General features: G+C 44.0%; 2 protein-coding genes across 2 annotated transcripts in view; both read left to right on the top strand.

Annotated features, from left to right (window-relative positions):
• Positions 1-10,719, top strand: part of map3k7cl (map3k7 C-terminal like) — a gene marked incomplete at its 5' end in the record, with an annotated part of 29,178 nt that extends 18,459 nt beyond the window's left edge. The window contains 1 exon segment of the mRNA XM_029770380.1: positions 9,511-10,719. Within this exon segment, the coding sequence (XP_029626240.1) occupies positions 9,511-9,703 (193 nt within the window).
• A 10,596-nt stretch (positions 10,720-21,315) lies between these two features.
• Positions 21,316-49,361, top strand: LOC115202672 (transcription regulator protein BACH1). Its single transcript, XM_029766748.1, has 6 exons — positions 21,316-21,500; positions 38,012-38,266; positions 44,744-45,715; positions 46,118-46,912; positions 47,882-48,088; positions 48,597-49,361. Exons 2-6 carry the CDS (start codon positions 38,012-38,014, stop codon positions 48,825-48,827), a joined length of 2,460 nt encoding a protein of 819 aa, XP_029622608.1. The 5' UTR covers positions 21,316-21,500; the 3' UTR covers positions 48,828-49,361.
• The last annotated feature ends 22,728 nt before the right edge of the window (positions 49,362-72,089 follow it).

Here is a 72,089-nt window from a genome sequence, read left to right as displayed (position 1 = left end):
CTCTGAACCAACTATATTAATTTGGGGACAGGTTGAAAAGCATTAAACGTTTATGGCAATTTTAGCTAGCTAGCTTGCTGTTGCTAGCAAATTTTTCCTGGGATATAAATATTGTGTTGTTATTTAACCACAAGGTCCTCTACTTCGACAATGAATCCACAAATAAAAGGGGAAGTTAGTTTCTAGTCATCTCTCCTCCTTCAGTCTTCTTCTTCGGACTTTATATGGAGGTTGGCAACCAACTTTAAGGTTCCTTACCACCACCGACTCAATCACCCACGTGATTATATGCTTCTAAAATCCAATGAGGAGATGGGAGAGACAGGACTTGCCGGTCAAACATCACAAATAGAACCACTGTATTTGTCTCCCATTCTCATAGGTCCATAATATGGACAACATCATATTATATTAGTGTCTCTCCTTCTCATTGGTCTATTAAATGGACATCATCATATTATATTAGTGTCTCTCCTTCTCATTGGTCTATTATATGGACAACATATTATATTAGTGTCTCTCCTTCTCATTGGTCTATTATATGGACAACATCATAGTGTCTCTCCTTCTCATTGGTCTATTATATGGACAACATCATAGTGTCTCTCCTTCTCATTGGTCTATTATATGGACAACATCATATATTAGTGTCTCTCCTTCTCATTGGTCTATTATATGGACAACATCATATATTAGTGTCTCCCCTTCTCATTGGTCTATTATATGGACAACATATTATATTAGTGTCTCTCCTTCTCATTGGTCTATTATATGGACAACATATTATATCAGTGTCTCTCCTTCTCATTGGTCTATTATATGGACAACATATTATATTAGTGTCTCCCCTTCTCATTGGTCTATCATATGGACAATCGTTTTTATTGGTTGTTTGTCATTGTCAGCAGAGTAGGCGACCCTGTAATTTGTCATATTAAAAAAGATTATGCTAATGTCTCCAGTCATATAAAGTGTAGTAGAATTGCAATGAAATATATGTTTATAAAATGCAAAGAAAGAAGAAACATGAGAGATAGACGATAGGCCCAAACTTGAAACTCATGCGCTATGTATACCAGGTAGGCTACACTGGTTATAAAGAGGATTAATGTGCTTCATTTAAAGATTTGAGCAATAAATATAGCACTCACGAGAAAGCTGGGATCCTCTTTTTAAAAAGTGTCCAGTCAAAACACGCGATTGCGCAATGACTGGGGTTTATAAGAACAACACGTTTCACTAGGCCTTGTGCTCTCTAGCCGTGTTTCTTACGTCGGTTGGCCACGGAGAATGAGAGCTCACAGTTCTTGGTAACTGGCCGCATCCGGTAAGCACTTGTGTTATTCTCAAAGCTGGCAAAGAACGTGTTTAGTTTGACCGGAAGCAAGACGTCGATGTCCGCGACATGGCTGGTTTTCCCCTTTTGTAGTCGGTGATTGTCTGTAGACCCCGCAACATACGTATTGTGTCTGAGCCGTTGAATTGCGACTCTAACCGTGTTCCAGGGGTCCTAGGCCTATATAGGCTAATGTTTTGTAGTTATTTGGTCACTTTAGTTGTGATTACAAACCTTATCCAAACATGTAGCTCTATGGGCTTGGCTACATGAGGTGTGCGACTATGATTTGGAAAAGACGTACTGTTTCCTGCCTTACTGTTCACACTGGGCATCATTCACAACTGATTCCCATCCGTCTATTCTGAACTTGATCTTGTCTTTATATATACTAATTAATACATGTGTGAAATTAGTTTTGATTTGGATTGGATCATTATCATGCACCTGTCGGAACGGGGGGGAAATACATGTCATCTATGCACTTAAATAGCGAATGGAGGACTCGTTTCCCCTCGGTTATTTTCACGCCAGCCAGGTAGGCTAAACTCCTGTTTTAAACAGAAGTAATGTACTAAATGAAGAAGAAGAAAACAAATCCAGCCAAAACCACTCAGTTAAATAACACCCAAAATGTGACAACAAATCTTTTTTTTTGTGAAAACATTTTTCATTTTGGCGTTATGGGGGGAAACAACATTGGGAAATCTTTGTAGAAATCTGTTGGGAGTTCAAGTCGACTACAAATTCCACAATGCAATGCTCTCTCTATGGGCTAGATAGCAAACGTAACTTCGCACAATAATACCAAAGTGAATATCGGCATGTAACGGTAGCTAGTTAGCTGTACAATCACCTAAACAAAAAACCCAACATTCGTACGAAATTTCGTCAACAAGAAGTACAACAGTACACATCTTTTCCTAGATATGAGATAATTAACTTGCTCTCTGTAGTATCGTATAGCTTTGGAATCGTGACATTACATACTTACGAGGAAAATATGCACGTTTCTGGACATATTCACTGACTCTGAGAAGAGATTGTGTGACGATTTGCTAAGCAACCGCGTGACGCAGCATGTCAACGTGAACGCGATTGGTCGACAGTTTTCCTGGGTGGGGCATTATACGTTTCCTGTATTCATTGGTTTCCTATCTCCTGTCTATAACATCTCTGGCAACTGCAGGAATAAATAGGAAGAAATTTGCTAAACCCTCCAGTTAAATTGGTAGGAATATCGCACAGATATGATCAATGGTTCATTCGAGAGAAAACATTCTCCTGACTTATGACATTTTTCCACTATTGAAATCTGACATGTGTGATAGATGTTTTCACTATCGTATTCCTATTAACTTCCAGTGTAGTGAGAGAGACTTTATCACGGTGCTACGTCATACCGGCTGGATTTCTGCCTGCTTGAATGCCAATAACTAAGATACATCACTCAGAGATGCACAAAAACATTATAACGTTCAAAATGGGTGAACCTTTCCTTTAATATTAGGAAAGTTGAGAAATAAATATAGTAGGCCTAGCCTATAGAAAGCTGATGGGATCCTCCTCTTTTTAATAGAGGCCATCACTCTGTTTTCTCACTCAATTGCATAGCCTATAGAAATGTTGCGCAACATGAGCTCATTACCTCTCATCGAGTGTATGATTTGATTTCCGAATACAATTGCATTGATGTCAGAGTGATTAGAGGGACGATAGAGTGCTGAGTACCAGGCCATTAGCGACCAGCAGTTGGCAAGTTTGCTAGGCTACTAATGATCATCAGCAAAATCAGACAGCACAGTTTTGGAGAAGCCTAGTTACCGTGACCTCACGTGGAATTTTGACAGGTGGTCATGACTTGTGGCGGTAATAGTGTCACCATAACAGCCCTAGTCCTGGGTTTATGAATGGGATTGATGTCCTGTATTCAGGTCCCAGGGCAGCTGTATGGACTACTTATCTAGAAAACAGAGAGACCCTATTTCTCCTTTATGGTTTTTGATAGCTTTTAGAGCCTCCGGATATCTCTTTAAGGAGAAACCCAGAGATTCAGGGAGTTTATAATGGAGGGAGAGGAACATTAAATTGTTCTTATATGCTGATGCCATTCTGTTGCTGATTTAAAAACCATATGTCATACAATCCCACCACTGCTCAAAACTATGGGGATATTTTATGTTATGTCTGGGTATAAGGTTCATAGGTATAAATCTGAGGCTTTGCCAGTGTAACCGATGTGGAAATGGCTAGTTAGTTAGCGGTGGTGCCCGCTAATAGCGTTTGCTCTGCAAGGGGCCGCGGCTTTTGGGTAACGATGCTTCGTGGGTGGCTGTTGTCGATGTGTGCAGAGGGTCCCTGGTTCAAGCCCAGGTTGGGGCGAGGAGAGGGACGGAAGCTATACTGTTACACCAGTCTTTACAATACGCCCGCCAGCCATGGTTAACCCTTTTCATTTCCAGTGGGTGCGATCGAGTATGAAGTATCTGGAGATTCTATTGACATCAGAGTTACATAAGATAGTGTATATAATAAATATGCGTTTAGGTTTTACATCAAATAAAACATGGACAAGCCTAATTTCTTAAATCTTTGTTTTTAGGGGGCGAAAATTAATTCAATTAAAATAATGGTTGTTCCTAACTTTAATTATATTTTAATGATGCTACCGATATGCATTCCAGCATAAATGTTTAAGCAGTATAATGGTATTATTAAAGACTTTATATGGGAGGGGAAAAGACCACGCATCAGTATGCAGAAAATGCATGCCCCTAAAGAAAGAGGAGGGTTAGGACTCGGGAGGGTTAGGACTCAGGAGGGTTAGGACTCGGGAGGGTTAGGACTCGGGAGGGTTAGAACTCAGGAGGGTTAGGACTCAGGAGGGTTAGGACTCGGGAGGGTTAGGACTCAGGAGGGTTACTCAGGAGGGTTAGGACTCAGGAGGGTTAGGACTCGGGAGGGTTAGCACTCGGGAGGGTTAGCACTCGGGAGGGTTAGCACTCGGGAGGGTTAGCACTCGGGAGGGTTAGCACTCGGGAGGGTTAGGACTCGGGAGGGTTAGGACTCGGGAGGGTTAGGACTCAGGAGGGTTACTCAGGAGGGTTAGGACTCAGGAGGGTTAGGACTCGGGAGGGTTAGGACTCGGGAGGGTTAGGACTCGGGAGGGTTAGCACTCGGGAGGGTTAGCACTCGGGAGGGTTAGCACTCGGGAGGGTTAGGACTCGGGAGGGTTAGGACTCGGGAGGGTTATAACTCGGGAGGGTTATAACTCGGGAGGGTTAGGACTCGGGAGGGTTAGGACTCGGGAGGGTTAGGACTCAGGAGGGTTATAACTCAGGAGGGTTAGCACTCGGGAGGGTTAGGACTCGGGAGGGTTAGGACTCGGGAGGGTTAGGACTCGGGAGGGTTAGGACTCGGGAAGGTTAGGACTCGGGAGGGTTAGGACTCGGGAGGGTTAGGACTCGGGAGGGTTAGGACTCAGGAGGGTAAGGACTCAGGAGGGTTAGCACTCAGGAGGGTTAGCACACAGGAGGGTTAGGACTCAGGAGGGTTAGCACACAGGAGGGTTAGGACTCAGGAGGGTTAGGACTCAGGAGGGTTAGCACACAGGAGGGTTAGCACACAGGAGGGTTAGGACTCAGGAGGGTTAGGGCTCAGGAGGGCTACTCAAGAGGGTTAGGACTCAGGAGGGTTAGGACTCGGGAGGGTTAGGACTCGGGAGGGTTAGGACTCGGGAGGGTTAGCACTCGGGAGGGTTAGCACTCAGGAGGGTTAGGACTCAGGAGGGTTAGCACTCAGGAGGGTTAGGCCTCAGGAGGGTTAGACCTCAGGAGGGTTACTCAAGATGGTTAGGACTCGGGAGGGTTAGGACTCAGGAGGGTTAGCACTCAGGAGGGTTAGGACTCAGGAGGGTTACTCAAGATGGTTAGAACTCAGGAGGGTTAGGACTCAGGAGGGTTAGAACTCAGGAGGGTTAGAACTCAGGAGGGTTAGGACTCGGGAGGGTTAGCACTTGGGAGGGTTAGCACTCGGGAGGGTTAGCACTCAGGAGGGTTAGCACTCGGGAGGGTTAGCACTCGGGAGGGTTAGCACTCGGGAGGGTTAGCACTCGGGAGGGTTAGCACTCGGGAGGGTTAGCACTCAGGAGGGTTAGCACTCGGGAGGGTTACTCAAGAGGGTTAGGACTCAAGAGGATTTAGGACTCAGGAGGTTTAGGACTCGGGAGGGTTAGGACTCGGGAGGGTTAGGACTCCCAGATGTGGAACTGTACAATGTGGCTTTCCAGCTACCTAGAATGTCTTAGTACTAGAGATGAGAGGATGTTGAGGAGAGATGAGTTGGAACGTGGTTTGACAGCTGCTTTCGAATCCTGATATATTCTATCCCAAAAAATGGGCCAATGATACAGAAATACAAGGCATCAATCCAATTCTATGCCATTCTAGAGGAGTGTAGTTGTCATTACATAAAATGATCAAAGACTCTCTGAACAGAAACATATATGCTTCTAAATGGTATAATCCTTCTATTGGTGTGGGGAAAGAGTCAATAATTGTTTTTGGGAGGGGGGGGGGGGGAAATGGGTAAGAGAAGGGGTTCATACTCTGGGAGACCTGCACAATAATGAGGTATTTTTGTCATTTGAAGAAATGGGGAATAAGTATAAACTTTATGATAATGACGTATGGAGAGATGTGCTAATTAATGCTGTACATTAAACACTAGGTGGTGCCATTATGTCAAAAGGCAACAATGTTGTAGAAGATGCATTTTCACTACTAAGTTCTGTACGGTCTGTACCTCTTCAGGTTACAACATGCTGTTAAAGGTTAATAATGACACCTGGGAAAATGTGAGAATTGTGGCACAGGGATTTACACTGAGATAGAAGACGAGGTTGTATATTAGTTCAGATATTTGGGCAAAAATGTCAGAGAAGACGAGGGAAAAGGTAGACAAGTTTTTTATAGATTTAATTTCTCTCCCCTAAAGGTTCCATAGGAGGGGTTTGTCACATCATGATGTATGTTAGCGATGTGAAGGGGCGATAGGAACCTTCCTACATGCATTGTGGGAATGCCCGGTTGTGCACCCCCCCTATGGGACAAAGCTTTACAGTACATGGGAGATGGCCTTGGATCCCAGGTACTTACTGTATGTAGGTCACCAAGACTGTGTCTGCTGAGTGACAAGGCTGAAATAAGAGGGATTTAAACAAACAACATGTAAAATACAAGGTTTAGGTATTGTGTCTGTGTTAAGGCTCGTCCTGTAACATTGGAAGAGCTCTATAGTGTTCACAGAGCCAGTGTTCACGGAGTGCATGAATCTGTTGATACGAAACAACAACGTATGAAATCGTGTTAGCGAGAAAAATAATACAGACTATGGGAACGAGTCTTGTGTTTCCTTCCTACATTTAAAGAATATCATGAAATTCAGATGATTAATCTTGGAAACATCTCCCCTATGTATTTATTATTATAATTTTTTTTTTTGATTGTCTTTTGTAATTTTGTATTTCTTAAATACTTTTCTATACCATATTGTTTATAGCTGTTCACCATATTGTGGCCCCCTTTCACCCTACATTGGTCTCAGAAGTCTGATGGCGCTACGGTGAGATAAGAGCGTCTGCTAAATTAACTACACTGACTATACCAAACATTAGGAACACCTAATATTGAGTTGCAACCCCCCCTTTAAGCCCTCAGAACAGCCTCAATTCGTCGGGGGAATGGACTCACAATTTTGCCTAAGAACACAGCCATGAATAAAGAATGGTACCAACACATCCTCCGAGAGCAACTTCTCCCAACCATCCAGGAACAGTTTGGTGACGAACAATGCCTTTTCCAGCATGATGGAGCACCTTGCCATAAGGTAAAAGTGATAACTAAGTGGCTCGGGGAACAAAACATCGATATTTTGGATCCATGGCCAGGAAACTCTCCAGACTTTAATCCCATTGAGAACTTGTAGTCAATCCTCAAGAGGCGAGTGGACAAACAATAACCCACAAATTCGGACAAACTCCAAGCATTGATTATGCAAGAATGGGCTGCCATCAGTCAGGATGTGGCCCAGAAGTTAATTGACAGCATGCCGGGGCGGATTGCAGAGGTCTTGAAAAAGAAGGGTCAACACTGCAAATATTGACTCTTTGCATCAACTTCATGTAATTTTCAATAAAAGCCTTTGACACTTATGAAATGCTTGTAATTATACTTCAGTATTCCATAGTTACATCTGACAAAAATATCTAAAGACACTGAAGCAGCAGACTTTGTGAAAATTAATATTTGTGTCATTCTCAGAACGTTTGACCACTATTATACACTGATTTGAAGTGGATTTAACAAGTGACATCAATAAGGGATCATAGCTTTCACCTGGATTCACCTGGTCAGTCTGTGGTCATGGAAAGATCAGGTGTTCCCGATGCTTTTATCCAGAGTGCATTCAACTGAGATAGATAAACAACAACATATCACAGTCATAGCAAGTAAGATGTTTTTTGTAACTGTACTGAGAATGTTGTTGCTGTTCGGGCCGGTTACAAGTATTTTAATTAAATACAATACTTTGCTAAAGTATCGTAGATTTTATTTCGATACATTAGTCTTTTGGGAGTAACTTTAGTTGTATTTTTGTAATTTCTGCCTATCGATGGGTATAGTACAGTACAATGCTATGGTGTACAACACAATGTTTATCATATGAACCTGGTGATGAGAACTGCAGTGCAACTCCTCTTACGGATATTACACAAGAAGATGACACATCACGTATGACTGGTCTGAAAGACTGGTTAACTGTAAACACCCCTGCAGACGTTTAGACTGATCAGAGAGAGACAGAGAGAGAGAGAGACAGAGAGAGAGAGAGCCTCAACTTGGATATGGGCCCTGAAAACATTACTATCGGTAGCTGTCAAATCCTTGCTTCCTCTGTCCTTGTTTCCTTATCTCCTTTCTAAGAGCATTTAGAGAGAGAGAGACAGAGAGAGAGAGACAGAGAGAGACAGAGAGAGAGAGAGAGAGAGAGAGAGAGAGCCTCAACTTGGATATGGGCCCTGAAAACATTACTATCGGTAGCTGTCAAATCCTTGCTTCCTCTGTCCTTGTTTCCTTATCTCCTTTCTAAGAGCATTTAGAGAGAGAGAGAGAGAGAGAGACAGAGAGAGAGAGAGAGAGAGAGACAGAGAGAGACAGAGAGAGAGAGAGACAGAGAGAGAGAGCCTCAACTTGGATATGGGCCCTGAAAACATTACTATCGGTAGCTGTCAAATCCTTGCTTCCTCTGTCCTTGTTTCCTTATCTCCTTTCTAAGAGCATTTAGAGAGAGAGCGAGACAGAGAGAGAGAGAGAGACAGAGAGAGACACACAGAGAGAGAGAGAGAGAGACAGAGAGAGAGAGAGAGACCCGCCTCACATGTTGGCACAGAAAACAACCACACACTCAAACAGAGACACCGATATACACGTTAGGTTCTATCCTCGTAGGGACCTCAAATTAATTACTTTCAAAATCCTATTTACCTTAACCCCATACCCCATACCCCTCACCCATACCCCCTCCAACCCTAATTGTATACCTAACCCTAAACTTAGAATAGCCTTTGTCCTCATGGGGAGAATTTCCCTTGTTTTACTACGTATATCCTTTTGTGGACTTCTGGGGATTTTAGATCCCCACAAGGATAAGAGAACCAACACACACACACACACACACACACACACACACACACACACACACACACACACACACACACACACACACACACACGCACCCCACTACCACAGTCCAAAGGCCGTAGTTTGTTTAGAGAGTGAGATGGCGGTCTGCCAGATTAGGTCGCAACACTCTGGCTACCAGACTACTTACTTTACTTATCTAACCATTTAAACCAGGAAGTCCTATTCACATAAACATCTGGCATTGAAGGCACTTCTAGTTGCGTCCCAAATGGAACCCTATTCCCTACGTAATGCCCTACATTTGCCCCATGGTCCAGCTTTTAATCTGTGAATTCACCTGGTTCCCAGGGGAGAAGCATCAGATTTTAAATCGATGTTTTTTTTTTTTTTTTTACATTTTTTGTCGTTAACTTTCTTTTTAAATGTTATCGATTTTCATAGATTAATGTTAACCTCCCACTTACTCTCAAGGCGTGAGCTGCTGGCCGAGCTGGTGGAGGACGAGCTCGTTGCCGTGGAGACGGCCTGTCTGGAGGATGAGTTCCGTGTCCTGTCGGAGGAGAACGTCACGCTGCTCAACGTCCACACTGAGCGCGCTCAGCAACTGGAGACGCTCAGCTCCGCCAATCGGAATCAGACAAGCCAGGACAGCTCCTCCACGTGACCCCCCCCCCCCCCCCTGAACTCGACTTGACCCCAAGAGACGATGACCTCGCTCGAGACCTTCACAAACTGACGCTACGGGCCCCGTATTCCAAAAAGTGCTGATCTAGGATCAATTCATATTTATTATGATCTAAAAAATGCCAAACTGATCCTAAATCAGCACTCTTGCTCTGAGCTTCAACTTGGATATGGGCCCTGAAAACATTACTATCGGTAGCTGTCAAATCCTTGCTTCCTCTGTCCTTGTTTCCTTATCTCCTTTCTAAGAGCATTTTGTTTCCTTATCTCCTTTTCTAAGAGCAATGGAGAAGAGGATACAAGGTCCCTCGCTTTGGACCTTCTCTTCCAATGTACTTTGAGAGGAACTCTGGACCGGGGTTTTGGGGCCAATTCTATTTCAATTCCAGCGATGGGTTCGGATTTCTAAACTTTAAAAAAATATTGTTAATCATCAGTTATACTAGAGACATGAGGAGTGACATAGTCTGGGTTCTACACCAGAAGTTAATGGGTATCCGTAGGAGTAATGTATAAGGTTGGGGTCAAGGAAGTTTGAATAGGAGCCAGGGGGCATTTGGGAGGTGCTGAGTAGAGGAGAGGCAATCGCATGATTATGGTGGAGAGCTGTGTATTAATAAGGAATGTAGAGGTCAGGTCACGTCACGTTAATGGAGAAGGAACAGTGTGTTGCCCGCATTACTTAACTTCCCGTCTAGTAATAAAGACGTAATGTTTAGAGAGAAGGAGGAGACTTTGTCTTATGCAGCTGTATTGACCCAATGGGTGAATAAACTTGGTTTAAGCTTTACTAATCACCTGTGAGTTTTACTAACAAAACAAAACGTCAATTCAGGAAGTACACTGAAATTCTAACTCGAATTCTTCTTCGTTGCGTTTCAATGAGCGGAATTTGGTTTTCTTTCTCAATTGACTGGAATTGAAATGGAATTAATCCCAACCCTGCTAAGGAAACAAGGACAGGGGAAGCAAAGACTTAGTAGTAATAGTAGTAATAGTAGTAATAGTAGTGTAGTAGTAATAGTAGTGTAGTAGTAGTAGTAGTAGTAGTAGTAGTAGTAGTAGTAGTAGTAGTAGTAGTAGTAGTAGTAGTACTAGTACTAGTAGTAGTAGTAGCAGCAGTAGCAGCAGTAGCAGTAGCAGTAGTAGTAATAGTAGTAATAGTAGTAGTAGTGTAGTAGTAGTAGCAGCAGCAGCAGTAGCAGCAGTAGCAGTAGCAGTAGTAGTAATAGTAGTAATAGTAGTAGTAGTGTAGTAGTAGGCGGCTCTGTGAGTCTCTGGGCTTTGTGGAGACATACAGGTGGTGTGATGTGGTCCAAAATGTTTTCAGGGGGGGGGGCTTCCCTGCTCTCTCTCTCTCCCCCTTTCCTGTCCTCCCTCAGTTCCCCAGGTTTATACTATAACACCCAGGATCAACTGTTGAGTTGATGATTCTGTATGAGGTAGAAATGCAAGACACTGTAAGATATTAAATCATCTGGATGTTGTGGAGCAAACTGGCTAGATATTCTGTAGTGAAGTAATGTTAACGTTGACAAAGAAAATGGTATTTGTTATTAAAAGAAGGAGTGGGCTAGTGAGAATGACAATGTTGGTTTTTATGCTAATTCCCTGTAGTAACTGTTATTAACTGTTGTAAGGAAAACACAATATGACAATGACACAATTATGTATGTGGCACAATAAAGTTCTCTATTATGAATTTTAAAAAAAATTAAAAAATATATTTTAGGTGGATGTCCTTCAGCATGATCCTTTAGTTTCATTTCCTGTAGAATGTCTGCTTATTATGACCTCACTACATGGCAACACTCCACTACCACGGAATAGGGAACTGTCTGTTTCACAATGACATTTAATCACTCCAGGGTTGTGAAACCAAACATCAGCTGTTAACATTATGTCTGACTCTCGCCCCCCTTCAATGACTCTCACTTTTGCTCTCTCCCCCTCGTTGTCTCTCTCTCACTCTCTCTCACACTTTTGCTCTCTCTCTCACTTTTGCTCTCTCTCTCTCTCTCTCATATATATATATCTTATATATATATTCTACATCTTTCTTTACCTCTCTCCTTATCTCTTTCTTTTCCCTCTCTCTCTCGGTGGAATGAAGGACAGCAGCAGGTGACTACTATGATTCCCCATTGTAGCCAATTCAATTGCAGTAATTCCGTTACAGATTTGTCGGTAAATCCGTTACCGATTTGTTAACAGAATTACGAGTTTGAATCACTTAATTCATAAAGAAACTTGTGAAAATATCTTCAAGATATGTGGTTTTTTTTGGTAATGGAATTTAATGGCATTTCAAGGTTTCCATTCAATTGGCGACAGATTTTCATGCCAATATTTATAGATCTGCATAAAAACTCTGCTCATTTCCCCACCCGATATGTTTCAAATCAATTGACTTGTTGCAGATAAAAAGGCTGTGCTTGACGACTTAGTACACATACAAATACCTTTATCGGTTAAATTCCCATTTGATCTAATAAAACATTTATAGTTATGTGGGTTTCCATCAAATCTTCAACTCAAAACACAAAACATTTTGGATTAAATTGCATATGCCCACTCTAGTACTGGCGTGTACGGTCCAGCCAACAGCACCCCGGGTGTAGATACAGTACTGTTCCCTAGAGCGCATGTACATAGCTTTCATGATGAGATTATTATGGACTAAAGAGCAAAATTATTTTTATTTGTCAAACGGACAGCCAAACATCGAAGATCATGTCATCAGAATAAGACCCTCGATATTTATTGGAAAGGAGCATCAAGGTCACCGTGACCTTTCACCCCCCCCTGTGAAGTTCATCATCATTTATTTAATCTGTAACCTAATAAACTGCATGTTTTCCCTGAGTCATACTGAGGACCACACAACGTCATCACTTAACTCCATGTTTACTTCAATAGGATGGTTATTATATTAATATTTGCTGATAAAAGCGTTTCAGATGACATTTCTCACATAATTCATTTTACCAACACAAAAAAGATCCCACTTTATCTAACGTTTTTTTGTTGTTGTTGTTGTTGTTGACATTTGGAAAGTTTACCGAAACATTTTTCTGTTTCCATCAGGCCTGTTATGACATTTGTTATTTAAAAAAAAAATGTTTTTTACCCAACATGAACTTTGCATACATAAAAAGGTTGGATGGAAACCTGGTTACTAGCTTGGTTTCTATCCAATTGGAAGCAGATTTTCATGCTAATATTCTAAAAAATCTGCATTAAGAAAATATGCAAATCTTCCCTCCAGTGGTGTGTTTCCAATAAACTGACTTGTTGCGGATAAAAATCAGTGTTGATGACATAGTGCACACAAAATGTATTTTCCACTTAATATTTCATGCACCGAATAACAATCTAAAGTTCAATGTGTTTCCATTTTACACTATACTGATAGTTTTGTCACTGTTGCATTAAATAGTGAATATTCCCACTCTGGTCTTGTTGCCTGCGCTTTAGCAAACAGCTACTCTGGTCTTGTTGCCTGTGCTCTAGCTAACAGCTACTCTGGTCTTGTTGCCTGCGCTTTAGCAAACAGCTACTCTGGTCTTGTTGCCTGCGCTCTAGCAAACAGCTACTCTGGTCTTGTTGCCTGCGCTCTAGCTAACAGCTACTCTGGTCTTGTTGCCTGCGCTCTAGCAAACAGCTACTCTGGTCTTGTTGCCTGCGCTCTAGCTAACAGCCACTCTGGTCTTGTTGCCTGCGCTCTAGCTAACAGCTACTCTGGTCTTGTTGCCTGCGCTCTCTAGCCAACAGCTTACACATAGTTTTAAGTGCTGGGTAGGCTAGTCTACATAATGAGATTTATTATGGATAAGAGCGAGAATATTTGTATTCGTCAAACCTCTGTCAAGCATCGATCATCATGTCACTGGAATAAGACCCTCGATATTTATTTGAAAAGAGCATTCAAGCTCATAGCTGTACTTACAACACCCCCGTGAAGTTCATCACTAGTTGCTTCATCTGTGTCCTAATAGTAGAGTATCCATCATAATACCCATTAAACTTAGTGGGCCAAACATAAATTACTGTATGGAGAAGAAATTAGCTACACTAACGATGTTTGCTATTATTAGCTAATGTTATAAAGGCTAGTCAACATAGCTAGCTAACAATGTTGATGATAAGGATAACAGCTAGTTAGCTAGCTAACTTGAAGATAATAAACATAGCATGCAATTTAGCAACACATTAGCCAGCTAGTTAGCTAGTTAGCTAATACATTACTTTCAAGCTCCAAGACTGTCCCCGTCATCATCATCCTCATCATCGGTGTCTGCGCTATCCAGGACCACCGATTGATGGATTGTTGGTCGATCGGCTAACACAATGTCCAGCATATAAAAAAAAGTGGACATGCCACCCTTCCATTCTCGCTCCGATTGTTATCATCTTTTGCCTTCTTGTCCCTTTCAAATGTTGAATATTTCGCACCGGAGCCAGATACGCAGGTATCCTTTCCCCTCCAAACTTCCTGCCCTCCCCTTCCAAACTTCCTGCCCTCCCCTCCAAACTTCCTGCCCTCCCCTTCCAAACTTCCTGCCCTCCCCCTCCAAACTTCCTGCCCTCCCCCTCCAATCTTCCTGCCCTCCCCCTCCAAACTTCCTGCCCTCCCCCTCCAAACTTCCTGCCCTCCCCCTCCAATCTTCCTGCCCTCCCCCTCCAATCTTCCTGGCTATGCCCTCATATATGGCCTTTTTTTCAAGGTAGCTACTGTAAAGTAATATTTGACCACAATGCCAGCAAACATTTTGGTCTCCAACTTTGTCCAAGGTCTCCTACCCCTGTCGTCCACTTTATTAGCTAGCTAGCGGGACTTCAAGCAGAAAGGAAGAGACGCTCTTTCAACAGGTAAAGTTGGCGGTAGAAAAGATTACGGAAGTTGTCCTTTTTAAAAAAAAAAAATTGTATTACACACTGTTGGACCTGTATGGACTTTCAGTAGCCTGATTCCATCCAGACTGAGGAGAAATCTGCACACAATGTGTCAAGCCCTGACCATAGAGAGCCTTTTATTCTCTATGTTGGCTAGGTCGGGGTGTGACTAGGGTGGGGTTATCTAGGTTATTCTATTTCTATGTTGGCCTGGTATGGTTCCCAATCAGAGGCAGCTGTTTATCGTTGTCTCTGATTGGGGATCAGATTTAGGCAGCCATTTCCACATTGTGTTTTGTGGGATCTTGTTTCTGTGTAGTTGCCTGTGAGCACTGCTTGAGCGTCACGTATCGTTTATTTATGTGTGAGTTTCATTGATTAAACATGTGGAACTCTACGAACGCTGCGCCGTGGTCTGTTAAATCATTCGACGATCGTGACACAATGAGTCACTGACCAGCTAGATCTGAACACAATCAGACCACAATGCAACTTTTGTGCATCTAGACCTGTCTTTTCATCGCAGAAGTTGCATGTACACTGAGTGTACAAAACGTTATGAATATTGTTAGTGTCCATGCCCCGATGAATTGAGGCTATTCTGAGGGAAAAAGGGAGGGCTGCAACTTCTTATTTATTTTATTTCACCTTTATTTAACCAGGTAGGCAAGTTGAGAACAAGTCCTTTATTTAACCAGGTAGGCAAGTTGAGAACAAGTCCTTTATTTAACCAGGTAGGCTAGTTGAGAACAAGTCCTTTATTTAACCAGGTAGGCTAGTTGAGAACAAGTTCTCATTTACAACTGCGACCTGGACAAGACAAAGCAAAGCAGTTCGACACATACAACAACACAGAGTTACACATGGAGTAAAACAAACATACAGTCAATAATACAGTAGAAAAATAAGTCTATATACAATGTGAGCAAATGAGGTGAGATAAGGGAGGTAAAGTCAATAAATAGGCCATGGTGGCAAAGTAAATACAATATAGCAAGTAAAACACTGGAATGGTAGATTTGTAGTGGAAGAAAGTGCAAAGTAGAAATAGAAATAATGGGGTGCAAAGGAGCAAAATAAATAAATACAGTAGGGGAAGAGGTAGTAGTTGGGGCTAAATTATAGATGGGCTATGTACAGGTCCAGTGATCTGTAAGCTGTTCTGACAGCTGGTGCTTAAAGCTAGTGAGGGAGATAAGTGTTTCCAGTTTCAGAGATTTTTGTCATTCGTTCCAGTCATTGGCAGCAGAGAACTGGAAGGAGAGGCGGCCAAAGAAGGAATTGGCTTTGGGGGTGACCAGTGAGATATACCTGCTGGAGCGCGTGCTACGGGTGGGTGCTGCTATGGTGACCAGCGAGCTGAGATAAGGGGGGACTTTACCTAGCAGGGTCTTGTAGATGACCTGGAGCCAGTGGGTTTGGCGACGAGTATGAAGCGAGGGCCAGCCAACGAGAGCGTACAGGTCGCAGTGGTGGGTAGTATATGGGGCTTTGGTGACAAAACGGATGGCACTGTGATAGACTGCATCCAATTTATTGAGTAGGGTATTGGAGGCTATTTTGTAAATGACATCGCCGAAGTCAAGGATCGGTAGGATGGTCAGTTTTACGAGGGTATGTTTGGCAGCATGAGTGAAGGATGCTTTGTTGCTGAAATAGGAAGCCAATTCTAGATTTTACTTTGGATTGGAGATCAAATCAAATGTATTTATATAGCCCTTCTTACATCAGCTGATATCTCAAAGTGCTGTACAGAAACCCAGCCTAAAACCCCAAACAGCAAGCAATGCAGGTGTAGATGCACCTGTTTGAGATGTTTGATGTGAGTCTGGAAGGAGAGTTTACAGTCTAACCAGACACCCAGATATTTGTAGTTGTTCACATATTCTAAGTCAGAACCGTCCAGAGTAGTGATGCTGGACGGGCGGGCAGTTGCAGGCAGCGATCGGTTGAAGAGCATGCATTTAGTTTTACTTGTATTTAAGAGCAGTTGGAGGCCACTCCATTCACAAAATCCAAACACCGACTAGTGTATGCCCTTAAAATGCAGAAGTGAACTCTTATAGAGTTGAAGGCATTAAATCTGTCATGGTTCTTTGGACAATGTCTATGGGGAAATGAATGGCTGTTTTAGTATTAAACGCTAAAAATAAGGTCTGTGGTAAACATCGATTATACGTTTTACACCAAACACACACACACGGCACTGAGGACTGATGGTAGGGAATAGTGATTTTCTGTTGGACAGAAGGAGTGATGCAATATAAACAAAGCAGCAATGAGCTAGCACACGATTGTAATGGCTATGGTAGCGTTAGCGGTGCTAGCATGTTAATATTATTGGCTGGTAATAAATACACACAGGGGCTAGTAGGCTAAACTGCTACAGAGCAGTAACGCAGGTGTACAGGCTACATAGCCCAAATGATGGCATACTGTGTAGTAAGGGTTAGAATAGCATAGGCAGTATAAAACAAGATGCAATTAGTGACTAGCATAGTATACGATATGTTCAGGGTGAGCTAGCATGCTAGGCTAGCAGACCAAGGGCTAGTAGGCCTAAGGCTATAGGGAAAAGCACACAGTAAGTATAGACAGTAACGGCAAGTTATCATCAGTGTTGGCGGCTACAAAGGCTAGGATGCTAACAAGCGGCCATGTTGGATGTGGCTATGACCATATCAGGAAGTGACCGGGTTGTGAGGATGTCACTGGTCGGCCATTTTAGGAAAGGATATAGAATGACATGACTGGCAGCCATCTTGGGCCATAGAAAGCAATCGGTAGATTTTCCCTCATGGCTGAACATAATGGTAAACAGAACTATGCCAAAGGACAGACTGTGTGAAGTATGTGACATCGGATTACAGAAGGAGGCATTCCCAACATAGAAACATGTTAAGGAAGCATATAGCATATACTAACAAAGCAATAACAGAATACTCTGTTTCACGTAAACATGGCTTTCTCGGGATATGCTGTCGGAGTGGGTAAAGCCACCTGGATTCTTGGTGCTTCACGCCGACAGGAATAAACTCTTCGGGAAGAAGAATGGTGTTTGTTTCATGATTAACGACTCATGGTCTGATTGTAACAACATTCAGGAACTCAAGTCCTTTTGTTCACCTGACCTAGAATTCCTCACAATCAAATGCCGACTGTATTATCTCCCAAGATAATTATCTTCCGTTACTGTCACAGCCGTGTATATCCCCCCCTCAAGCCGATACCACGACGGCCCTCAAGGAACTTCACTGGACTTTATGCAAACTGGAAACCATATATCCTGAGGCTGCATTTATTGTAGCTGAGGACTTTCACAAAGCTAATTTGAGAACAACGCTACCTAAATTCTACCAGCATATTGATTGGAAAACTCTGAAAAACTCTGGATCACTGCTACTCTAACTTCCACGATGCATACAAGGCCCTTCCCCGTACTCCTTTCGGCAAATCTGACCACGACTCCATTTTGATCCTCCCTTCCTATAGGCAGAAACTCAAACAGGAAGCACCCGTGTTAAGGACTATTCAATGCTGGTCTGACCAATTGGAATCCATGCTTTTGATCATGCGGACTGGGATATGTTATGGGTAGCCTCAGAGAATAACATTGACGTATACGCTGATTTGGTGAGTGAGTTTATAAGGAAGTATATAGGAGATGTTCTACCCTCTGTGACTATAAAAACCTACCCTAACCAGAAACCGTGGATAGATGGCGGCATTCGTGCAAAACTGAAAGCGCGAACCACCTCATTTAACCATGGAAATGTGACTGGGAATATGGCTGAATACAAACACTGTAGTTATTCCCTCCGCAAGGCAATCAAACAAGCAAAATGTGGGTATAGAGATGAAGTGGGGGTCGCAATTCAACGGCTCAGACACGAGAGATGTGGCAGGGTCTACAGACAATCATGGACTACAAAAGGAAAACCAGCCGCATCATTGACACCGAAGTCTTGCTCCCAGACAAACTAAACACCTTCTTTGCCCGCTTTGAGGATAATACAGTGCCATCGACGTGGCCTGCTAGCAAGGACTGTGGGCTCTCCTTCTCCGTGGCCGATGTGAGTAAGACATTTAAACGTGTTAACCCTTGCAAGGATGCCGGCCCAGACAGGATCCCTAGCCACATCCTCAGAACATGCGCATACCCGCTGGCTGGTGTGTTTACAGACATATTCAATCACTCCCTATCCCAGTCTTGTCAACCACATGCTTCAAGATGGCCACCATTGTTCCTGTACCCAAGAAGGCAAAGGTAACTGAACTAAATGACTGTCGCCCAGTAGCACTCACTTCTGTCATCACGTAGTGCTTTGAGAGACTAGTCAAGGATCATATCACCTCTATTTTACCTGGCACCCTAGACCCACTTCAATTTGCTTCCCGCTCCAATAGGTCCAAGGACAGTGCAATCACCATCACACTGCCCTATCCCACCTGGATAAGAGGAATGCCTATGTAAGAATGCTGTTCATTGACTACAGCTCAGCATTCAACACCATAGTAACCTCCAAGCGCATCATTAAGCTGGAGGCCCTGGGTCTCAACCCCGCCCTGTGCAATTGGGACCTGGACTTTGACGGGCCGCCCCCAGGTGGTAAAGGTAGGAAAACAAACACTTTGCTGATCCTCAACACTGGGGCCCCACAAGGGTACATGCTCAACTCCTTCCTGTACTCCCTGTTCACCCACGACTGCGTGGCCATGCACGCCTCCAACTCAATCATCAAGTTTGCAGACAACACAACAGTAATAGGCTTGATTACCAACAACGACGAGACAGCCTACAGGGAGGTGGTGTGGGCTCTCGGAGTGTGGTGTCAGGAAAATAACCTCTCACTCAACGTCAACAAAACAAAGGAGATGATAGTGGACTTCAGGAAACAGCTGAGGGATCACCTCCCCTATCCACAGTTTTAAGTTCCTCTGTGTACACGTCACGGACAAACTGAAATGGTCCACCCACACAGACAGTCAAGCCAAATTTATTCAGCCTCCTGTCACCTAAAACCCACAAACTTTTACAGATGCACAATTGAGAGCATCCTGTCGGGCTGTATCACCGCCTGGTACGGCAACTGCACCGCCCACAACCGCAGGGCTCTCCAGAGGGTGGTGCGGTCTGCACAATGCATCACTGGGGGCAAACTACCTGCCCTCCATGACACCTACAGCACCCGATGTCACAGGAAGGCCAAAAAGATCATCAAGGACAACAACCACCCGAGCCACTGCCTGTTCACCCCGCTATCATCCAGAAGGCGAGGTCAGTACAGGTGCGTCAAAGCTGGGACCGAGAGACTGAAAAATAACTTCTGTCTCAAGGCCGTCAGACTGTAAAAGAGCCATCACTAACACAGAGAGGCTGCTGCCAACATACTTACTCAAATCTCTAGCCACTTTAATAAATGGATCACTAGTAACTTTAATAATGCCACTTTAATAATGTTTACATATCTTGCACTACTCATCTCATATGACTACACTGTATTTTATACCATCTTGCCTATGCCTCTCTGTCATTGCTCATCCATATATTTATATGTATATGTTCTTATTCCATTCCTTTACTTAGATTTGTGTGTATTAGGTAGTTGTTGTGGAATTGTTAGATTACTTGTTAGATATTACTGCACTGTCGAAACTAGAAGCACAAGCATTTTGCTACACTCACATTAACGTCTACTAACCATGTGTTTGTGACCAATACAATTTGATTTGAAACAACTGGCAGCATCAGGGTACATTTCTGGTAGGTAGAACTGTGAAAGATAAGTCATTTTCATTCTTGTTTGTAATTAAACACAGCCAGGCATAGAAAACCACACAGGCATGATGATAAACGTTTGTTTTTTCACTAACGCTTAAAAAAAAAATGCATAGAGAAGTTTCTGAGTTGACTGTGTGTTGGTCGATCGAAGTAAACAACACCATTATCCAACTTTGTGGGCACATCCCCATGTACCTAGCGGGGGCGGTATCCACTGCATTACGCTATGATCACTATGAGCAGACGAATACACAGGGAAGTTTAAACTTCCCGATTCTACCAGTGAAATGAAAATGTGCCAGTTCTAGCTCATGATTTGGATAATTGTGATGTTAAATGTCCAAAAACATAATGTTGCTATGACATTATGTCATAGCAACATTGACTATATGCCATGGCAGAGACAGGGTAAAATTCCCCTTTAAAAGCCAGCAGCAGGCCTGGCAACACAGTCCCATTCCAAAACGAACTGTCTTTGTTTAGTAGTAGAGACCCTACTGAGTATTTCTCACATTACTTTAGCTGAGACAGGTCGAAAAGTTCTCTTCATCTTTAGATTCTCAAAATACCAGTGTCTCTGTAAAAATCTAATAAACTCAACTCAAACTCAACTCAAACTCAACTCAAACTCAACTCAAACTCAACTCAAACTCAACTCAAACTCAACTCAACATAGTTAATTTTTCCATTATTGGTCTTTAAAAAAAAAAAAAAAAAAAATCTGAAATGACTCATTGGCTTTTCTTCTTGTTACAATAAAAGTGGCCATTGATTCAAATTCAATATGTTTTGAATGAGTTATTCACGTTGCAATATTTAGAAACGCAAGCTTTTATTTTGAAGGTTCCGCCCTTATTACCATACAACGTGACGTCATCCCTTTTTCGCTTCTGGCAGAATTACTAGTTAGAAAAGTCATATGACTGTGGTTCCGCAGAGTTGACTACGGTCATTTACAGTTGTCAACAACAGTCGAAAGTTGCCGTCCCGAGGTTTAATTAAACTGTGTTCGGAGTCTTTTCACACTGAATAATATGTCAGCCTCATAAACCTGTTCAGGATTTCAGCTCGCCGTCGTTCCTAGGAGAACCAATGTCAGGTTAGTTCAATTTATAGTTCTACTGTTTGGGAAACGCATGAAGCGTCAGATCTCGTAGTTGAGTTGTTTTGACATTGGTTGATTTGTCAGTGTTTAGGCTATACAATCTTACATTTGTTGTGTTTTTGTCGTCACATTATTAAACGATGTCCATTATTGGAAATATCACTTACGTTGTGACAACGTGCTATGGGAAAGGTAGTTCTACGGTAACACTAGTTAACATGAAGTGTAGTTTTGAAACATATGCCAGACATCGGCTAGACAGGGTGTGACCAAACTCACCCCGACATTGTTACAGATTTGTTGATTTGACAAAAACAGTTGACACCTGTGTAAAAATGATTATTTATTCTCAAATGAAAACTAAGTGTTATTTTAGAAATAAATGTATTCAAAACTACATTTTTTTATTTTTTTTACCAATTTCCATTCTAATAAAGGTAAAATAAGTAAAGGTCTTGATTTCTTGTCAGATTGAAAAGTGGTTTTCGACAACATCTACCAGAAATTATTTAAAAAGGTATTAGAAATACAAGTAGTAAAGACTCCCTGACAAATAATAAACACATTTCATATTGGATATATATTTTTATTAAATGTTAATGTCACATATCCCAGGTCTTACTGACACCTACCCTCTTTCCATTTACTCTGTAACAAGCACAGACCGACACCGGACAGTCATTGAAAAGTAGTTGACATTTAGTCAGTTCGCCGGACCAAATCTGAACCAATCATAGACCGTACAGAACAGTAGAGCATAATGTACTGTACAAAAATGGTAAAACATAGACGTCTATGATTGGTTTAGATGGGGTCTGGCCCGGACCAACCAAATGTGGTCATGTTTGGGGGCCGGAGTATATTACAATAATACTCAAATATGCTAAATAAGGGATATTGCATATTTCTACCTTTGTTTACCTTTTCATGATACTCTTATCCACAGTGACTTAGTCAGTACATTCTAGAGGTCGACTGATGATGTTTTTTCAACGCCGATACCAATTATTGGAGGACCAAAAAAAGCCGATACCGATTAATCGTCCGATTTATAAAAAAATAAAATACGTTTATTTTATTTATTTGTAATAATGACAATTACAATAATACTGAATGAACACTTATTTTAAGTTAATATAATACATCAATAAAATCAATTTAGCCTCATAAATAATGAAACATGTTCAATTTGGTTTAAATAATGCAAAAACAAAAGTGTTGGAGAAGAAAGTAAAAGTGCAATATGTGCCATGTAAGAAAGCTAACGTTTAAGTTCCTTGCTCAGAACATGAGAACATATGAAAGCTTTTAACATGAGTCTTCAATATTCCCAGGTAAGAAGTTTTAGGTTGTAGTTATTATAGGACTATTTCTCTCTATACGATTTGTATTTCATATACCTTTGACTATTGGATGTTCTTATTGGCACTTTAGTATTGCCAGTGTAACAGTATAGCTTCCGTCCCTCTCCTCGCTCCTACCTGGGCTCGAACCAGGAGCACGTCGACAACAGCCACCCTCGAAGCAGCGTTACCCATGTAGAGCAAGGGGAACAACTACTCCAAGTCTCAGAGCGAGTGACGTTTGAAACGCTATTAGCGCGCACCCGGCTAACTAGCTAGCCATTTCACATCGGTTACACCAGCCTAATCTTGGGAGTTGACAGGCTTGAAGTCATAAACAGCGCAATGCATTGCGAAGAGCTGCTGGCAAAACGCACGAAAGTGCTGTTTGAATGAATGCTTACGAGCCTGCTGGTGCCTACCACCGCTCAGACTGCTCTATCAAATCATAGACTTAATTATAATATAATAAACACACAGAAATAAGGTTTAAAAATATATACTTGTGTATTGATTTTAAAGAAAGACATTGATGTTTAGGTACATTGGTGCAACGACAGTGCTTTTTTCGCAAATGCGCTTGTTAAATCACACGTTTGTCGAAGTAGGCTGTGATTCGATGAGAAATTAACAGGCACCGCATCGATTATATGCAACGCAGGACAGGTTAGATAAACTAGTAATATTATCAACGATGTGTAGTTAACTAGTGATTGTTAAGATTGATAGTTTTTTATAAGATAAGTTTAATGCTAGCTAGCAACTTACCTTGGCTTCTTGCTGCCCTTGAGTAACAGGTAGTCAATCTGCCATGCAGGCTCCTCGTGGAGTGCAATGTAAGGCAGGTGGTTAGAGCGTTGGACTAGTAACCAGAAGGTTGCAAAAACGAATCCCCCCTGAACAAGGCAGTTAACCCCCGTTCCTAGGCCCTCATTGAAAATAAGAACGTTTTCTTAATCTGACTTGCCTAGTTAAATAAAGGTGTTTTAAAAAAAAATAATAATAATTTTAAATCGGCGGCCAAAAATACCGATTGTTATGAAAACTTGAAAATCGGCCCTAATTAGTCTGCCATTCCGATTAATCGGTCGACCTCTAGTACATTCATCTCCAGATAGCTAGGTGGACCAGGCATAGTCAGTACATTCATCTCCAGATAGCTAGGTGGACCAGTCATAGTCAGTCCATTCATCTCCAGATAGCTAGGTGAGACAGCCACATCACAGTCAGTACATTCATCTCCAGCTAGCTAGGTGGACCAGTTATAGTCAGTACATTCATCTCCAGCTAGCTAGGTGGACCAGTTATAGTCAGTACATTCATCTCCAGATAGCTAGGTGGACCAGGCATAGTCAGTACATTCATCTCCAGCTAGCTAGGTGGACCAGTTATAGTCAGTACATTCATCTTCAGCTAGCTGGACCAGTTATAGTCAGTCCATTCATCTCCAGATAGCTAGGTGGACCAGTCAGTCCATTCATCTCCAGATAGCTAGGTGGACCAGTCATAGTCAGTCCATTCATCTCCAGATAGCTAGGTGGACCAGTCATAGTCAGTCCATTCATCTCCAGATAGCTAGGTGGACCAGTCAGTCCATTCATCTCCAGATAGCTAGGTGGACCAGTCAGTCCATTCATCTCCAGATAGCTAGGTGGACCAGTCATGGTCAGTCCATTCATCTCCAGATAGCTAGGTGGACCAGTCATAGTCAGTCCATTCATCTCCAGATAGCTAGGTGGACCAGTCAGTCCATTCATCTCCAGATAGCTAGGTGGACCAGTCATAGTCAGTCCATTCATCTCCAGATAGCTAGGTGGACCAGTCATAGTCAGTCCATTCATCTCCAGATAGCTAGGTGGACCAGTCAGTCCATTCATCTCCAGATAGCTAGGTGGACCAGGCATAGTCAGTACATTCATCTCCAGATAGCTAGGTGGACCAGTCAGTACATTCATCTCCAGATAGCTAGGTAAGACAACCACATATCACAGTATTTAAACGTTTCGTCAATAAAGTACAGCCAGAGTTAGTAAGAGGAGAAAAGTGAAGTGTTAGTTAATGGAACATAATTTTATTTTGGGGGTGAGGAGGGAGTGTTGTGGGACTATTTAAGATCCTCTGAAGAGGGCGGGTCAGATGTTTTCAGAAGATGGGCAGGGACTCTGCTGTCCTAGCTTCAGGGGGGAAGATGGGCAGGGACTCTGCTGTCCTAGCTTCAGGGGGGGGGGGGAAGATGGGCAGGGACTCTGCTGTCCTAGCTTCAGGGGGGGGGGGGGGAGATGGGCAGGGACTCTGCTGTCCTAGCTTCAGGGGGGGGGGGGGAGATGGGCAGGGACTCTGCTGTCCTAGCTTCAGGTGGGGGAAGATGGGCAGGGACTCTGCTGTCCTAGCTTCAGGTGGGGGAAGATGGGCAGGGACTCTGCTGTCCTAGCTTCAGGGGGGGGAAGATGGGCAGGGACTCTGCTGTCCTAGCTTCAGGGGGGGGAAGATGGGCAGGGACTCTGCTGTCCTAGCTTCAGGGGGAAGCTGGTTTCACCATTGGGGTACCAGGACAGAGAAGAGCTTTGACTGGGCTGAGTGGGAGCTGACCTCCTGTAGGGGAGGGAGGACCAAAACCGAGTATTTGGGCATAGCGTGAGTTCCTCTTGCTGCTCCGTAGGAAAGAATCATGGTCTTGTAGTAGATGCGAGATTTGATTGAAAGTCAGTGGAGTGTGAGAAGGAGCAGGGTGACATGGGAGAACTTGGGAAGGTTGAACACCAGGCGGGTTGCAGCGTTCTGGGTAAGTTGCAAGGGTTTGGTGGCAGAGCCCAGCCAACAGATAGTTGTAGTAGTCCAGACTGGAGGAGATGACAAATGCCTGGATTAGAACCGGTGCTGCTTCCTGTGTGAGGTAGGGTCTTCCTGTGTGAGCTAGGGTCTTCCTGTGTGAGCTAGGGTCTTCCTGTGTGAGCTAGGGTCTTCCTGTGTGAGCTAGGGTCGTACTCTAAGGATGTTGTAGACCATAAATCTGCAGTAGCGAGTCACTGCTTTGATGTTTGCAGCGAACGACAGGGTGTTGTCCAGGGTCACGCCAAGGCTCTTCGCCGACATCCAAGCAGAGGTATCTGCCAGGCACGCAGAGATGCGTGTTGCCACTGGGTTTCAGAAGGGGGGGAGGAAAGTAGTTGAGTGTCATCCGCAAAGCAATGATAGGAGAGACCATGTGAGGATGACAGAGTCAAGCGACTTGGTGTATAGAGAGAAGAGGAGAAGGCCTAGAACCAAGCCCTGGGGGACACCAGTAGTGAGAGTACGTGGTGCAGACAGATCCTCTCCACGTCACCTGGTAGGAGCGGCCTGCCAGGTAGGATGCAATCCGAGAGTGTGCAGAGCCCGAGACATCCAGCTCTGAGATGGTGGAGAAGAGGATCATGGTTCACGGTGTCGGGAGGCAGCGGATAGATTTAGGAGGATGAGAACAGAGCATAAAGAGTCTGCTTTGGCAGTGCGGAGAGCCTCCGTGACACAAGAGGAGAGCAGTCTCGGTTAAGTGACCTGTCTTGTAGCCTGACAGGTTCTGAGAGAGATAACGAGAGTGTTGGTCAGTCTCTGCACGCTCATTGTGTTTTGGAAAGAATAGAAAGGGATACTGTAGTTTGACAGAGGTTTGAATTTTGGTTTCATGAGGGGAGGGACTCCAGAGCCATTTTGAAGTTGGAGAGGACAGAGCCAGTGGTCAGGGATGAGCTGATGAGGGAAGTGAGGAATGGGAGAAAGGTCTCCAGAGATGGTCTGGATGAGGAGGGAGGGGGGTTGAGCGGGCAAACCTCACTAGTCACAGGATGTCATCTGGAAAGAGAGGGGAGAAAGAACTTAAGGCGTAGGGTAGTTGTGTGAGTGAGACCAGTGGACTCAATATGCTGAGTGAATTGAAAGCGGATGTTGTCAACCTTTTCAAAGTGGTTGGCAAAGTCTTCTGCAGAAGGGGTGGAGGATTTAGGAGGGAGGAGAAGGTGGAAAATATGTTTCCTAGGATTAGAGGCAGAAGCTTGAAATTTAGATTTGTAGAAAGTGGCTTTAGCAGCAGATACAGAGGTAGAGAGGAGGGAGTGGAAGGATGGTAGGTCCTCCAGAAGTTTAGTTTTTCTCAATTTTTCGCTCAGCTGCCCGCAGCCCTGTTCTGTAAGCTCGCAATGAGTCACTCAGCCACGGAGCAGGAGGGGAGGAAGGAACGGGAACAGTGTGAGTCATAGAATGCGGAAAGGGAGGAGAGTAGGGTCAAAGAGGCAGAATCAGGAGACATGATGGAGAAGGATTTAGCAGAAGGGAGAGATGATAGAAGAGAGTAGTGGGAGAAAGAGCTCAGCCCCTACCATCTGGGTGTGTAGGTTTGAGGAAGAGGGAGACAGAAGGAAACAAAGTAGTGATCAATGACAGAGTGGGATTGCAGTGAGATTAGTAGGCGAACAGCCAATCTAGTAAAGATTAGGTCAAGCGTATTGCCTGCCTTGTGAGTGAGAGGGGACTGGGAAAAGGTGATGTCAAAAGAGGCAAGGAGGGGAAAGAAATGAATTGAAAGCAGACGTCGGGAGGTTGAAGTCTGACGAAGGCCTCGAGGCCGACACGTAAAGCTTAATCGAGACCGGTGCTACTAACGCGAGACCGGTGCTACTAACGCGAGACCGGTGCTACTAACGCGAGACCGGTGCTACTAACGCGAGACCGGTGCTACTAACGCGAGACCGGTGCTACTAACGCGAGACCAGTGCTACTAACGCGAGACCGGTGCTACTAACGCGAGACCAGTGCGCGGGTTTCTTCTCTCATCATTCAACTGTTACCAAACACCTGCAACTAACATAGCAGCGATGTGTGATTTGCCTTTTGATCCAATGAGCGGTGAGCTATCGTCAGGAAATGTGCTTATCAATGTATCAAGCTCATTGAGGAACTCTCCAAGGGCACCTGGTGGGCAATAGATGACAATGTTAAGCTTGAGTGGACAAGTGACAGTGACATGGAATTCAAATGAGACTGGTGATAGAAATGAGACTGGTGATAGAAATGAGACTGGTGATAGAAATGAGACTGGTGATAGAAATGAGACTGGTGATAGACAGGTGATAGAAATGAGATCATCTCCACTTGGGAGAAATTAGTGCTTTTCCACCACCGCAACGACCAGATGCTCTCGGACTACGAGGGAACACGTAGGCAGATGAACAAATAACAGCTGGAGTAGCAGTGGTCCCCATCTCCCATGTCTCTATCAGGACCAAAATGTCCAGGGACTGAAGGGCAGCGTTGTCCGAGATGAACTTGACCGAATTCTTGATCTGAAGTTCCAAAACGCTGCTCGAAGACGACCAGGAATTCCACATGGGTTGTACGCAGAGATTACACTAAATTAGAAGGGTTGCAGCCAAGGGTGGAGAGCGTCTGTAAAGCCTACAGGGAGAGGAGCAAACATGTTACAGAAAACAGACAGTTGCCAAAGCTACAAAAAGAGAAAGCAAAAATGAGATCTGAAAATAACTAGGTAAACTACTCAGAGAGAGAGAGTGGTGTGGCGCATTCCTGTATCTAGTTCCTCTAACAACGCAGCATAATTTAGTTGACGAGGCTGACACGGTCGCTGCTGAGAAAAACGGGAGACTGAAGTACTAACACTAATTGGCTAGCAGAGGTAAAGAGGACGCCTCCCTGTACTAATTACTGATTGGCTAGGAGAGATGAAGAGCACATCTCCCTGTACTAATTACTGATTGGCTAGGAGAGATGAAGAGCCCACCTCCCTGTACTAATTACTGATTGGCTAGGAGAGATGAAGAGCCCACCTCCCTGTACTAATTACTGATTGGCTAGGAGAGATGAAGAGCCCACCTCCCTGTACTAATTACTGATTGGCTAGGAGAGATGAAGAGCCCACCTCCCTGTACTAATTACTGATTGGCTAGGAGAGATGAAGAGCCCACCTCCCTGTACTAATTACTGATTGGCTAGGAGAGATGAAGAGCCCACCTCCCTGTACTAATTACTGATTGGCTAGGAGAGATGAAGAGCCCACCTCCCTGTACTAATTACTGATTGGCTAGGAGAGATGAAGAGCCCACCTCCCTGTACTAATTACTGATTGGCTTGGAGGAGGTGAAGAGCCCACCTCCCTGTACTAATTACTGATTGGCTAGGAGAGATGAAGAGCACACCTCCCTGTACTAATTACTGATTGGCTTGGAGGAGGTGAAACCACTCCAATACCTGCACTGATTACCAAAACAAGTCACATGTTTCCCCGCCCCTTGATTGTGGTTGATGTGTCAGCTGTCATCTGCACGTTATGAGCAGTCAGCAAAAGGCTGCTGGGAAGACAGTCAGCAGTGCTAGACCACAACAGATAAAGACATACATTTATAACTCCTGGAGATATATCAGAAGTCCTCTAGATATGGAATTAAGCTATAGATTGAAGCACCCATGATGCAATTATTTTACCGTATGTAAATCAACTTCATCTACTGCAGTTCAATAACTATCATATATATATACTTTCTGCAGTCATCTTTGAATCTGAATTCGGAGCAGATTTCTAACGTGGTCGTGTTATAAAACGGAGCAGATATCTAACGTGGTCGTGTTATAAAACGGAGCAGATATCTAACGTGGTCGTGTTATAAAACGGAGCAGATATCTAACGTGGTCGTGTTATAAAACGGAGCAGATATCTAACGTGGTCGTGTTATAAAACGGAGCAGATATCTAACGTGGTTGTGTTATAAAACGGAGCAGATATCTAACGTTGTCGTGTTATAAAACGGAGCAGATATCTAACGTGGTCGCGTTATAAAATGGAGCAGATATCTAACGTGGTCGCGTTATAAAACGGAGCAGATATCTAACGTGGTCGTGTTATAAAATGGAGCAGATATCTAACGTGGTCGCGTTATAAAACGGAGCAGATATCTAACGTGGTCGTGTTATAAAACTTTGCTTTTGCATCTCCATTAAATGTGTTGTTGTGAAATGTTCTGTGTAAATTGTTCAAGGTAGTCAAAGAGTTAGTTTGTTAAACTTTGAAATCAATGTTTTTTGTTGTTGTTGTCTGGTCTACATTTTAAATCAAAGCGTAATTCCGTTTTCGCGGTATTGTTAAAGATGGGTGAAGGTTCTTGTTGGGGCGCTTGCCGATAGGAGAAGAGTAGGATAGACAGAGTACTGCTACTAGACACACATCAGCAGAAGAGACCGACTAGAGGGTAGCCTGTTGGCCAGGTAGCTAGTGGAGACTAGAGTGTAGCCTGTTGGCCAGGTAGCTAGTGGAGACTAGAGGGTAGCCAGTTGGCAAGGTAGCCTGTGGAGACTAGAGGGTAGCCAGGTAGCCAGTGGAGACTAGAGGGTAGCCTGTTGGCCAGATAGCTAGTGGAGACTAGAGGGTAGCCTGTTGGCCAGATAGCCAGGGGAGACTAGAGGGTAGCCTGTTGACCAGTGGAGACTAGAAGGTAGCCAGATAGCCAGTGGAGACTAGAGGGTAGCCAGATAGCCAGTGGAGACTAGAGGGTAGCCAGATAGCCAGTGGAGACTAGAGGGTAGCCTGTTGGCCAGGTAGCCAGTGGAGACTAGAGGGTAGCCTGTTGGCCAGGTAGCCAGTGGAGACTAGAGGGTAGCCTGTTGGCCAGATAGCTAGTCACAGCACAGGTGTAACCAATAATACCTCACACAATAATAATGATTAGAGGGACTCATAGGCAGGGTCTAAGGCACTGCATCACAGTGCTAGAGGTGTCACTACAGACACTGGTTCGATTCCGGGCTGTATCACAACCGGCCGTGATAGGGGAGTCCCATAGGGCGGTGCACAATTGGCACAGTGTCGTCCTGGTTACGGTTTGGCCGGTGTAGGCCGTCATTGTAAATAAGAATTTGTTCTTAACTGACTTGCCTAGTTAAATAAAGGTTAAATACAATTTGTAAAAAAAAAGTTCAAACATTGCTGCTTCCATTCAGCCACGAGAGGATTAGTAAAGTCGGCCACTGATGTTGGGCGATTAGGCCTGGCTCGCAGTCGGCGTTCCAATTCATCCCAAAGGTATTCGATGGGGTTGAGGTCAGGGCTTTGTGGAGGCCAGTCAAGTTCTTCCACAACGATCTTGACAAACCATTGGACCTCGCTTTGTGCACGGGGGAATTGTCATGCTGAAACAGGAAAGGGCCTTCCCCCAAACTGTTGCCACAAAGTTGGAAGCACAGAATCATCTAGAATGTCATTGTATGCTGTAGCGTTAAGATTCCCCTTCACTGGAACTAAGGGGCTCAAACCATGAAAAACAACCCCAGAACATTATTCCTCCTCCACCAAACTTTACAGTTGGCACGATGCAGTGGGGCAGGTAGCGTTCTCCTGGCATTTGCCAAACCCAGATTCCTCCATCGGACTGCCAGATGGTGAAGCGTGATTCATCATTCCAGAGAACACGTTTCCAGCGAGCTTTACACCACTCCAGCCGATGCTTGGCGTTGAGCATGGAGATCTTAGGCTTGTGTGTGGCTGCTCATCCATAGAAACCCATTTCATATTTCATGAAGCTCCTGATGAATAGTTCTTGTTCTGATGTTGCTTCCAGAGGCAGTTTGGAACTTGGTAGTGAGTGTTGCAATGGAGTGTTGCAAGCTTCAGCACTTGACGGTCCAGTTCTGTGAGCTTGTGTGGCCGACCACTTCGCGGCTGAGCAGTTGTTGCTCCTAGACGTTTCTACTTCACAATAACAACACTTACAGTTGACTGGGGGGCAGCTCTAGCAGGGCAGGAATTTGATGAACTGACTTGTTGGAAAGGTGGCATCCTATGATGGTGCCACGTTGAAAGTCACTGAGCTCTTCAGTAAGGCCATTCTACTGCCAATGTTTGTCTATGGAGATTGCATGGCTATGTGCTCGATTTTACACACCTGTCCGCAAAGGGTGTGGCTGGAATAGCCGAATCAACTAATTTGAAGGGGTGTCCACATACTTTTGAATGTGTGTGTGTATATATATATATACATACACTGCTCAAAAAATAAAGGGAACACTAAAATAACACATCCTAGATCTGAATGAATGAAATAATCTTATTAAATACTTTTTTCTTTACATAGTTGAATGTGCTGACAACAAAATCACACAACAATAATCAATGGAAATCCAATTTATCAACCCATGGAGGTCTGGATTTGGAGTCACACTCAAAATTAAAGTGGAAAACCACACTACAGGCTGATCCAACTTTGATGTAATGTCCTTAAAACAAGTCAAAATGAGGCTCAGTAGTGTGTGTGGCCTCCACGTGCCTGTATGACCTCCCTACAACGCCTGGGCATGCTCCTGATGAGGTGGCGGATGGTCTCCTGAGGGATCTCCTCCCAGACCTGGACTAAAGCATCCGCCAACTCCTGGACAGTCTGTGGTGCAACGTGGCGTTGGTGAATGGAGCGAGACATGATGTCCCAGATGTGCTCAATTGGATTCAGGTCTGGGGAACGGGCGGGCCAGTCCATAGCATCAATGCCTTCCTCTTGCAGGAACTGCTGACACACTCCAGCCACATGAGGTCTAGCATTGTCTTGCATTAGGAGGAACCCAGGGCCAACCGCACCAGCATATGGTCTCACAAGGGGTCTGAGGATCTCATCTCGGTACCTAATGGCAGTCAGGCTACCTCTGGTGAGGACATGGGGGGCTGTGCGGCCCCCCCAAAGAAATGCCACCCCACACCATGACTGACCCACCGCCAAACCGGTCATGCTGGAGGATGTTGCAGGCAGCAGAACGTTCTCCACGGCGTCTCCAGACTCTGTCACGTCTGTCACATGTGCTCAGTGTGAACCTGCTTTCATCTGTGAAGAGCATAGGGTGCCAGTGGCGAATTTGCCAATCTTGGTGTTCTCTGGCAAATGCCAAACGTCCTGCACGGTGTTGGGCTGTAAGCACAACCCCCACCTGTGGACGTCGGGCCCTCATACCACCCTCATGGAGTCTGTTTCTGACCGTTTGAGCAGACACATGCACATTTGTGGCCTGCTGGAGGTCATTTTGCAGGGCTCTGGCAGTGTTCCTCCTGCTCCTCCTTGCACAAAGGCGGAGGTAGCGGTCCTGCTGCTGGGTTGTTGCCCTCCTACGGCCTCCTCCATGTCTCCTGATGTACTGGCCTGTCTCCTGGTAGCGCCTCCATGCTCTGGACACTACGCTGACAGACACAGCAAACCTTCTTGCCACAGCTCGCATTGATGTGCCATCCTGGATGAGCTGCACTACCTGAGCCACTTGTGTGGGTTGTAGACTCCGTCTCATGCTACCACTAGAGTGAAAGCACCGCCAGCATTCAAAAGTGACCAAAACATCAGCCAGGAAGCATTGGAACTGAGAAGTGGTCTGTGGTCCCCACCTGCTGAACCACTCCTTTATTGGGGGTGTCTTGCTAATTGCCTATAATTTCCACCTGTTGTCTATTCCATTTGCACAACAGCATGTGAAATGTATTGTCAATCAGTGTTGCTTCCTAACTGGACAGTTTGATTTCACAGAAGTGTGATTGACTTGGAGTTACATTGTGTTGTTTAAGTGTTCCCTTTATTTTTTTGAGCATTACATTTACATTTTAGTCATTTAGCAGACGCTCTTATCCAGAGCGACTTACAGTAGTGAATGCATACATTTCATACAATTTCATATATATATTTTTTTTTCCTGTGCTGGCGTGGGAATCGAACCCACAACCCTGGTGTTGCTCTACCAACTGAGCTACAGGGAAGGCTGTATATATATATATATATATATATATATATATATATATATATATATATATATATATATATATATATATATATATATATATATATATATATATATATATATATTTATATATATATATATTTATTTATATATATATATACACACACACACACACACACACACACACACACACACACACACACACATACATACATACATACATACATACATACATACATACATACATACATACAAATCACAATAAGTTTCACAACAATGTTGCTAACAGTCTATGAGATCCAAGGAATGAACGTTCCCAGCAGGTTTCAAACCCGTAGTAGAGTGGTACATGGCGATTTGACTTGACTAAACCTCCCTAAACTAAGCACGCAGCAAACAAACAAGACTTCTGCAGAGTTACAGACACCATCAAAACTGCCGCGCCAACAGGGAGAGCACTCCCTCAGAGACTGAAGAGCCAAATGTACTTCCTCCTTCCTGACAGCCGGTGCGATCTGAAGGCTACATGCTGGATTTTGCCACAACGTTACTGTGGAATTGCCCGATTTATTCTATTCTAATATGGAAGAGTTACAGAAACATTCAACTGACTTAAAATTCATCGTATCATGAAATGAGATGAAAACGGCATCGCCTATTTAATTCCGAGGAGATCAGAGGTTGGAAATACAATTTGATCTCATAAACCAGGGGTTATTCAACTCTTACCCTAGGATGTACGAGACCTGATGGTTTTCTGTTCTACCTGATAATTAATTGCACCCACCTGGTGTCCCAGGTCTAAATCAGTTGCTGATTAGAGGGGAACAATGAAAATACGTAGTGGGACTGGCTTGGAGGTTCAGAGTTGAGTTTGAGGGGCCATTGACTAACAGCATGAACACTTGCCATCCATGTAGGCTAGTCCAGGGGCTCACAAAGGTACATCTTAAATTACTTTTGGCCAAGGGATCCATGGAATAAGTAAAAGTTGTGTAATACAATACAATAACAATACATTATATTATTATTAATCTACAATGTATGTTCTTATTGTTTATTTAACCTTTATTTAACTTTTATTTAACCTTTATTTAACTTGGCAAGTCAGTTAAGAACAAATTCTTATTTACAATGACGGCCTACCAAAAGGCCTCCTGCGGGGATTTAAAAAAATATATATAGGACAAAACACACATCACGACAAGAGAGACACCACAACACTACATAAAGAGAGACCTAAGACGACAACACAACATGGTAACAACACAACATGGTAGCAACACAACATGACACCAACATGGTAGCAACACAACATGACACCAACATGGTAGCAACACAACATGGTAGCAACACAACATGACAACAACATGGTAGCAACACAACATGACACCAACATGGTAGCAACATGACACCAACATGGTAGCAACACAACATGACACCAACATGGTAGCAACACAACATGACACCAACATGGTAGCAACACAACATGACACCAACATGGTAGCAACACAACATGACACCAACATGGTAGCAACACAACATGACACCAACATGGTAGCAACACAACATGGTAGCAACACAACATGGTAGAAACACAACATGGTAGCTACACAACATGGTAACAACATGGTAGCAGCACAACATGACAACAACATGGTAGCAACACAACATGACAACAACATGGTAGCAACACAACATGACAACAACATGGTAGCAACACAACATGACAACAACATGGTAACAACACAACATGACAACAACATGGTAGCAACACAACATGGTAGCAACACAACATGACAACAACATGGTAACAACACAACATGGTAACAACACAACATGGTAGCAACATAACAACAACATGGTAACAACACAACATGGCAGCAGCACAAAACATGGTACAAGCATTATTGGGCACAGACATCAACACAAAGGGCATGAAGGTAGAGACAACAATACATCACGCAAAGCAGCCACAACTGTCAGTAAGAGTGTCCATGATTGAGTCTGTGAATGAAGAGATTGAGATAAAACTGTCCAGTTTGAGTGTTTGTTGCAGCTCGTTCCAGTCGCTGGCTGCAGCGAACTGAAAAGAGGAGCGACCCAGGGATGTGTGTACTTTGGGGACCTTTAACAGAATGTGACTGGCAGAACAGGTGTTGTATGTGGAGGATGAGGGCTGCAGTAGATATCTCAGATAGGGGGGAGTGAGGCCTAAGAGGGTTTTATAAATAAGCATCAACCAGTGGCTCTTGCGACGGGTTTACGGGAGATGACCAGTTTACAAGAAAGAGCGAGAAGGAAACCATTCACCAGACGGCCATAGTGTTTTTCAGCCTATTTATTAACATTTGATTTGTTGGATAATAATTCTAAGATAGAATTCTATAGACATCAAGAAAGACAGTCAGTTGATTATTGACAAGTTTTTCCAACACTTGATAAACAGGGCAAAATAGAACCCTGGGCAACATAAGCCTGGGAGAATCACATATTGGTTTCCATACCAATTATAATTTTTTAAACGTCAATACTTTTTTTTTTTTTTTTACATAAATGCACTGTAATTTAAGCTTTTAAACTGGAAAGTTTTCTCTCTGCCTCGTGAATTTTTTTGTAGAATTGCAGGATATTAGCTTGAAAACGGCATGCACTGCAGACGTCATAGAAAAAGTCCTTGTAGGCAATTTTTAAAAATTTGAATTTCACTCGTGTTGTGTTCTGATCATGAAGGGGTCTCTGATGAATTTGCTGACACAGAAGGGGTGCCCGGCCCCAAAATGTTTGAGAACCCCTGGGCTAACACACACACACACACACACACACACACACACACACACACACACACACACACACACACACATATATATATATTACACGCTGTGCATGACTTGACTAATCCAAGCTAAGTTGAGTTCCGTCATTGGTCGGGAGAGATAATGGTTGGGGAGGGTAGGACACGTAGCCTAGACACAATTTACTATACGAATGTCAGATTTGAGATTTAGGACATTTTAAGCACAAGCAAACTTGTTATAAATATATTTCCTTTGGATTTATGATGGCGACGGGCTGAGTGAGAGGAAGGTAGGAAGGTATGAGTGGCAGACAGGTGACAGGTGACTGGATATGAGTGGCAGACAGGTGACTGGATACGAGTGGCAGACAGGTGACAGGTGACTGGATATGAGTGGCTGACAGGTGACTGGATATGAGTGGCTGACAGGTGACTGGATATGAGTGGCAGACAGGTGACAGGTGACTGGATATGAGTGGCAGACAGGTGACTGGATACGAGTGGCAGACAGGTGACAGGTGACTGGATATGAGTGGCTGACAGGTGACTGGATATGAGTGGCTGACAGGTGGCTGGATATGAGTGGCTGACAGGTGACTGGTGACTGGATATGAGTGGCTGACAGGTGACTGGATATGAGTGGCTGACAGGTGACTGGATATGAGTGGCTGACAGGTGACAGGTGACTGGATATGAGTGGCTGACAGGTGACAGGTGACTGGATATGAGTGGCTGACAGGTGACTGGATATGAGTGGCTGACAGGTGACTGGATATGAGTGGCTGACAGGTGACTGGATATGAGTGGCTGACAGGTGACTGGATATGAGTGGCTGACAGGTGACAGGATACGAGTGGCTGACAGGTGACTGGATACGAGTGGCAGACAGGTGACAGGTGACAGGATACGAGGGGCAGACAGGTGACAGGTGACAGGATACGAGGGGCAGACAGGTGACTGGATATGAGTGGCTGACAGGTGACAGGTGACTGGATATGAGTGGCTGACAGGTGACTGGATACAAGTGGCTGACAGGTGACAGGATACGAGGGGCAGACAGGTGACTGGATATGAGTGGCTGACAGGTGACAGGTGACAGGTGACAGGATACGAGTGGCAGACAGGTGACAGGATACGAGGGGCAGACAGGTGACAAGATACGAGGGGCAGACAGGTGACAGGTGACAGGATACGAGGGGCAGACAGGTGACAAGTGACTGGATATGTGACGGATTTGGAAGTGTATTATGCTAAATAATGACATTGAGATGTGGTCATCTAACTGTTAAATCTGTTGGTTACCACTAGCTGTTTCTGTTTACACGTCCGTTTTTACTGCTTGGGGGATTTGGATTTGACTAGTTGTGATTAGATTTGTTTTAATTTACCATGATAGCCTGCAGCTCAATAGTAGGTTAGGCTACAGCTGTTTGACTGACACCACTACAGGAAGTAGTAGGTTAGGCTACAGGAAGTAGTATAAGTTTGTCATCTTCTTTTCTCTCTCTCTCTTTGTGTATGTACTCACCTCTCTCTCTCTGTGTGTGTGTGTGTGTGTGTGTGTGTGTGTGTGTGTGTGTGTGTGTGTGTGTGTGTGTGTGTGTGTGTGTCTTCCACAGATGTCCGTTGCCATGTCTAGTCTGGAGAGCCCACGGTCCTCTGTGTTTACCTTTGAGTCCTCAGTGCACAGCTGCCATGTGCTGCGTTGTCTGGACGACCAGCGGAGGCGTGACCTGCTGTGTGACATCAATGTGCTGGCCGAAGGGAGGAGTTTCAGGGCCCACCGTTCTGTGCTGGCCTCCTGCAGCGACTACTTCACACACAGGGTCTCCTCCCACGCACCACAGGGACTTGTCGTCACCCTGCCTCAGGAGGTGAGAAGGGGCCATAAAGCCCAGGAGTCCAGGATCACGTTAGTCCACTTAGGCCAGGAGTTTTTCCAATCTTACCATACGAGGTCCGGAGTACTGATGGTTTTCTGTTCTACCTGATAATTCATTGGTGTACCAGGTCTAAATCAGTCCCTGATTTAAAGGATAATAATACAAATCAGTAGTGGAACTGGCTTCCAGGTCCAGATAGGAATTTGACTGGTTTAGGTGTTAGCCAACTGAGCTAAAGAAAGCTACTCTTCCTTGGGTTTATGATGGATCCCCGTTAGTTCCTGTCAAGGCAGCAGCTACTCTTCCTGGGGTTTATTATGGATCCCCATTAGTTCCTGTCAAGGCAGCAGCTACTCTTCCTGGGGTTTATTATGGATCCCCATTAGTTCCTGCCAAGGCAGCGGCTACTCTTCCTGGGGTTTATTATGGATCCCCATTAGTTCCTGCCAAGGTAGCAGCTACTCTTCCTGGGGTTTATTATGGATCCCCATTAGTTCCTGCCAAGGCAGCAGCTACTCTTCCTGGGGTTTATTATGGATCCCCATTAGTTCCTGCCAAGGTAGCAGCTACTCTTCCTGGGGTTTATTATGGATCCCCATTAGTTCCTGCCAAGGCAGCAGCTACTCTACCTGGGGTTTATTATGGATCCCCATTAGTTCCTGCCAAGGCAGCAGCTACTCTACCTGGGGTTTATTATGGATCCCCATTAGTTCCTGCCAAGGCAGCAGCTACTCTTCCTGGGGTTTATTATGGATCCTCATTAGTTCCTGCCAAGGCAGCAGCTACTCTTCCTGGGGTTTATTATGGATCCCCATTAGTTCCTGCCAAGGCAGCAGCTACTCTTCCTTGGGGTTATTATGGATCCCCATTAGTTCCTGCCAAGGCAGTAGCTACTCTTCCTGGGGTTTATTATGGATCCCCATTAGTTCCTGCCAAGGCAGCAGCTACTCTTCCTGGGGTTTATTATGGATCCCCATTAGTTCCTGCCAAGGCAGCAGCTACTCTTCCTGGGGTTTATTATGGATCCCCGTTAGTTCCTGCCAAGGCAGCAGCTACTCTTCCTGGGGTTTATTATGGATCCCCATTAGTTCCTGCCAAGGCAGCGGCTACTCTTCCTGGGGTTTATTATGGATCCCCATTAGTTCCTGCCAAGGCAGCAGCTACTCTTCCTGGGGTTTATTATGGATCCCCATTAGTTCCTGCCAAGGCAGCGGCTACTCTTCCTGAGGTTTATTATGGATCCCCATTAGTTCCTGCCAAGGCAGCAGCTACTCTTCCTGGGGTTTATTATGGATCCCCATTAGTTCCTGCCAAGGCAGCGGCTACTCTTCCTGGGGTTTATTATGGATCCCCATTAGTTCCTGCCAAGGCAGCAGCTACTCTTCCTGGGGTTTATTATGGATCCCCGTTAGTTCCTGCCAAGGCAGCAGCTACTCTTCCTGGGGTTTATTATGGATCCACATTAGTTCCTGTCAAGGCAGCAGCTACTCTTCCTGGGGTTTATTATGGATCCCCATTAGTTCCTGCCAAGGCAGCAGCTACTCTTCCTGAGGTTTATTATGGATCCCCATTAGTTCCTGCCAAGGCAGCAGCTACTCTTCCTGGGGTTTATTATGGATCCCCATTAGTTCCTGCCAAGGCAGCAGCTACTCTTCCTGGGGTTTATTAAGGATCCCCATTAGTTCCTGCCAAGACAGCAGCTACTCTTCCTGGGGTTTATTATGGATCCCCATTAGTTCCTGCCAAGGCAGCAGCTACTCTTCCTGGGGTTTATTATGGATCCCCATTAGTTCCTGCCAAGGCAGCAGCTACTCTTCCTGGGGTTTATTATGGATCCCCATTAGTTCCTGCCAAGGCAGCAGCTACTCTTCCTGGGGTTTATTATAGATCCCCATTAGTTCCTGCCAAGGCAGCAGCTACTCTTCCTGGGGTTTATTATGGATCCACATTAGTTCCTGTCAAGGCAGCAGCTACTCTTCCTGGGGTTTATTATGGATCCCCATTAGTTCCTGTCAAGGCAGCAGCTACTCTTCCTGGGGTCCAGCAACATTAAGGCAGTTATACATGTTTTTAAACATTACAATACATTTCATAACACTTTTCATAACACACTAAGTGTGTGCCCTCAGGCCCCATCTCTACCATCACATATCTACAATACAACATCCATGTGTTCGTGTGTGTAGAGTGCATTTGTTATTGTGTGTGTGTGTGTGTGTGTGTGTGTGTGTGTGTGTGTGTGTGTGTGTGTGTGTGTGTGTGTTTGTCTCTTCACAGTCCCTGCTGTTCCATAAGGTGTATTTTATCGGTTTTTTAAATCTAATTTTACTGCTTGCATCAGTTACGTGATGTGGAATAGAGTTCCATGTAGTCATGGCACTATGTAGTACTGTGTCATGGCTCTATGTAGTACTGTGTCATGGCTCTATGTAGTACTGTGTCATGGCTCTATGTAGTACTGTGCCATGGCTCTATGTAGTACTGTGTCATGGCTCTATGTAGTACTGTGTCATGGCTCTATGTAGTACTGTGTCATGGCTCTATGTAGTACTGTGCCATGGCTCTATGTAGTACTGTGCCATGGCTCTATGTAGTACTGTGTCATGGCTCTATGTAGTACTGTGTCATGGCTCTATGTAGTACTGTATCATGGCTCTATGTAGTACTGTGCCATGGCTCTATGTAGTACTGCCTCATGGCTCTATGTAGTACTGTGTCATGGCTCTATGTAGTACTGCGCCCATGGCTCTATGTAGTACTGCGTCATGGCTCTATGTAGTACTGCGTCATGGGTCTATGTAGTACTGTGTCATGGCTCTATGTAGTACTGTGCCATGGCTCTATGTAGTACTGTGTCATGGCTCTATGTAGTACTGTGTCATGGCTCTATGTAGTACTGTGTCATGGCTCTATGTAGTACACTGCCATGGCTCTATGTAGTACTGTGCTATAGCTCTATGTAGTACTGTGTCATGGCTCTATGTAGTACTGCATCATTGCTCTATGTAGTACTGCGTCATGGCTCTATGTAGTACTGCATCATGGCTCTATGTAGTACTGCGCCCATGGCTCTATGTAGTACTGCGCCATGGCTCTATGTAGTACTGTGTCATGGCTCTATGTAGTACTGTGTCATGGCTCTATGTAGTACTGTGTCATGGCTCTATGTAGTACACTGCCATGGCTCTATGTAGTACTGTGCCATGGCTCTATGTAGTACTGTGTCATGGCTCTATGTAGTACTGCGTCATGGCTCTATGTAGTACTGCGTCATGGCTCTATGTAGTACTGCGCCCATGGCTCTATGTAGTACTGTGTCATGGCTCTATGTAGTACTGCGCCCATGGCTCTATGTAGTACTGCGTCATGGCTCTATGTAGTACTGCATCATGGGTCTATGTAGTACTGTGTCATGGCTCTATGTAGTACTGTGCCATGGCTCTATGTAGTACTGTGTCATGGCTCTATGTAGTACTGTGTCATGGCTCTATGTAGTACTGTGTCATGGCTCTATGTAGTACACTGCCATGGCTCTATGTAGTACTGTGCCATGGCTCTATGTAGTACTGTGTCATGACTCTATGTAGTACTGTGTCATGACTCTATGTGGTTAAATAAAAATATGTAAACTGTGCACCTCACATAGTCTGTTCTTCAATTGGGGATTGTGCAGGGACCTCTGGTGTCTTGTGGGGGTATGCATGGGTGTGTGCTAGTCATATGAACAGACAGCGCAGTGCTTTCAACATGTCAATACCTTTCACAAATACAAGTAGTGATGAAGTCAATCTCTCCTCTACTTTGAGCCAGGAGAGATTGACACGCATGTCATTGATGTTAGTTCTCCGGGTAGCCTAGTGGTTAGAGCGTTTGGGCCAGTAACCGAAAGGTTGCTGGATCGAATCCCCGAGCTGACAAGGTAAAAAAATCTGTAGTTTTGCCCCTGAACAAGGCAGTTAACCCACTGTTCCCCGGTGGGCCGTCATTGTAAATAAGATTTTGTTCTTAAGTTAAATAAAGGATAAATGAAGCATGTAAGGGCCAGCCGTGATGCCCTGATCTGAACCAATTATTATTTTCAGAGGTCCCTCTTTGTGTCACTTGACCACACGACTGAACAGTAGTCCAGGTTTAACAAAACTAGGGCCTGTAGGACCTGCCTTGTTGATAGTGTTGTTAAGAAGGTAGAAACTAGGGCCTGTAGGACCTGCCTTGTTGATAGTGTTGTTAAGAAGGTAGAAACTAGGGCCTGTAGGACCTGCCTTGTTGATAGTGTTGTTAAGAAGGTAGAAACTAGGGCCTGTAGGACCTGCCTTGTTGATAGTGTTGTTAAGAAGGTAGAAACTAGGGCCTGTAGGACCTGCCTTGTTGATAGTGTTGTTAAGAAGGTAGAAACTAGGGCCTGTAGGACCTGCCTTGTTGATAGTGTTGTTAAGAAGGTAGAAACTAGGGCCTGTAGGACCTGCCTTGTTGATAGTGCTGTTAAGAAGGTAGAAACTAGGGCCTGTAGGACCTGCCTTGTTGATAGTGTTGTTAAGAAGGTAGAAACTAGGGCCTGTAGGACCTGCCTTGTTGATAGTGTTGTTAAGAAGGTAGAAACTAGGGCCTGTAGGACCTGCCTTGTTGATAGTGTTGTTAAGAAGGTAGAAACTAGGGCCTGTAGGACCTGCCTTGTTGATAGTGTTGTTAAGAAGGTAGAAACTAGGGCCTGTAGGACCTGCCTTGTTGATAGTGTTGTTAAGAAGGTAGAAACTAGGGCCTGTAGGACCTGCCTTGTTGATAGTGTTGTTAAGAAGGTAGAAACTAGGGCCTGTAGGACCTGCCTTGTTGATAGTGTTGTTAAGAAGGTAGAAACTAGGGCCTGTAGGACCTGCCTTGTTGATAGTGTTGTTAAGAAGGTAGAAACTAGGGCCTGTAGGACCTGCCTTGTTGATAGTGTTGTTAAGAAGGTAGAAACTAGGGCCTGTAGGACCTGCCTTGTTGATAGTGCTGTTAAGAAGGTAGAAACTAGGGCCTGTAGGACCTGCCTTGTTGATAGTGCTGTTAAGAAGGTAGAAACTAGGGCCTGTAGGACCTGCCTTGTTGATAGTGTTGTTAAGAAGGTAGAAACTAGGGCCTGTAGGACCTGCCTTGTTGATAGTGCTGTTAAGAAGGTAGAGCAGTGCTTTATTATGGACAGACTTCTCCCCATCTTAGCTACTGTTGCATCAATATGTTTTGACCAGAACAGTTTACAATCCAGGGTTATTCCAAGCAGTTTAGTCACCTCAACTTGCTCAATTTCCACATTATTCAGTACAACATGTGGTTTAGGGTTTAGTGAATGATTTGTCCCAAATACAATGCTTTTAGTTTTAGAAATATTTAGGACTAACTTATTTCTTGCCACCCATTGTAAAACTAACTGCAGCTCTTTGTAAAGTGTTGCAGTCATTTCAGTCGCTGTAGTAGCTGACCTGTATAGTGTTGAGTCATCCGCATACATAGACACTCAGGCTTTACTCAAAGCCAGTGGCATGTCAATGGTAAAGATTGAAAAATATTAAGGGGCCTAGACAGCTGCCCTGGGGAATTCCTCACTCTACCTGGATTACGCTGGAGAGGCTTCCATTAAAGAACACCCACCGTGTTCTGTTAGACAGGTAACTCTTTATCCACAATATAGCAAGGGGATGTAAAACCATAACACACGTTTTTCCAGCAACAGGTCGATAATGATCAATAATGTCAAAAGCTGCAGTCTAACAAAACAGCCAATCATCAGTAATTTGTGTTAATGGCGGACATGTTGAATGCCCTTTAGTATAAGCGTGCTGAATATCTGTTTTCTGTGAAATAGCATTGTATCTGGTCAAACATAATTTTATTCCCCAAAAAAGGTTGTTAACGGGCTGATTTGTTCGGCTGTTTGAGCCAGTAAGTAAAGGGGGCTTCGCTATTCTTGGGTAGCGGAATGACTTTTGCGTCCCTCTAGGCTTGAGCACACACACTTTCCTGTAGGCTTATACTAAATATTTTGCAATATAGTCTGCTACCATGCTCAGTAAATGTCCATCCAAGTTGTCAGACACAGGTTGATAGACAACAATATTTTTTTTTCACCTCTTCCACACTGACTTTACAGAATTCATAATTACACTGCTTATCTTTCATAAGTTGGTCAGTTATACTTGGATGTATAGGGTCTGTGTTTGCTGCTGGCATGTTATGCCTAAGTTTGCTAACTTTGCCAATAAAAAAAAAGAATTAAAATAGTTGGCAGGCAACTGGAAGTCAACTGAGTGTTTTTCATCACGTGAGCATAGTTTCTCTAAGAGATGAACTCAGTTCTGTCAGATAGGAAAGATATGGTATATGCTGAATCAACAGTAGTGCTGAGTGTGTGAATAGGTTGTGTATATATCGGCCAAGCTGGACTGCTGTGTCATAACCATCTGTTTTTCCCTTTCTTTCCATCCCTCTCGAAAGGTGACGGTGAGTGGCTTTGAGCCCCTGTTGCAGTTTGCCTACACATCCAAGCTGCTCTTCACTAAAGATAACGTCATGGAGATCCGACACTGTGCCTCTATTCTGGGTTTTAGAGATCTGGACTCGGCCTGTTTTGACTTCCTCCTGCCCAAGTTCTTCAGCAGCAGTACGTCCTCCTTCCAGAGGAAAACCTGCTGTAAGACACGGTGTAGGAGACAGTCCACCAGGGCAGAGTTTAGCGACATAGACACTAACAAGGATGTCATAGATGATGACAAACGAGTCAAGGTGGTTTCTGATTCGCCGGTTGAACTGGATGTGGGTGACGAGATGGGACGTAAAAGCAAAAATTTTACCCATCCTCCTGAAGCCGATATCCAATCAGACGGCCAGACTGACTACTCCCTACAGTGCCCCAAGTACCGTAAGTTCCAGCAGGCTTGTGGGAAGGTGAGGCTGTGCGTGGAGGCCTGTGTCCCAGAAACAACCCCAGACTCCCTAGTGGTGAGAGAGGAGGGACGCCCTCTACCCCTGCCCCTTACCCAGTCCTTGCGACCCTGCTCCAGTGGTGGAGGCTTTAGGGAAGGTCCTGCAGTGGAGACTTCTGGAGAAAACACTTCACTTCTCTCACAGACTGACCAGACAGGACAGGGAGAGGTGGAGCAGAAGGCTGACCAAACAGGACAGGGAGAGATGGCGCAGAAGACTGACCAGGGAGAGATGGCGCAGAAGATTGACCAGGCAGGACAGGGAGAGGTGGAGCAGAAGGCTGACCAGGCAGGACAGGGAGAGGTGGAGCAGAAGGCTGACCAGGCAGGACAGGGAGAGGTGGAGCAGAAGGCTGACCAGGCAGGACAGGCAGAGGTGGAGCAGAAGGCTGACCAGGCAGGACAGGCAGAGATGGAGCAGAAGAAAGGAGAAGAGGATGATGAGGAGAAGAAGAGAGAGACGGATGAGGGGAAGAGAAAGATGGATGAGAGAAGTAGAGAGGCAGATGAAGAGAACACAGAGAAGTATGAGAGGATAGGAGAGACAGAAGAGAGGAGGAGAGGAGAGACAGATGGGTGGAGGAGAGGAGAGACAGATGGGTGGAGGAGAGGAGAGACAGAAGAGAGGAGGAGAGGAGAGACAGAAGAGAGGAGGAGAGGAGAGACAGAAGAGAGGAGGAGAGGAGAGACAGATGGGTGGAGGAGAGGAGAGACAGATGGGTGGAGGAGAGGAGAGACAGATGGGTGGAGGAGAGGAGAGACAGAAGAGAGCAGGAGAGGAGAGACAGAAGAGAGGAGGAGAGGAGAGACAGATGGGTGGAGGAGAGGAGAGACAGATGGGTGGAGGAGAGGAGAGACAGAAGAGAGGAGGAGAGGAGAGACAGATGGGTGGAGGAGAGGAGAGACAGATGGGTGGAGGAGAGGAGAGACAGAAGAGAGGAGGAGAGGAGAGAGGGTTTCTGGAGTCGACTGTCATAGCTCTATCCTTCCTCTCGTGGAGGTGTCTAGTGGTCGGCTTGTCAGCTGTGAAGAGAGCCCAGGGCTGGGTACAGCACCACACCGATGCCCCCTGGAGGCACCTGGGCTGGACAAGCAGACCCCTGGAGGTGTGGGGGAAGGAGGTTGTGTTCTAGGGGGTAGAGGACACCATGAAGGGATAGATCCAGCTGTCTCCAGCCAGCCACAGACAGAACAAGAGCAGGGAGGGAGAGCGAGGAGAAAGGTGGGGAGAAGGATAGAACATGGAAGAAGTGAAAGCGGACATGGAGAGAGGAGAGAGCGAGGATGGGAAGAGAGGAGCAGCGTGGAAAGAGAGGTGGCTCAGCTCTCCTCTTCTCCTCCCCTCCTCCAGGACTTCCTCCCTGGGACTGAGTCTGGGAACATACGGAGCAGCAGCCCCACCTTGGACTGGCTTCACCAGCTTGACATCAGCTCCAGTACTGGGGACTGTCCCTTCCTCCACGGCTTGGACAGGGAGACAGACAGAGGGACGGACAGAGGGACAGGGGAGGGGACGGACAGGGGGATAAAGAGCGCGACTGGGCTGGAGTGTGAGGGGTCGTCCCAGTTAGAGAAGAGTCCCTGTGTGTCCTCCCTGACGTCTGGAGACGATGGAGACTCCGACTGTTTCGATACGGAGGGAGACAGCGAGTCCTGTTCCTACAGCCAGAGAGTCAAAGAGGTGAGTTGAATGGACTGACTATAACTGGTCCACCTAGCTATCTGGAGATGAATGGACTGACTATGACTGGTCCACCTAGCTATCTGGAGATGAATGTACTGACTGACTGGTCCACCTAGCTATCTGGAGATGAATGGACTGACTATGACTGGTCCACCTAGCTATCTGGAGATGAATGAACTGACTATGACTGGTCCACCTAGCTATCTGGAGATGAATGGACTGACTATGACTGGTCCACCTAGCTATCTGGAGATGAATGGACTGACTGACTGGTCCACCTAGCTATCTGGAGATGAATGAACTGACTATGACTGGTCCACCTAGCTATCTGGAGATGAATGAACTGACTATGACTGGTCCACCTAGCTATCTGGAGATGAATGGACTGACTATGACTGGTCCACCTAGCTATCTGGAGATGAATGAACTGACTATGACTGGTCCACCTAGCTATCTGGAGATGAATGGACTGACTATGACTGGTCCACCTAGCTATCTGGAGATGAATGGACTGACTGGTCCACCTAGCTATCTGGAGATGAATGGACTGACTGGTCCACCTAGCTATCTGGAGATGAATGGACTGACTGGTCCACCTAGCTATCTGCAGATGAATGGACTGACTGGTCCACCTAGCTATCTGGAGATGAATGGACTGACTATGACTGGTCCACCTAGCTATCTGGAGATGAATGGACTGACTGGTCCACCTAGCTATCTGGAGATGAATGGACTGACTGGTCCACCTAGCTATCTGGAGATGAATGGACTGACTGGTCCACCTAGCTATCTGCAGATGAATGGACTGACTGGTCCACCTAGCTATCTGGAGATGAATGGACTGACTATGACTGGTCCACCTAGCTATCTGGAGATGAATGTACGGATTGTAAGTCATTCTGGATAAGAGCGTCTGTTAAATGACTAAAATGTAAAATGTCTGATCCCGTGCCCCATGTTTTCAAGGTGCAGCTCCCGTTCTCTGTTGGTCGTATCGTGGGGTTGAGCAGGAATGACTTTCAGCTGATGTTGAGGCACCAGACTCTGACCAGAGAACAGCTGGACTTCGTCCACGACGTCCGACGCAGGAGTAAGAACCGCATCGCAGCGCAACGCTGTCGCAAGAGGAAGCTGGACTGTATACACAATCTGGAGTGTGAGATAGACAAACTGGTAAGGTGGAAATGACTACTTAAAATGACTTCCTAAGAAGAGTAGTTTGTTTTTTTAATTCTCCAGCACTACACAGCTGCCTCCAATAATCATTGTATTCGTCAAACTAGTGATTAGTGGAATCAGGTGTGTAGTGCAGAAACACTCCTCTAAAAACCTCTATAGTACTGTTACTGATTTGGAACATTCAGCAGAGAGTGTTATGAATAGAATGAGATGTATTACTCTCTCTCTTTGTCTGTCTGTCTGTCTGTCTGTCTGTCTGTCTGTCTGTCTGTCTGTCTGTCTGTCTGTCTGTCTGTCTGTCTGTCTCGCTGTCTGTCTCGCTGTCTGTCTCGCTGTCTGTCTGTCTGTCTGTCTGTCTCGCTGTCTGTCTGTCTTTCACTCTGTTTGTGTCTCTCTCTCTCTGTCTGTGTGTCTCTCTGTTCGTGTGTGTCTGTGTTTGTGTAATGTCTTCGTGTGTGTGTTTGTGATTTCTGCATGGTGTCTCTGTGTGTGTGTCTCCCAGAGGACAGAGAAGAACCAGCTGATATCAGAGAGGAGCCATCTGAACCAGATGAAGCTGAATACTTGGCACAGTGTGTCCGCTCTTTGTCAGAGGGTCTGCAGCGAGGCCGCCCTGAGACCAGAACAACTCCAGGTCCTAGCCAAGTACACCTCCCCAGACTGCCCGCTCTCTGCTCTCATCTCCCCTACAGACCCAACCTCCCCTGGGCTAGGAGAACTACTACAATCCTAGGCCTCTCTCTAGGCCTGCTCCTCCTCAGGCCTAGCCTCAGATACCTGTCAGGAAACCTTCGGAGCCCTCGGCCAGCTGCTCCAGAGACACACCTACAGAGGAGGAGCTCTCAGGTGATTAAACAAGCCCTCAGGTATATATAGATGTGATCAGGTGACTGATGCCCTGCCCATGGATGAGTGTGAGTCTGGACACCTTCATCATCATCATCATCATCATCATCACCATTTCATAGACTTTCTTCTACAGGCAAAGACACTGTGGTTGTGTTCCAATAATCTCTCCTTCCTCAGAGGTGCACTCAGTTACTCACTAAAGCATCAGCTTGGTGTAGTCACTGAGCAGGGATGAAGGAAGCAGGAAAGTATTTTCCCGCGATTGACACGGTTACATACAAGCTGACAGTATTTCAACCACATGAAAATATGCATGCAAGATGAACTGAAATCTACCACCAGAGATAAACTGTGTGTGTGTGTGTGTGTGTGTGTGTGTGTGTGTGTGTGTGTGTGTGTGTGTGTGTGTGTGTGTGTGTGTGTACACAGTACCAGTTTGGACACACCTAATCATTCAAGGGTTTTTCTTTATTTTGTCTATTTTCTACATTGTAGAATAATAGTGAAGACATCAAAACTATGAAATAACACATATGGAATCATGTAGTAACCAAAAAAGTGTTAAACAAATCAAAATATATTTTAGATTCTTCAAAGTAGCCACCCTTTGCCTTGATGACAGCTTTGAACACTCTTGGTATTCGCTCAACCAGCTTTGAGGTAGTCACCTGGAATGCATTTAAATTATCAGGTGTGCCTTGGTAAAAGTTAGTTTGTGGAATTTCTTTCCTTAATGTGTTTGAGCCAATCATTTGTGTTGTGACAAGGTAGGGGTGGTATACAGAAGATAGCCCTATTTGGTAAAAGATCAAGTCCATATTATGTTAAGAACAGCTCAAATAAGCAAAGAGAAACGACAGTCCATCTTTACTTTAAGACATGAAGGTCAGTCAATCTGGAACATTTCAAGAACTTTGAAAGTTTCTTCAAGTGCAGTCGCAAAAACCATCAAGCGTTATGATGAAACTGTCTCTCATGAGGACCGCCATAGGAAAGGAAGACCCAGAGTTACCTCTGCTGCAGAGGATAAGTTATTTAGAGCTACCAGCCTCAGAAATTGCAGGCCAAATAAATTATTTACAGAGTTCAGGTAACAGACACATCTCAACATCAACTGTTCAGAGGAGACTGTGTGAATCAGGCCTTCGTGTTTGAATTGCTGCAAGGAAACCATTACTAAAGGGACACCAATAAGAAAAAGAGACTTGCTTGGGCCAAGAAACATGAGCAATGGACATTACACCGGTGGAAATCTGTCCTTTGGTCTGATGAGTCCAAATATGAGGTTTTTGGTTACAACCGCCGTGTCTTTGTGAGACAGAGTAGGTGAACAGATTATCTCCGCATGTGTTGTTCCCACCGTGAAGCATGGAGGAGGAGGTGTGATGGTGTGGGGGTGCTTTGCTGATGACACTCTGTGATTTATTTAGAATTCAAGGCACACTTAACCAGCATGGCTACCACAGCATTCTGCAGCCATACACCATCCCATCTGGTTTGCACTTAGTGGGACTTTAATCTGTTTTTCAACTGGACAATGACCCAACACACCTCCAGGCTGTGTAAGGGCTATTTGACCAAGAAGGAGAGTGATGGAGTGCTGCATCAGATGACCTGGCCTCCACAATCACCCAAACTCAACCCAATTGAGATGGTTTGGGAAGTGTTGGACCGCAGAGTGAAGGAAAAGCAACAAGTGCTCAGCATATGTGGGCACTCCTTCAAGACTGTTGGAAAAGCATTCCAGATGAAGCTAGTTGAGAGAATTCCAAGAGTGTACAAAGCTGTCATCAAGGCAAAGGGTGGCTACTTTGAAGAATCTCAAATATTAAATATATATTTATTTGTTTAATAGTTTTTTTGGTTACTACATGATTACATATGTGTTATTTCATAGTTGTGATGTCTTCACTATTATTCTACAATCTAGAACATAGTAAAAAATAATGAAAAACTCTTGAATGATTAGGTGTGTCCAAACTGTTGACTGGTACTGTATATACACACATGAGAAGCACTATATTTAGTCTAGGGCTACAGGTTATGACAGAAGAGAAGTTGCATGTAGGCTATACCATAGACGAATAGCCAACAATATGTCGGAAATTAGAAGCAGAACTTTACTGATGTCATCTAGATTATCGAGGCGACCATTCTATCGATTCATGACACCAGTCTTTTCCTTTCAAATTCACGAATGGAAGTGAACAAGTACACACTTTGGGAGAAAGGAGTTTTATAGTTGGGACGTAACCTGTGTGAAATAAGACCACATGACAATACAATCACAACAACCTATGCAACTTAATGAATATGAATATTCGTTGCGCATGAAGAATGTAATTACTACTAAAGTTATATTTCTCTGTGTCTTCTTTGACAGCTTCTCCAACTGCTAATTTTAATGTTTTGTAATCGTACCTTATTTTTGTTATAATGAGCATTCCTTTGTTGAGAAGTTAATCAGAATTGTATGCCGTGTTTTTCCAAGAACTTTGAAAGGCATTCCGCTGGATTTTCCTCTGGACATGTTCAATAGCACACAAAGCCAAGGGTAACCTTTAGTCAACTTCAGGTTCACTTTTTGGTCAAGTTAAAGTCAGCTGTGGTGAACCTGTGGTCATTGATCAGAGTGTAGGACTGTTCAGTAGCCGTCAGAAGACTGGCTATATTTATCTCAGGAGACGGTTATGTTGACCGCTGGACCGACCGCGTGTTCGAGAACTCTGAAGGATTCCGGAAACATGACACTTCCTCTCCTCCGGTCAAACTCTGATGAACTGGGGGACAATACTATTTTAAATTCTGGAAGATTCTGGTACGCTCCGAAAAAAACATACCAAACACATCTCATGGAGAGAGTGCCTTCTCAGGTATAGCAATGCAATGTACAGTACTCACATTATTTTTTTCTTTTCTCCTCTGTCTTTGTCCCTCTCTCTCTCTCTCTCATTCTCTCTCTCTGTCTATATCTCAATCTCTTTTTCCTTAATCTTCACCTCTGACCTCGACCTACTTCCGGTCTCTGTGTTTACTGTGTAATGCCACAGTCACATGCTAGTCGGGAACTAGGAAACTCAGTCACGTGCTAGTCAGGAACTAGGAAACTCAGTCACATGCTAGTCGGGAAACTAGGAAACTCAGTCACGTCCTAGTCAGGAACTAGGAAACTCAGTCACGTCCTAGTCAGGAACTAGGAAACTCAGTCACGTCCTAGTCAGGAACTAGGAAACTCAGTCACGTCCTAGTCAGGAACTAGGAAACTCAGTCACATGCTAGTCAGGAACTAGGAAACTCAGTCACGTGCTAGTCAGGAACTAGGAAACTCAGTCACGTGCTAGTCAGGAACTAGGAAACTCAGTCACGTGCTAGTCAGGAACTAGGAAACTCTGAAATTTCTCGACTTGCTAACTCATTATAAAACGATGATCTTGAGTTTCCCAATTGATAAGTATCAAGTGTTAACCAATAGGAAGCTCTACGTAAATAACTTGCATTCATTTTAACTCGGAGGCCCCTAATTCCGACTAGCATGTGAACACGGCAAAAGTGGCCGCGTTCGAGAGCATAAACAAACGTGACCTTTGAACCTCCTGTCTGTGTTTACTGGCCGCGATGGGGTCAACAGAGGAACCAACCACCAACATCACCTTTTAAACTTATTTTGTATCTCTGAATGGTATGTCTTTTAAAATGATTGATGTGGAATAAATGAATGTAATTTTTTCAATTGACCTAACATTATCGGGATTTATTTTTAAATCAGGAGGAGAGATTGGAGAATTCGTCCTCCTCTTTTATCATTTGTATGCATTCTCCCATTCAGTCATTCAGCTGTTCAGTCACTCTGCCATTCAGTCATTCTGTTGTTCTGTCATTCAGTCACTCTGCCATTCTCCCATTCAGTCATTCAGCTGTTCAGTCACTCTGCCATTCAGTCATTCTGTTGTTCAGTCATTCAGTCACTCTGCCATTCAGTCATTCTGTTGTTCTGTCATTCAGTCACTCTGCCGTTCTGCCATTCAGTCATTTAAGGCTTGCAAAAAAAATGCAAGCCTGGCTGACGGACTGCATAGATGTTTCATTGAACTCCCCCCCCCCCCCCCCCCCCCCCCCAAGGATTACTAATCAGCATTTTATCACCTTACCAGTTAACTGTAAGCCCTATTGTACATGTGTAGAGTAGCTGAGAGCATTGTTGCTATTACTACAGTCAGAGATACACTACAACACATGGACATGTTATTTAACTTTTATTTAACTAGGCAAGTCAATTAAGAACCAATTCTTATTTATAATGACGGCCTACCAAAAGGCAAAAGGAGGATATGACCTATAGCAGGATATGACCTATAGCAGGATATGACCTATAGCAGGATATGACCTATAGCAGGATATGACCTGTAGGAGGATATGACCTGTAGGAGGATATGACCTGTAGGAGGATATGACCTGTAGGAGGATATGACCTGTAGGAGGATATGACCTATAGGAGGATATGACCTGTAGGAGGATATGACCTATAAGAGGATATGACCTATAGATGACCACATCTTGCTTCGGGCCCCCAAGAGGCGTGGACCTGAGCGGCTCTGTGGCAGTGACTATGTATGAGGAGTTTATATTCTATAGTGAGCCAAACTTTTCACAGGCTGTAGAAACTTCCAGAAGCTACCAGAAGATGGCAGCACTCCCTAAAGAAATTCACCACCCTTTAATGGTAGGGGTGTAGGTAGTTGGTAGTGTACTCATCTCCTTAAGGGTCTGTGTGTGTAGTGCACTACTTTTGACCTAGAGACTTATGGGTAGTACACTATATAGGGAATAGGGTGGCATTTGGGATGAATAATAACATGTCGTGTCTACGATCAGTCATGTTTGAGTGGTGTTCTCAGTTTTATTTATCAGACAACCCTCTTATCTGTCTTCATGGAGAGAGAGAGAAACGGGGAGACAGAAGGAGAGGTGGAGAGAAACGGGGAGAGAGAGAGAGCGAGAGGAGGTGAGAGTGTGTGGGAGACAGAGGGAGAGGTGGAGGGAGAAATGGAGAGAAACACAGAGAGCGAGAGGGGGTGAGAGGGAGAGGTGGAGAAAAACGGAGAGCGAGAGAGAGAGGGTGAGCGAGAGTGGGAGACAGAGGAAGGGGGGAGCGAGAGGTGGAGAGAGCGAGAGAGAGTGAGCGAGAGTGGGAGACGGAGGAAGGGGTGGAGGAAGGGGGGAGGGAGAGGTGGAGAGAGCGAGAGACAGTGGGAGACAAAGAGAGAAAAGGAGGTAGATATAGGGAGAAAGAGGCAGCGAGAAAGACAGAATCCCCGTTTATACCCGGTGCTAACATGTCTTTTGTCCTGATGTTGTCTACATTCTGATTGTGTCCATATTTCCAGAAATGTGTCTACACATGGTATTAAAATGTGTCTGATATCCATCCACTGTGTCTGCATTGTGGCCAGATTTCCTGGTCCCTTCCTTTATGACAATTATTTCACAGCTATTCTTTCAAAATAGTATTTATTGTAAGACAAATATTGATGTAATCAGTCAATGACACCACTTGTCAATGATTTTCGAGGGCGGAATAATGATTATTTAAATGGTTTCGCTGTCCAGATCGGTCTACAGTTGTAAGATATCCAGACACAATGTGTTTCTAGCCCTGTTTATACCTGCCGTTAATAACCTGTTTGGGATAGGGGGCAGTATTTTCATGGCCGGATAAAAAACGTACCCGATTTAATCTGGTTACTACTCCTGCCCAGAAACTAGAATATGCATATAATGAGTAGATGTGGATAGAAAACACTCTAAAGTTTCTAAAACTGTTTGAATGGTGTCTGTGAGTATAACATAACTCATATGGCAGGCCAAAACCTGAGAAGATTCCATACAGGAAGTGCCGTCTGACAATTTGTTCTCCTTCTGTGGCATCTCTATCAAAAATACAGCATCTCTGCTGTAACGTGACATTTTCTAAGGCTTCCATTGGCTCTCAGAAGGCGCCAGAAAGTGGAATGACGTCTGCAGTCTCTGGGCGAAGAACAGCAGGAGTTTTTGTGAGTGGTCAGGCAGGGAACAATGACACTGGAGATGCGCGTCCACGAGACGACTCCATGTTTTTCTTTCAGTCTTTGAATGAATACAACGTCGCCCGGTTGGAATATTATCGCTATTTTACGAGAAAAATAGCGTAAAAATTGATTTTAAACAGCGTTTGACGTGCTTCGAAGTACAGTAATGGAATATTGTGACATTTTTTGTCACGAAATGCGCTCTTCAGATAGTGACTTGAACGCACGAACAAAACGGAGGTATTTGAATATAACTCTGGATTATTTGGAACCAAAACAACATTTGTTGTTGAAGTTGAAGTCCTGGGAGTGCATTCTGATGAAGAACAGCAAAGGTAATCCAATTTTTCTCATAGTAAATCTGAGTTTGGTGAGGGCACCCAAACTTGGTGGGTGTCAAATTAGCTAGCCATGATGGCTGGGCTATGTACTCGAAAAGCAATTTTAAAATCTGACACCGCGATTGCATAAAGGAGTTCTGTATCTATAATTCTTAAAATAATTGTTATGTTTTTTGTCAACGTTTATCGTGAGTAATTTAGTAAATTCACCGTAAGTTTGCGGTGGGTATGCTAGTTCTGAACATCACATGCTAATGTAAAAAGCTGTTTTTTGATATAAATATGAACTTGATTGAACAAAACATGCATGTATTGTATAACATAATGTCCTAGGAGTGTCATCTGATGAAGATCAAAGGTTAGTGCTGCATTTAGCTGTGGTTTTGGTTTTTGTGACATATATGCTTGCTTTGAAAATGGCTGTGTGATTATTTTTGGCAGGGTACTCTCCTGACATAATCTAATGTTTTGCTTTCGCTGTAAAGCCTTTTTGAAATCGGACAATGTGGTTAGATTAACGAGAGTCTTGTCTTTAAAATGGTGTAAAATAGTCATATGTTTGAGAAATTGAAGTTATAGCATTTTTGAGGTATTTGTATTTTGCGCCACTCTATACCATTGGATATTGGTGAGGCGTTCCAATATCCCTAACAGGTTTTAACATGCGTCCTTCATCCTGATCTGGTCTGTTTGCACTTATAAGTTCTGATCACAGTGTGTCTTTTAATCATTTACTCTGTGGGCACAATTAGAATGTTGACAAGATCAGGACAAAGGCTGCATATTAGAACCAGATATAAACAGGACTAGAGAGAGGGCGAAAAAGGCAGAGAGAGAAAGGGGGAGACGGAGGGAGAGAGAAAGGGGAAAGAGAGAGAGAGAGGGAGAGAGAGAAAGAGGGGGAGACGGATGGAGAAAGGGGGAGAGAGAGAGGGGGAGATGGAGGGAGAGAGACAGAGGGGGAGACAGAGGGGGAGACGGAGGGAGAAAGGGGGAAAGAGAGAGAGGGGGAGATGGAGGGAGAGAGAGAGAGAGAAAGAGGGGGAAACAGAGAGGGAGACGGACGGAGAAAGGGAGAAAGAGAGAAAGAGGGGGAGATGGAGGGAGAGAGAGAAAGGGGGAAAGAGGGGGAGATGGAGGGAGGGAGAGAAAGACAGAGGGGGAAAGAGAGAGAGAGAGGGAGACGGACAGAGAGAGGGGGAAAGAGAGAGCGAGAATCCAAAGATGTTCTTTTATCCTCTTCAGGGATAGGTCATTCCAGTGTGATGACGGAAGCAGATTCTTCATGTGACAAAGATTTTGTCCCAAATGGCACCCTATTCCCTATATAGTGCACTACTTTTGACCAGAACCCAATGGGGGCTTTGGCCAACCCAATTTTTGTACTACCGGAGTCCTACAGTCCATCCACTATGTCTCCTACAGTCCATCCACTATGTCTCCTACAGTCATTTTACATTTACATTTTAGTCATTTAGCAGACGCTCTTATCCAGAGCGACTTACAGTAGTGAGTGCATATATTTCATACATTTTTTTCTCCGTACTGGTCCCCCGTGGGAATCGAACCCACAACCCTGGCGTTGCAAACACCAAGCTCTACAACTGAGCCACACGGGACCAGTCCATCCACTATGTCTCCTACAGTCCATCCACTATGTCTCCTACAGTCCATCCACTATGTCTCCTACAGTCCATCCACTATGTCTCCTACAGTCCATCCACTATGTCTCCTACAGTCCATCCACTATGTCTCCTACAGTCCATCCACTATGTCTCCTACAGTCCCCACAGTCCATCCACTGTCTCCTACAGTCCATCCACTATGTCTCCTACAGTCCATCCACTATGTCTCCTACAGTCCATCCACTATGTCTCCTACAGTCCATCCACTATGTCTCCTACAGTCCCCACAGTCCATCCACTGTCTCCTACAGTCCATCCACTATGGTCTCCAATAATCAGTGGACCTCTCTACAGGACAGAATGGTACTAAGTAAGGGAGTGTAACCGGTGTGAAAAGGCTAGCTAGTTAGAGAGGTGCGCGCTAAGAACGTTTCAGTCGGAGTCCTTGGTGTCCCTGGTTCGAGCCCAGGTTGGGGCGAGGAGAGAGGGATGGAAGCTACACTGTTACATTGGTGCCGTGACCCGGATCACTGGTTGCTGAGGAAAAGGAGGAGGTCGAAAGGAGGGAGGGGGGTGAGGTGAGTGTAACCAATGTGAAATAGCTAGTTAGTTAGCGGTGTGCACGCTAATAGCTGTTCAAATCGGTGATGTCACTCGCTCCGAGACCTTGAAGTAGTTGTTTCCCTTGCTCTGCAAGGGCCACGCCATTTTGTGGAGCGCTGGGTAACGATGCTTTGTGGAAGGCAGTTGTTAGTGTGTGCAGAGGATCCCTGGTTCGAGCACAGGTAAGGGGGCGAGGAGAGAGGAAGGAAGCAACACTGTTACATTGTGTTTCCTTCCGTCCCTCTCCTCTCCACGCCCCCTTACCTGGGTTCGAACCAGGGACCCTCTGCACACATCAACAACTGCCTCTTACGAAGCACAGTGGAAAAACACAGTATGTTCTGAACACTCGTCGTGGTCTCAGACTGAACATTAAATCAAATCAGTGTCTCCACGAACAGAAGAGGTTGGCTGTGTCCCAAATAGTGGATTACTTTTGACCATGGTCCATAGAGCTCTGGTCAAAACAACGGCACTATATAGGGAATAGGGTGCCATAGGGCTCTGGTCTAAAGTAGTGCACTATATAGGGAATAGGGTGCCATAGGGCTCTGGTCTAAAGTACTGCACTACATAGGGAATAGGGTGCCATAGGTCTCTGGTCTAAAGTAGTGCACTATATAGGGAATAGGGTGCCATTTGGGACGTAGACTTGGTTCACGTTCCCCTGCTTAGACATTGCATGCATCAACCAATGGTTGCATGCCACATCACTGACTGTGTCATCAACTGATGTGTTTAGCTGTACAGGTCTGGCAGGGGTGGAGTTCCCCAGGTAGGTGTGGCCATCCTATTGGAGCAGGGGAGATCAGGTGTGGCCATCCTATTGGAGCAGGGGAGGTCAGGTGGTCAGGTGTGGCCATCCTATTGGAGCAGGGGAGGTCAGGTGGTCAGGTGTGGCCATCCTATTGGAGCAGGGGAGGTCAGGTGGTCAGGTGTAGCCATCCTATTGTAGCAGAGGAGGTCAGGTGTGGCCATCCTATTGGAGCAGAGGAGGTCAGGTGGTCAGGTATGGCCATCCTATTGGAGCAGGGTAGGTCTGATGTCAGTAAAGTAGAATTCCAAATTCAGATTGTTAATTCTAGATCTAATGCTGGATTAGATAGAAAAACACCCCTGGTTTTGATTAAGAATGATGAGGTCAGGGGATTAGAGGGCAAGCAAATGCTTTTATTACATTGGCCCTTGCCCAATCCTGGAATTAATCTGAATACCCCAAAATAATCCTAATCTTTCATTACATGGTGAGATTAAAGAAGGAGAAGCCTGGGGGGAATTTGCCTGTGGTGAGCGAGCACAAGCACATACACACACCTCTGAGGATCGGCTCTGGGATATTATTTAGTCACAGGGTTTGAAATGTTGCTGGGGAGATATAATGGTATCTCTGAGATAATACATCGTATGTTTACGATTGGAGTTTGCAGTAATGTTCTTTTTTTATTTTTTTATCTAAGGAACAAGTGTGTTAATTGATCTCTAAATTCTCTCCTTTCTTTCTTTCTTTCTATCTCTCTCTCTCTCCAATTTTGTGAGAACAAAAAAGCATCATGGAGATTGTAGTTCTTTATGAGACCACTGACTGGCAAAGCCCCATTACATAATTCACCCCCTGAGACATGATAACTGCATTTAATTGAAAGTTAGTATTTCTGAGAGCTTCTGTTTTTAGAGTTTTGTGATTCAGCAGGGATTCAGATATCTGGTCATTGATTCAGCAGTGATTCAGATATCTGGCCATTGATTCAGCAGTGATTCAGATATCTGGCCATTGATTCAGCAGTGATTCAGATATCTGGCCATTGATTCAGCAGTGCTTCAGATATCTGGCCATTGATTCAGCAGTGATTCAGATATCTGGCCATTGATTCAGCAGTGATTCAGATATCTGGCCATTGATTCAGCAGTGATTCAGATATCTGGCCATTGATTCAGCAGTGATTCAGATATCTGGTCATTGATTCAGCATTGATTCAGCAGTGATTCAGATATCTGGTCATTGATTCAGCAGTGATTCAGATATCTGGCCATTGATTCAGCGGGGCAATGTACAGTGGTTACCGGTACAGAGTTAATGTGCGGGGGCACCGGTTAGTTGAGGTAATTGAGGTAATGATGTACATGTAGGTAGAGTTATTAAAGTGACTATGCATAGATGATAACAGAGTAGCAGCAGCGTAGAAGAGGTTGGAGTGGGGGGGGGGGCCAATGCAAATAGTCTTGGTAGCCATTTGATTAGCTGTTCAAGAGTCTTATGGCTTGGGGTGGAAGCTGTTTAGAAGCCTCTTGGACCTAGACTTGGCTCTCCGGTACCACTTGCCATGCGGTAGCAGAGAGAACATTCTATGACAAGGGTGGTTGGAGTCTTTGACAATTTTTATGGCCTTCCTCTGACACCGCCTGGTATAGAGGTCCTGGATGGCAGGAAGATTAGCGACGGTGATGCACTGGGCCGTACGCACTACCCTCTGTAGCGCCTTGCGGTCGGAGGCCGAGCAGTTGCCATACCGGGCAGTGTTGCAACCCGTCAGGATGCTCTCGATGGTGCAGCTGTAGAAGCTTTTGAGGATCTGAGGACCCATGCCAAATCTTTTCAGTCTCCTGAGGGGGAATAGGTTTTGTTGTGCCCTCTTCACGACTGTCTTGGTGTGCTTGGACCATGTTAGTTTGTTGATGATGTGGACACCAAGGAACTTGCAGCTCTCAACCTGCTCCACTACAGCCCCGTCGATGAGAATGGGGGCGTGCTCGGTCCTCCTTTTGCTGTAGTCCACGATCATCTCCTTTGTCTTGATCACGTTGAGGGAGAGGTTGTTGTCCTTGCACCACACGGTCAGCTCTCTGACCTCCTCCCTATAGGCTGTCTCATCATTGTCGATGATCAGGCCTACCACTGTTGTCATCAGCAAACTTAATGATGGTGTTGGAGCTGTGCCTGGCCGTGCAGTTATGAGTGAACAGGGAGTACAGGAGGGGACTAAGCATTCACCCCTGAGGGGCCCCCGTGTTGAGGATCAGCGTGGCGGATTGTGTTGTTACCAACCCTGTCAGAAAGTCCAGGATCCAGTTGCAGAAGGAGGTGTTTAGCCCCAGGGTCCTTAGCTTATTGATGAGCTTTGAGGGCACTATGGTGTTGAACGCTGAGCTGTAGTCAATGAATAGCTTTCTCACATAGGTGTTCCTTTTTATCCAGGTGGGAAAGGGCAGTGTGGAGTACAATAGAGATTGCATCATCTGTGGATCTGTTGGGGCGGTATGCAAATTGGAGTGGGTCTAGGGTTTCTGGGATAATGGTGTTGATGTGAGCCATGACCAGCCTTTCAAAGCACTTCATGGCTACAGACGTGAGTGCTACGGGTCGGTAGTCATTTAGGCAGGTTAGCTTAGTGTTCTTGGTTACAGGGACTATGGTGGTCTGCTTAAAACATGTTGGTATTACAGACTCAGACAGGGGGAGGTTGAAAATGTCAGTGAAGACACTTGCTAGTTGGTCAGCGCATGCTCGGAGTACACATCCTGGTAATCCGTCTGGCCGTCTGTGAATGTTGACCTGTTTAAAGTTCTTACATTGGCTGCCGAGAGCGTGATCACACAGTCATCAGGAACAGCTGATGCTCTCAAGCATGTTTCAGTGTTACTTGCCTCGAAGCGAGCATAGAAGTTATTTAGCTCGTCTGGTAGGCTCGTGTCCCTGGGCAGCTCTCGGCTGTGCTTCCCTTAGTCTGTAATAGTTTGCAAGCCCTGCCACATCTGACGAGTGTCAGAGCCAGTGTAGTACGATTTGATCTTAGTCCTGTATTGATGCTTTGCCTGTTTGATGGTTCGTTGGAGGGCATAGTGGGATTTCTTATAAGCTTCCGGGTTAGAGTCCCGCTCCTTGAAAGCGGCATCTCTACCCTTTAGGTCAGTGCGAATGTTGCCTGTAATCCATGGCTTCTGGTTGGGGTATGTACGTACAGTCACTGTGGGGATGACGTCCTCGATGCACTTATTAATAAAAGCCAGTGACTGATGTGGTGTACTCCTCAATGCCATCGGAAGAATCCTGGTTCATATTCCAGTCTGTGCTAGGAAAACAGTCCTGTAGTTTAGCATCTGCTTCATCTGAACACTTTTTTTATTGAGCGAGTCGCTGGTACTTCCTGCTTTAGTTTTTGCTTGTAAGCAGGAATCAGGAGGATATAATTATGGTCAGATTTGCCAAATGGAGGGCGAGAGAGAGCTTTGTACGCATCTCTGTGTGCGGTGTAAAGGTGGTGTAGACTTTTTTCCCCCTCTGGTTGCACATTTAACATGCTGGTAGAAATTAGGTAAAACTGATTTAAGTTTCCCTGCATTAAAGTCCCCGGCCACTAGGAGCTCCGCCTCTGGATGAGCGTTTTCCTGTTTTTCTTTTGGCGGTATAAAGTTCATTGAGTGTGGTCTGTAGTGGTATGTAGACAGCTACGAAAAATACAGATGAAAACTCTAGGTAGATAGTGTGCTCTACATTTTATCACGAGATACTCTACCTTACTCTACCTTAGGCGAGCAAAACCGCGAGACTTCCTTAGATATCGTCCACCAGCTGTAACCCGCCAGCTGTATGTTCTTAATGTCATCGTTCAGCCATAAGATGTTACAGTTTTTATTAATGTCCCTTTGGTAGGATAAACGTGCTTTCAGTTCGTCACATTTATTTTCCAGCGATTGAATGTTAGCTAGCAGGATGGAAGGCAATGGCAGATTAGCCACTGGTCGCCTGATCCTCACAAGGCACCCTGATTTTTTTCCCGCAAAATCTCTGTTTCCTTCTCCAGCGAATGACGGGGATCTTGGCCTGGTCGGGTGTCTGTTGTGTTTTTTTCCCCGTCCGACTCATTGAAGAAAAACTCTTAGTCTAATCTGAGGTGAGTAATCACAGTTCTGATGTCCAGAAGCTCTTTTCGGTCATAAGAGACGGTAGCAGCAACATTATGTGTGTGTGTGTGTGTGTGTTGAGAGGGGAGGCATATTTCTCCATCCTTTAAAATGTCAAGGACAAACAAGGGATACATGTTTACAGAGTAGGATTTCCCTGTAGTTCAGTACTTTTGACCAGGGCATCAAACTTGAGACCCAGCCTTAGAGTTGAGCATTTTTCTCTACTTACTGAGAGACAGTTAATATTCATGTACAAATGTTGTGTTTTATTTTGAAAAATCAGGCACAGCAGAAGGAAAATGTAACTATGTAGCCCAAGGTAGGATGGACAATAGGTTTAATTGAATGACTATTTAATCATGTTCTCATAACCAACATGTCACATTTCATTATCAATGTCGATACAAGACAATTTATTTTGTGTCACATTTATTTATACAGGTAAGTCAATTAAGAACAAATTCTTGTTTACAATGATGACCCATCAATGCACATCAATTACACTATACACATCTATATAAACATACATTACACTATAAATATCCATATAAATATCAATTACACTATACACATCTATATAAACATACATTACACTATAAATATCTATATAAATATCAATTACACTATATTGCCCTACCAAGCAAAAAGGCAGTAACTGCTCATTTGGTTGGAAATTCGTCATTTTTGCTACATTAAAAAAAAAGTCTTTTTTTGCTACATTAAATACATGCTTAATCATGTGGACAAGTATCCTACCTCGTATTGTGTTTAGGAGAAAATAGGGGTCATGTTAGCAGTAAATGGATAAAGTTACTGTGAAACCCAAGGTAAATAAAAAGCCATTTTTTCTCAGTTCTACGCTATGAGCAGTTACTGCCTTTTTTGCTTGGTAGGGTAGTATACATATCTATATACACATCAATTACACAAAACACGAAAAAGCAAAACACAATCATATGAAACAAATATATTGCTCAGTAAAAGGCTCTCTAACATCTGCCTGAATTGCCCCTAAATCCACAAACTTTAAAGGACCTTCGGAGAACATTCCACTTTAAAAAAAAAAAATATTTATTTAACTCGGCAAGTCAGTTAAGAACAAATTCTTATTTTCAACGACGGCCTACCAGGGAACAGTGGGTTAACTGCCTTGTTCAGGGGACAAAATGACAGATTTTTTACCTTGTCAGCTTGTGGATTTGATCTTGCAACCTTTCGGCTGCTAGTCCAACGCTCTAACCACTAGGCTACCTGTCACCCCACAAGGTGCTAAAGAACTAAAAGCAGATTTACCTAACTGGGTGTTGATTGAATGGATCTTCAGGGTTAGCCATCCCTGAGTCCTGGTCTGGTAACTGGGTGTTGATTGAATGGATCTCCAGGGTTAGCCATCCCTGAGTCCTGGTCTGGTAACTGGGTGTTGATTGAATGGATCTCCAGGGTTAGCCATCCCTGAGTCCTGGTCTGGTAACTGGGTGTTGATTGAATGGATCTCCAGGGTTAGCCATCCCTGAGTCCTGGTCTGGTAACTTATACGTCTGAAGGTTAACAATGAGGTAAGGTATGGCGGAAGTCTATGCAAGAGGCTCTTTATAGCCAAAAAGAGTGCAATGCATCATTCTACGAGACTTGAAGAGAGGACCAGCCTACTTTCTGATACAAAATGCATTGACGTGTACTGAACATATCACTTGTAATAAAGCGCAATGCATTATAATAAAACTTTGTCCAAATGGCTTCAATACAGTGGCTGCAGCATTCATATAGACGATATCACCATAGTCATATAGATGACATCAACATAGTCAATAACCAGAATGAATGCTGACTGAATGATTTTGTTTTCTGCTTGGCCTGTTCCTATAGAAGAAGACTATTTTAGTTCTTAATTTCTTAACTAACTCATCAATATGCTTTTTGAAAGATCGCTTTTCGTCAATCCAGATGCCCAGATATTTATAAGCGGGGACACGATCAACGAGGGCACCATCCAAAGTACGTATGAATAAATCATCAGATACATCCTTATGTGATTTGGAAAATAACATACTTAGTTTTTACCTGCATTAAGTACTGATTTCAACTCAACAAAGGCTTTCTGCAGGACAATAAATGCAGATTGAATCTCTGACAGAGCCTGTTCAGCTGTTGGGGGAAACAGCATACACCACAGTGTCATCTGAATACAGGTGAATGTTATTATTTATTTTACAGATAAACCATTATTATTAATGTAAATAGTGAAAAGAACTGGACCAAGAATGGATCCCTGTGGGACACCCTTTGTTATGTACAGAAAACCTGATTCAAAACTATCAGTAAATTCACACTGTTCAATCCTTTATATAACATACCAACCAACTACATTACAACGAACTGGTTCAGACCAATCGATCAAAGCCTCTGAATAAGTAAGGAGTGATCCACAGTGTTGAAGGCTTTAGACAGGTCAATAAAAAAAAGGGGCCGCACAGTGTTTCTTCCTCTTATCCATACAATTTAAGAACATCATTCAAAAGCAATGAAGTAGCAGAGATGGTGCTATGACCTGGTCTGAAACCTTACTGGTGTACATTTAGAATAAATGTCTTAGTTAAAAAGGATCTTAGTTGAATATTTAACAAGGATTCTAAGATTTTAACTAGGCAAGAGAGTTTGTAAATGGGTCGATACTTATTTAGGTCACATGGGTCACCACCTTTGTGAAGGGGGAGTCTATGGGCCTCCTTCCAGACCCTGTGGAGGCCAGCATATGGGCCTCCAGAAATAATTATAAGGTTAGATACAGTTGAAGTCGGAAGTTTACATAGTTTACAGGTTGGAGTCATTAAAACTCATTTTTCAACCACTCCACAAGTTTCTTGTTAACAAACTATAGTTTTGGCAAGTCGGTTAGGACATCTACTTTGTGCATTTGTCATTTTTCCAACAATTGTTTACAGATTATTTCACTTATAATTCACTGTATCACAATTCCAGCGGGTCAGAAGTTTACATACACTAAGTTGACTGTGCCTTTAAACAGCTTGGGAAATTCCAGAAAATGATGTCAGGCTTTAGAAGCTTCTGATAGGATAATTGACATAATTTAAGTCAATTGGAGGTGTACCTGTGGATGTATTTCAAGGCCTACCTTCAAACTCAGTGCCTCTTTGCTTGACATCACGGGAAAATCAAAAGAAATTAGCCAAGACCATGGGACCACGCAGCCGTCATACCGCTCAGGAAGGAGACGCGTTCTGTCTCCTAGAGATGAACGTCCTTTGGTGCGAAAAGTGCGAAAAAAATCCCAGAACAACAGCAAAGGACCTTGTGAAGATGCTGGAGGAAACAGGTACAAAAGTATCTACAGTTGAAGTCGGAAGTTTACACACAATTAGGTTGGAGTCATTAAAATTTGTTTTTCAACCACTCCACAAATGTCTTGTTAACAAACTATACTTTTGGCAAGTCGGTTAGGACGTCTACTTTGTGCATGACACAAGTAATTTTTCCAACAATTGTTTACAGACAGATTATTTCACTTATAATTCACTGTATCACAATTCCATTGGGTCTGTCTCCTAGAGATGATCGTACTTTGGTGCGAAAAGTGCAAATCAATCCCAGAACAACAGCAAGGGACCTTGTGAAGATGCTGGAGGAAACAGGTACAAAAGTATCTATATCCACAGTAAAACAAGTTATATATCGACATAACTTGAAAGGCCGCTCAGCAAGGAAGAAGCCACTGCTCCAAAACCGCCATAAAAATGCCAGACTACGGTTTGCAACTGCATGTGGGGACAAATATTGTACTTTTTGGAGAAATGTTCTCTGGTCTGATGAAACAAAAACAGAACTGTTTGGCCATAATGACAATCGTTATGTTTGGAGGGAAAAGTGGGAGGCTTGCAAGCAGAAGAACACCATCCCAACCGTGAAGCACGGGGGTGGCAGCATCATGTTGTGGGGGTGCTTTTCTGCAGGAGAGACTGGTACACTTCACAAAATAGATGGCATCATGAGGCAGGAAAATTATGTGGATATATTGAAGCAACATCTCAAGACATCAGTCAGGAAGTTAAAGCTTGGTCGCAAATGGGTCTTCCAAATGGACAATGACCCCAAGCATACTTCCAAAGTTGTGGCAAAATGGCTTAAGGGCAACAAAGTCAAGGTATTGGAGTGGCCATCACAAAGCCCTGACCTCACTCCAATATAAAATGTGTGGGCAGAACTGAAAAAGCGTGTGCGAGCAAGGAAGCCTACAAACCTGACTCAGTTACAACAGCTCTGTCAGGAGGAATGGGCCAAAATTCACCCAACTTATTGTGGGAAGCTTGTGGAAGGCTACCCGACACGTTTGACCCAAGTTAAACAATTTAAAGGCAATGCTACCAAATACTAATTGAGTGTATGTAAACTTCTGACCCACTGGGAATGTGATGAAAGAAATAAAAGCTGAAATAAATTATTCTCTCTACTATTATTCTGACATTTCACATTCTTAAAATAAAGTGGTGATCCTAACTGACCTAAGACAGGGAATCTTTACTAGGATTAAATGTCAGGAATTGTGAAAAACTGAGTTTAAATGTATTTGGCTAAGGTGTATGTAAACCTCCGGCTTCAACTGTATATGTGTTAAAGATGCTGCAGTCAGAGGAGTAGAAAGCTGCAGCAAATCAGCCCCAGTGGATTGTTTTACAAATCAGCCCCAGTGGATTGTTTTACAAATCAGCCCCAGTGGATTGTTTTACAAATCAGCCCCAGTGGATTGTTTTACAAATCAGCCCCAGTGGATTGTTTTACAAATCAGCCCCAGTGGATTGTTTTACAAATCAGCCCCAGTGGGTTGTTTTACAAGTAGAACGCTATTGAAATGAAAACAAAGATTCACTGATGTTCTAACTAGCCAACTAGAGGCTAGAAGAGGAGCAGACAGTCGATCGACTGATCAAGGTCAATTAAACCGCCATTTATTTCCAAATAAAAAGCCTGCAGAGATAAAATGCTGATTTTAAAAACATTACTCATCTTATTTATCTCAGTAATTATCTGAGACAAGTCTGACAACTTGCCTAGGCAGGGAAGGAGAGGAATTTCCATTCTTCAATGCATGAAGGCCTAGATTCCAACTCGTGTTAAGCTCACGTTATTTTCACCTTGAACTTAAAGCATGAGAATAGCATGGTATTCACCCAGTATTTATTTAAGGTGGACCTCAAATAAATGAATGTGTGGCGGAGGTGTGTCTACAAATACACCATATTCTGACCTTGACTTCATTCCCAAATAACGCCACCTTTACATGTGAGGAAACCATGAATAAAGTCTAGTAGCTCTACCGGTTCCAAGTGGAAAAAGGATTTACTTTAATTTTTTGTGTGTGATAGAAATTACCCAGTTGAATGGAGAAGGGGATTGTAAATACACATAGAAATTGTTTTTTTTATTATTGATCCCTGGAGACGAATGGAAGCAAACTGAATCATATCAACATGTATGTATCGCACAGTAAAATAAAATATCAATACCTGGGTCGTTATTCAGAATTCTTAATTGCGGGTCAATTAATCAATTTGCATGGATGAAATTTGGAGGCCCAAGTTATAGGCTTCTGTAGGGCTGAACCTGCCAAGTTGATGTATGCGCTTTAGAGTGTTTTCATTATATACCCGGGCTTTTTCTCCATTTTTTGTTTTACAATTTGTATCATGTTAAATATTAGCTACCGTCGGGAGCCAACGTCAGTCAGTAATACCCTCATACAGTGCCTTCAGAAAGTATTCCTACCCCTTGATTTATTCCACATTTTGTTGTGTTACCTGAATTCAAAATGGATAAAATCTCAAAACAATTTTACCCCATCTACACACAATACACCATAATGACAAAGTGAAAACCAGTTTTGTGAAATTTATGGAAAATGAAATACAGAAATATCTAATTTACATAAGTATTCACACTCTTGAGTCAATCCAATATAGAATCACCTTTGACAGTGACTACAGCTGTGAGTCATTCTGGCTGTGAGTCTCTAAGAGCTTTCCACACCTGGATTGTGCAACATTTACCCATTACTCTTTTAAACATTATTCAAGCTCTGTCAAATTGGTTGTTGATCGTTGCTCGGCAACCATTTTCAGGTCTTGCCGTAGATTTTCATGTAGATTTAAGTCAAAACTGTAACTCGGCTACTTGGGAACATTCACTGTGCTTAGCTCCATTCTGTTTCTATTTTTATCCTGAAAAAGTCCCCAGTTCTTAACGATGACAAGCATACCCATAACATGATGCCGCCACCACTATGCTTGAACATATGGAGATTGGTACTCATCACTGTGTTGTATTGGATTTGCCCCAAACATAACACTTTGTATTCAGGACAAAAAGTGAATTGCTTTGCCAAATGTTTTGCAGTTGCAAACAGAGAATGCATGTTTTGGAATATTTTTATTCTGTACAGGCTTCCTTCTTTTCACTCAGTCAATTATTTTAGTATTGTGGAGAATTTTTACTCCTGAACTTATTTAGGCTTGCCATAACAAAGGGGTTGAATACTTATTGACTCAAGACATTTCAGCTTTTCATTAATATATAAACATTATTCCACTTTGACATTATGGGATATTGTGTGTAGTTCAGTGAACCACAAATCTCAAATTTAATCCATTTTAAATTCAGGCTGTAACAGAACAAAATGTGGACAAAGTCAAGGAGAAGATGCTGTAATCTGCAGTATCAATGTCCTTATCCGGGAATCGAGCCATTTAGCCAAGTCTATGTGAGAACCAAAACATCCGGGCTCGTGTCCCAGATATCAAGAAGGTCCATCTTTGACATCAAACATTTCAACCTTGATATTTAACAGTCCAAGCCCTCTATGCTATATGAAAACAGCGGTGGTATCCATATTTATGGTATTTGATATAATACCACTGGATGAGCTTACCACACTGGGCTACCCAATTGGGCTAACAGTAACAGAACTAACAGATTACATGAACTTAATGGCCACAACATTATTACAGACAATACCCCTTGGGAATATGGTTATCTGTAGTAGTACGATGATAAAGCTGTAAGATAATGGGATGGAAGAACAACCTGGGGCCCAGGGTTAGGCTGTATTTGAGTCAATGTTTTACAAGAGCCTCCTCGATGTTGGCTGAGAACTTTTGCTCGCCCTGTAAAACTGAGACCACTCCCAGAAGTTGTCAAAATTGTCAATGAACTTCAAATTCATGGAGTAACAGTAGGATTTAAGCCAGTAGTGTAGTCAGAGGAGACGACTAAAGCGATCCGAGATATATTGTTGGTAATGAGGAAATGAGAACCTTTATGTCTGTCTTGTTTAGCCTCCAGGGGAAGCTCAGTAACCCATGACCAGATTTAGAGGAGATTGTACTTTGTGCTGAGGTGAAGTTGAAATGACGGAGAGGAAGTGGCAAAAGGACCTTGTTTGGAGGGGCCCGGTGAAGTCAGAGGCTCAGAGCCGTAAAATGATTTGTTAATACGGGAAAGTGGTCCAAGGTAGTATCCTCAGTAGCTATAGCAGAGGAGTCCAATCTCATAGAGCATCCTGGATTATCCCCTCTGTCGTTTACAATTGTTGCATCAAAGACACCATGCAGTCTGGAAGTCTCCTTAGCCAGAGTGAAACATTCTTTTAGGACTTTGTTTCTTCTCTAGTAGTTCAATGATCTGGTCTGTTGAGGCAAAAGAGCTGTTTACACTTTTCACAAAATGTATAAACCAGTCAATTCTTCTTCTTTCACTATGGTGAATATATCACAGGCATTTCATGTCTTTACTGTCCATCTCTGGGATCTGACTCCAAAACAGAGGAGTCTGACACGCTTATATTCAGGTCAGAAACAGCGGTCGCAGCTACAAGAGCCAACGGCGACGTGAGACAAGCTTTGCTGTTGACAGCCAGGTGACCTAGCTAGTCGTAGTTATCCTGCTAATGTTAGCTCCAGGAGACGGTAAAATCCTGCTAATGTTAGCTCCAATAGACGGTAAAATCCTGCTAATGTTAGCTCCAGGAGACGGTAAAATCCTGCTAATATTAGCTCCGGGAGACGGTAAAATCCTGCCGAACACGGGGTGTTAAGAACAGCACTAACACAGTGGTCCCAAAATAACACTTAAAACAAAGGTTTTAAAAGTATAAAAGTGTCTTTCGAAATATAAAACTTATAGCTAAGTGTTTTTAAAAAGTATAAAACACCCAAGCACTGTATCGCCAATCCAAACTTTCAGATTCCTACTAACTGGTTGATGAACAATACATCCTCAATGTTCATTTCCTGGTTGATGAACAATACATCCTCAATGTTCATTTCCTGGTTGATGAACAATACATCCTCAATGTTCATTTCCTGGTTGATGAACAATACATCCTCAATGTTAATTTCCTGGTTGATGAACAATACATCCTCAATGTTAATTTTCCTGGTTGATGAACAATACATCCTCAATGTTCATTTCCTGGTTGATGAACAATGCATTCTCAATGCTTATTTGCTCTTATGTATATACACAAAAAACAAAAGAGAGAGAGAGAAACAAACAACATCCAGTCCAATATATACAAACAAATAGAAGGGGGGGGGTACCATCCTTCCATCCATCCTACCATTGGTCCAATAAGAGTCTGTTACAACCAGAGTTTTCCTCAGTTCACTAAAGCGTAGGCGAGGCGTCCCTACGCCATGGTCTCTTTCCTCGGGATGCGTTTGGGGTGACAGAGGACGCTGGCCAATCCAGATCGTCCTCGGGGTCGTGACCTTCGCCTGATGGTTTTGTGACAGCGCAGGGAGATACCCAGCTCCTCCATGACAGAGCTAAAAGAGACACACTGCCCACCAAGAGAACTACATTTAGCCACCGCTAATGCTAATTAGGCTACTCAGCATACCGGCTTTAGCATAGTCTCTAACAGACGCTAGGCTAACGGTAGCACTGAGACAAATTGGAGTGATAAAATAGACTGAATGAAACACAATTGCTACGATAGGCTACATCCTCACGTAGTTACAGTGAGTAACTAGGCTAATTGTACAAGGCTAACGATGGCTCTGAAGTCACTCATAAAGCTCAGGAATAGGGATACCCTAAGGCCTAGCGTTAGCAATGAGGCTAACAACGACCCATGGATCTGGGCTAGCATTAGCAATAAGGCTAACAATAGCTCCAGAGAGCTGTTTCAGTGTTACTAATCAGAGCATGACTCCAGGAATGTAGGGTTAGAAACAAATTATAATATTGATATTAGCAGTAATTGTAAGATAAAAAATAAATAATCTATCATATAACTAGTATTTTCCTTCCAAAATGCAATTACTTTTTTCTGGCAATAGGACAGTACCTGCCGAATGAATCATAAAGTATTTGTTAATTAGTAAAAACTGTTAATAACAAAGAAACGCTGGAGGCTTTGGAAATTAATTGACTCAAATATTACATGACTATGGTTGCATCCCAAATAGAACTCTCTTCCGTATATACTATATATATAGTCCACTTCTTTTGACCAAAACCCTATAGGCCCTAGTCAACAGGAGTTCACTATAAAGGCAATAGGATGCCATTTGAGACGCAGCATATAAAATCACATTCA

Source organism: Salmo trutta, chromosome 12, assembly GCF_901001165.1.
Source record: "Salmo trutta chromosome 12, fSalTru1.1, whole genome shotgun sequence".
NCBI classification, from domain to species: Eukaryota; Metazoa; Chordata; class Actinopteri; order Salmoniformes; family Salmonidae; genus Salmo; species Salmo trutta.
This window is presented reverse-complemented; position numbering and strand designations above follow the sequence as displayed.

Bases quoted from the DNA above. Each gene is read 5' to 3' on its own strand.
- LOC115202672 (XM_029766748.1), top strand. From the start codon at position 38,012: ATGTCCGTTGCCATGTCTAGTCTGGAGAGCCCACGGTCCTCTGTGTTT. The intron at 38,267-44,743 runs GTGAGAAGGGGC...CCCTCTCGAAAG, and splicing joins TCGTCACCCTGCCTCAGGAG to GTGACGGTGAGTGGCTTTGA. The intron at 45,716-46,117 runs GATGAGAGAAGT...GGAGAGACAGAT, and splicing joins ATGAGGGGAAGAGAAAGATG to GGGTGGAGGAGAGGAGAGAC.